Source organism: Vipera berus (assembly GCF_964194415.1).
Source record: "Vipera berus genome assembly, chromosome: 4".
Lineage (NCBI taxonomy): Eukaryota > Metazoa > Chordata > Lepidosauria > Squamata > Viperidae > Vipera > Vipera berus.
In genome coordinates, this window is record NC_138206.1 from 88,107,418 (window position 1) to 88,179,506 (window position 72,089).

Below are 72,089 nucleotides of genomic sequence, written 5' to 3' on the forward strand. Positions count from 1 at the left end.
TATTTTCCAGTAAATGCAGCTGCACACAACATATTTAAATAAAAAAGCCTCAAATATCATGTGAGAATTGTAATTCTTTACTACTTTAGTAAAATTAGACATATGAAATGAGAACTAATATTTGAGTAATGAGAATACATGGCTAGGTACATAAAACATTTTCATCCTATACAGTAGGTAAGTGCTTTCCAACCATGGCAAATTGAAAATGAGTGGACTTCATTTCCCAGAAGTCTTAATGATAGCTGTGGAATCCTGGGAGTTGAGGTCTATATATTTGGAAATGGCCAGGGCTGGGAACCCCCACTATAGATAAATGAAAGGGCTGCTGGCTTGATGACTGAAAGAGTCAATCAATATGAGGTACCACAAAAATCTTTCTTTCCTGTACATCTGGTGACTGATCAATTATGTACCATTAAGCCACTGTTGACTTAGGGACACAGTAAGACAGTGGCTTAATGAGGCTGTAACTGCTGGCCAGAAATCATCTGCACTGCAGTGGTGCAAGCCTGGCTCCACAAGACAGGGTGAGCTCCCACTGCCTGCTCCCTGGCTCCTGCCCACCCAGCAGTTTGAAGGTATGCAATATTGTGAGTAGATAAATGGGTACCACTGCAGTGGAAAAAAAACTAGCTACATTGTGCTGAAGCAGGAGCCAGCACTAGACCTGGCTGGACGTGAGGCAACACAACACAAGGCAAGGTGAGGCAAGACTGACGGAGGAGCCCAGAAGAGCCAGCAACCTGAGCACCACTAGTGGGCTGCTGTAAGATAGTTCACCCCTGTGGGGCCCAAGGATAGGCACGCAAGTGCTGAACAGAATGAACTAACAATTTAGACTCTCAGAACTGCATTGTATCTAGCATTTGTAGATTTCCCTGACATTGTATGCTATATGCTAAATAAATAAATAATTGTTGACTCTTAGAGTTCATATAGACTACCTCCAAGATTATTTATGCCAGTCTGACTTTTCCAGTTTTCCAATGGAATACTTAAGCACTGCTGTAATCAATCACTTTGTTGTTGATTATTGTCTTGTCTTTTTTCCCATCCTCCTTTGCATAATGTGTCCAAAATATGATGAGTCTGGTAAATTGATTTGTCCTATTGTCCATATGTATCCTTTCTTGACTATCACATGCTTAAGAGTTTTCTTCAGCACCAAAATTCAAAAGTACTTTTCATATTCTGATTCTTCTTTAAGTCCAACTCTTGCTTTCCAAGAGTGTCACAGGGATAATAATTTCCTGCATGATTCTGTTCTTTGTAGGTATAGAGATATCCTGCCATGTGAATATCTTTTCACTGGTATTATACCAATTGCTAGTCCATGGTATATTTCTTGGAAATTGGTTACTTTTCTATCAATCAATCTGAAAGAGGATAAACAATTCAAAACATCATTGACATCTGAGACTGATCTGTTTCACTATGTTTGTCTGGACCAGTGTTTCTCAACCTTAACAACTTTAAGATATGTGGACTTCAGGTCCCAGTATTTCCCAGTCCGCAAATCCATATAAGTTAAAGTTGCCAAAATTGAGCAACACTGATGTAGGCTGTGGCCTCCTATCTCACATATAGGTTTCACCTGAGAGATGTTCTGAGATTCCAATTTTCCTAAGGATAATCTGCAGGTTGACATGGTCAACACAATCAAAGGCCATTCTATAATCAATGTTAATCGATATGTAATATGAAATAAATAGTAACTTTTTAAAAATATTATTTGACTTTCTCAATCTTCTAGCTTGTATTAGCAATAATGTCTGTCATTCCTCTGCCTTTTCTAAAACCAGCTGTCCTGTAATTAACCTGCAGTTTTCAATTAACATCTGAAGATTCCTTAGACAAGCTGTGTCTTCCTATTTACTCTTAGGAGCTGTGAAATAACAAACTTCCATATTTTAAAAAATTCAATTAGGTAATTATTTCCCTCTTTTGCAATAGCAGGTGTGCCCAGAGCCTGCTATATACATAATCCTATGTATATACATAATCCTTCCTTTGCTGATGCCTAAACTGAGCAACTCTAGTGGCAGAGTGGGAAAGAGAGGTTGCTGGGTTATAAAAAACTGCCCAATAAAAGTAACCTCTTTGTGAATCGAATTCCAGAGACTGTCCTAGCCACTTGGGCTTACTGTCAGAGATGGGAAAGGGGGCCCTGATTCTGTAATTAATGGGGACAATTTAAATAAGCATGATGCTATTTAATTTGCTCCTGGTACCTCTTTAAATATCCTTCTACTTTGGTATTTTGTTCTTTTTGCTGGCAACACAAGAATTGCAGAAAATTTAACATCTGGCATTGCCTTTTTGTGTAGGACATTAATCTGCTTTGGATGATCCTAAAAATATTTTGTTACCATATGAAAGTAAGGAAGTGTATGATAGACTGCATACTGTACTAAATCCCCTTCTTCTAGTATTGAAATGTAGTTTGACCTCTTCCAATTTGTTGACCACTGCCATTCTGCAGATTTGCTGGAATAGTTTGTTTAGGGCGTGAATTGATTTCTCTCTTATCTACCCTTCTAATTTGGTAATGGCTGGGATGCTGATATAACTCCATCTTCATTACTAGTTCTTGTAAATAGGGAATATTTACAAGAACTATAACTCTTGGAAGGATATTTATCCAATAGAAGAAAATATTGCAGCTCGGGGTTAAACTCTGGAGTCCTTGCTGCTCTCTGAGCTTGGTTGTTTTCCTGCAGATGTTTCATTATCCAACTAGGTACCATCAGTGCAATGATGTTACCTATTTGCATAATAAAATATCTGCAAGAAAACAACCAAGCTCTGAGCATCAAAGACTCCACGTGCAATCCTGAGCTATAACTATTGTTGGGTGATCCCGCTAGGAGACTACACACTTAGAGTATAATTCTGTTATTTTTCATACATTTGTCCCAGGAACATGCTTCCACCTCCCCACAATGAAGCATTATAGCAGGATTTGAGGGGGATATTTATCATATTTCACATATCCATGTATCTATGTATATAGACATCTAGATACTCTATACTCCAGATACTCCAGCATTTTTTGAGAGAAAATACATCGGAATTTTAAAACCATGCTGTACTCTCAAAAAATGGCTACTAGGGAATGCTCTGAAAGTTACAGTCACCAAACTCAGTTTACTAAATAAGAATATCCTCCCCAGCCCATCAGATTGCTTTCTATTAGCAACATCTTATCCTTTTCCAGGGCAGGGAGATCATTTTTAAATAAAAACCATGCTGGAGGATAGCACTTTATTTTGTGGTATAACTTAAAAAATTTTGAGATGTTAGGGCAAGATACTGTCAGATCCCAAAGGAATTTTCTTGGAGATATGTTTAAGCCATCTGATCTTGGAATTTTTGAATAAGAAAATACTACTTTGTCAATATGTGTGTGTGTTTGTGTGTATGTATGTATATGTACGTATGTATCTATATATCATTGCTGAGACATATTTAAGGAAGATTTCGTTTTTATCAGCATTCTAGCTCTGTTTTTAGAGTGCATTCCTGTTTTGAATGGTGCAATACTATTCAAAAATAGCCTGGATAATGAGGTCTGACAAATGCAAGGGCTTAAAAATTAAAACGTTAATGAGGGGAAAAGTCATAAGATTGTTTGGAGTTTATGGAGACAAACCAGGTACCCAATTAGTGCTTAACAAGCTTTCTCTTATCAGAAAACACTCCAGACATCCTATCTTTTCAATTAATCCATAGTGTTTTCATATATATTTATTATGTTTTATCAATAGGACTAAAATACAAAACAGAAAAACAAAACAGAAAAAACATATATCCAATAACAATAACAACAAAAAGTGTACATAAAAGGGGGAAAATGAGCCAAACACCCAATATTAAACATAAAAAATCCACCCTGGCTGGATACTGAAAATAAAAATAAAAAAACTAATAAATTCTCATCCCCTTACATAATGGGTCTGTAAATAGTTATAAACTTTCTCATCCTTATTTAACAAGAAAAATGTATAAACTAGTATTTCAGATGAGGTGTCTAATAATTGAATAGACACAAAATATATATAAAAAATTAAAGAGAAAAAATGAAAAAACAGTCAACAGGTTAGCCAGAATATTATACAAGTTTTCAAATCCCTCTGTTAATTAACTATCTGTTACTGTATTTAACATGTAGAAAGTCCACAAATGGCTTCCAGTTTCTTATAAAGCTGTCTAATCCATTATCTCTAATCAAGGAATTTAGTTTCACCATCTTTGCTAATTCAGTCAATTTTAAAATCTATTCTTCAACAATCGACGTCTACTTTCCTTTCCAGAGAGTTTTCTACATTCAGGGTTGCAATGGTTTGATCATTTAAAAGAGAAAAAAATGAATCAAATTAAAATACAAAATAACTATGTCAGTTAGCAAGTATAGTATTACAAATCCATGTTAATGATACTGCAAAGTCCATGTTGTGTGGTCCTCATATGTATCTGGCAAGCCCATGTTTAGTTGAAGCTTTTCCAAGGGACAAAAAACAATGTGAAAAAAAGAGAAAAAATTAATGCTCAAGAACAAGCCGTTCTACTTCAAAGAACAAATAAATAGAACTTAGAGCAGAAGAAAATGAGGTTAACTTTTTTACATTTGTTTTGATTGTTTGCTCTGCTTAAATCTTCAATATTATTAGATTTTTAATTTAGAATATTCATATACAACTCACTTTCATAACAATATCATCAAAAGGCCCAGAAAGTTAAGGACTCTTCAGCTTTTGAGTTTTGCCTTAATTATGTGGCGATTTATTCTATAATGTAATATCATGCAGAAAGTCAAATTGGGTGTTGATATCTGTGATGAAAGATAAAAAATGGTCCACGGGTGATACATTAGGCAACAGGAAGAGTCAAGAAGTGTCAAGAATGTTGCTACGTTCTGGACTAATTATATTTTTGGACTATCTTCATGAGTTGTCCTATGCTTTTCAATAGTTACCATGTAGAATTTATTGAGTGCAGGTCTCTCTCATTCAAGATTCTCCACCAAAAAGGATGGATCTATTTTTTCAAAACTAATAAAAAGTTTTAACTAAATTGATGTGAATACCCAACATCAGTACTGGATTCAGAAGTTGGATTCAAAAGTATCTCTAAAACCTATTCCTTAAGAGTGAATTTGGCCAATTCAAAGTATCTCATTTATCCAGCTCTCAGATTCATTAAAAACTTTGAATTCACCACATCCAGTCCTTTATGTCCTGAAAACATAGTGGCAATACGCAACCAGACACATTGCTTCCAGCTGTGGGGTAAGGGGGGATCTGAAAACAAATCTGAACCAGCTGTTTGCAATGTTCCATGCTACATTGCACTTCTTCACTGCTGCCCCTGTAATAACACCAAAAGGTCCTTCAATGTTAAATATAGCATTTGTATCATATGTTATAGCCCTTCCTATCACCAATGATTATATACAGAAATTGCTAAGACAGGAGTGTCCCAAGGCTTAAGGTTAACCCTTTCAAGACTTAAATTAGAACTCTGTGTAATTCTGGTTTCAGTCTGGAATTGGATCAGACAAATTTTTTATTATAGTCATAGACCAGCAGTGGAAGACTAAAGAGCATATATTAAAGTCTAAGAAAAATTATAAAGCATTAGAAGACATAAAATGTATATGTATTAAAACAAAGTATAAAAGGAGTTTAAAAGAATCTTAAAAGAGCGGCAGGAGCATTAGATGGGTATAGGGGAGCATAAACAATATGTGGAAGACTATATCAAATTGCAGAATACTCTAGGGTGTCAAATTAGACAGCCATTGTCTAGTTTATGCCACAGGCCACTATCTGAAGAATATTAAGCACTGCTGTGCAGAACCTGCAACACTGCATACTGTAGCAGGGTTGTATGTGAAAGTAAGAGGGAAGTGTAGAGTTATTCTGTGCATGGTGAGATGAGGCCAATATGAAAGTCCCTGTAATCCAGGCTTTGGAGAAAGCTCTGTTGTTTCTGTTTGTCCTGTCTGGGTAGGGAATATTCCTGTATCTTCAAGGACATCTGAGGGTATGGCATCATCCAGAATAAAGGTCCTCCAGTGGTTAGGTACCTTGAGTTTGGTTCAGTATGTCACACGGGAGGCAGAGTATCTGTTGAATTTTTTAATAAAGGGTGGTGTAGTACAACTAGATTCAACTGATGCTTCTGTGTCTTCTGCATGCTCTTTAATATGTGCTTTAACATGATCTTATCCCATGCTGAGTAGAAGATCTGAAGAGAAGCCCAAGGGCAAGATTTTAATTTCCATGTGGATTGAAAATCATCATTCATAGTTAATAGGGCAATGCCAAGGGGAAAAATGGATGGTCTGAGTCAGTAGTTGAGTATGATCACCCACACTCTAGTCTCTACTTTCATGAGGTCTGTCTCCAGTTGCAGGGTGGCATTAGAGATATATTTTGGGACTTGAAGGGCTTGTATTAGTAATTTGGATTGTAGAATTTCTAATGGTGCAAAAGTGGAACAGGAACCCAGGTGGGGACCATACAGAAGTTGTGATAACCCCCTCTTGTCTTTAAGAATTTAAGACTGGGAGATGAGCTCCTTTGTGCATTCTCAGCAACACAGTGGTAGAATGGAAGACTACCCCAGGTATTGAAACAGGAGACCTGGTCTGGAATCCAAATGCCAAAACTTCACTGATGCCCAAAAGTAAAACCATCAGTAATTTGAACTAAATTTGTGAACAGGAACATTAACTTTAAAGGTAAAGATATTTTATTTTTATTAATTTATTTAGGAAATTCATACGTTCACCTACTCACTCACAGTGACTCTAGGCAGCTTGCAAGCAATAAAAACACTGTATAGAAAATAATATAAAAAAAACAATACCCCCCCCCCCACATGAGAACACACAGTCAAATGGGCCCACTGGCAAAATCAAGTCGTCAGGGCTTTATGAAAGAGTGTCAAAGTGGGGGGCAGCCTAATTTTTGAAGGTATGATAGGGAGGGAGCCACCACGGAGAAGACCCTTCTTCTGGGTCCTGCCAGAGGTACCTCCTTAAGGGGATAGGACCTGCAACATTCCTTGCAATCCCGCTCTAGGTGTCAGGTGGATATGACTGGCAAGCGTCCCTCAGATAACCCAGTCCCAAGCCATGAAGGCCTTTAAAGATGACAAACAGCACCCTGAATTGCACCTGAAAGCAAATTGGCAACCAATGTAAATCCCACAGGGGAGGTAACACATGTGCATACCCAACTCTGCACAAAACCATGTGGGCCACTGCATTTTGAACCAACTGGCGTTTCCGGATGCTTTTTAAGGGCAGTTCCATGTAGAGTGTTGCAATAGTCTAGTTGAATTGATATGATGGCATGGAATTTTTAGAAAGTTAATTACGAACCCCAGTTTGGTTAGTGGTTAAGGTACTAAGCTAGAAACTTAGAGGTTGTGAGTTATAGTCCTACCTTAGGCATAAAATGACCATTTGCCAATTCTTCTCTTTTAGCCCTAAGAAACAAGCAAGGGCAAATATTTCTGAATTTTTGCCAGGAAAACTGCACAAACTCATCCAAGCAGTTGTTATCAATGACTTGAAGGCACACATAAACATAATCATGTCTATGGTCTAATATCTGAAATATATTAATTTGTATTGCTTTGCCCATTTGTGATGTTGGTTGATAATTTATTTATATGTTATATTTGGATCTTTCTGCAATCTAGATGATTATGAGCTATTAATATGACACAAAACACTATATCAGTGGAAAGCATGCAAGTCAGCATAGAATCAAATCTCAGTAACAATAGCAATTACCCAAAAATCAAATAAAGATGACCCCAGTCTAGTCAGAACAGTATCTTTCTGAGAGTAATCAAGAAGGGCAGCTGCTAGATCTCCAAATTGTTTTTTTCCTCCCAGAGAGCTGACACTGTTGCTGAGAAAGCTGAGGCCTGACCAGAATCTTCTGCCACCCACGATCCCCTGAGAAAGCAACCAGTGTCAGCAATTGCTCACAAGAACAGACCAGAGGCTGTCATGGTCTATGACAAAGCAAATGAGAGGTTTTTTAATCAACAGCTCAATTCCCACACAATTGCAGAAATGGATAAGAAGGAAGCAAGTATTTAAAAACGTATTTTCTGTAGATATAGTCCTTTCTGTCATTTACCCTCTAAACTTCCTGAGTCATTCGGGGTTTAATGATTTTAAGTTTTTGCTGAAACATTTCTAGTTTATGCGACAATCTATTCCTGACATCTTTGATTATGGCAAGAGTTTCCTTTCACTTTTTATTTTATTCCAACTGTCCCTGGGTTGTGGAAAATATATATCTCTATATAGAGATAGCCAATGAAAATTTTGTGGATTCAGTAAATAAAGCTTGAGAATACTGTATAATGATAATCTGGGGGTAATTCAACACATTTTTCAATGAATTCAATAAATGACCTACTTCAGTGAAGGTCTCCTATGAATGACAGTTTTTCAACTTCATTGAAAATCTAAGTAGCAACAACCAAAGGATTTTCACTGGTGAAAAGAAGCAGCATCAGACACACACATACAAAAAAAGGAACTGTGCGTCTATCCATGTGTAGCAGTCATTTCCCCTCTTTTGGGCAATATGCTTACTCTTGGCAAGTATTGATTCAAACTCACACACTCTCCCCACCGCAACATTGCTACACCCTGTGGAAAAGGTATTCTTCAAGTGACTTTTCTAACAAATGTTGATTGGGAAATGTGGGGAAATTTCCCTTGCGTTTTCTCTGGGGTATTTAAGACCATCTACTCTTCTATTTCAAGAAAGTGGTGTGTTATGGTTATCCAGATATTTCTAAGGCCAGAGAATGAAGAGCTACAGGTAAGAGAATATGGGGATGTTTCTTTTAAAAAAATGTTGATGAGGAGAAATGTTGATTACAGCCAGAATAGTAGAAAGACAGGGAGTTTGACTATTAAATGGAAGGCAGCTTGGTTATTCTTAAAAGTTGTAATAAGTCATATGTGTGGAGAACCTTCTGGAAACATTTGTGGGAATATACATTTTCAAAAATTAAAAATACTCCTGCCTATAAAGTTGGATGTAATTCAAGAAGCAAGAGCTTCTGTTCTTATTTTTGTTTAATTTGTTCATATACAACAGGGGTGTCAAACTCAATTTCATTGAGAGCCCTCGGAGGGTGTGTGTGTGGCCAGGGTGGGCATGGCCTACTGGGTGGGTGTGGCTGGAGTGGGTGTGGCCTACTGGGTGGACATGGCCAGCTCTACATCATTCACGTCAAGGGTGCCTATGGGGGCCTGGGCAGGAGTGGGACAGATCTGAGGGTCTCTGGCAGAAGGATATGGAACCGGGGCAAGTGCCAAGGCATGGTCCACTGGAGGAGCCTCACTGTTCATCTCAGGCCATGCGCGTGGGGGGGGGCTGGACGATGGCATGGAGGTCAAATGCCCAGCCCTCAAGCACCCGCAGCACTAAGCCCAGCCCCACTTCCCCAAGGGGGTGCCAGCTGCATTTACCTCCTCCTCCTCAGGCTGCTGCTGCTGTGCTTGCTCTCCTTAGCCAGGTTGCTCATGATGGGTACAAGGGCAAAGTCAATAGGGAGGCCTAATCCCTCTCCATGTGAGGAGACCTGGCTTAGTATCCAAAGCTTCCTCAGCAATAGGATGGGAGAACCCCCCAGGATAGGCCAGGAGGAGGGGGCAAGGGGATGGTGAAAGGGCAGCAGGGAAGGACTAAGGCAGGACTTCCCTCAGACCTTCCCTCTCCTTCCTTCCTTCCTTCCTAAGATCAGAGTGGTGGGAAAATATTTGAGATGAAGGAGGAAATAAAACAGGCAAGAAATGCAGCTGGGGAAGTGTCATCCTGCGTGTGGAATGAAGAAATGCACCATCACCTGGAAGTGGCCAGCACATGGCCCACCCCTACTTCACATATCCAGCTTGGTGGACTCTGGGGGAGGGGATGTCATGAGCAACATGAGAGTCAATGTTACCTGAACAATGCTGCCCATCCCCCAGCCTGCCCAGTTTTGGCAGGCAGCAGGGTGCTCTCCTCACAGTGCCAAGAGGCTGAGCTGGGTGGCATGAATCTGAACAGAAGCACAATGCTGCCCAGCCCCTAGCCTGCCCGAAGTAGGCAGGGCCATGTGCTGGCCACTTCCAGGCGATGGTGCATTTCTTTATTCCTCACAAAGGGTGATACCTCCCCAGCATGCACCCAGGGGGCAGTGTCAACGCAGCATGTATAGATGTGCATATGTATAAAATAAAAATATCAATTGCCTTCAAAATAAAAGCAATACAATTGTATTGCATGTATGGGATATATTTACATTTGAATTCTAATTTCTTATTGACTTCACATGGTTCCAGCCAAAGGGAGGGATATCACCTGGGAGTAATAAAATGCCCAGGTCTGTTATATAAAAGGTTTAAAGGTTTTGCCTGTCCAGTCGTGACTGACTCAAGGGGTTGGTGTTCATGTCCAATTCTTAGCCAAGGGAGCTTTTGTCATCATACAAAAGTCAGATTAATTAGAGGTGAATCTTATTCAACAAAGGCAACAGAATTCAGGATATTAGGTACGTTATATTAATATTAACTTATTAGGTATGTTAAAAGCAGCAAGAGTTTTTAAACCCATCATATGAACCATTGCTTCTTGTTTCCTGTTGATTCTATATCAAAACATTCCTCACTTTTCCTCTCATTTATACATTTTTTAGTATCACTAGGATTTGTTTTTCCTTCTGGCCGATAATCTGCTTCCCAATTTCAGTAGGGATTAGTTCATCTGGATTGTTTTATCTGAAATTACGAATGCCAAAAAGATATCTGCTGTTGCAGAAATCAAGGCTGCTCAAATCACAATTTTATACCTGACCCATAATTTGCTTAACTGTTGTTGAATAAATAGCAGGGTACTGGGTCCACTTATCACACTAAGGAAGAAAACATAGTTTATAAATTGCAGTACTGTCATGCAATTTAAGGCATTGACAAAGCCAAACAATCCACATTAAGGGATTAGCACTCTGTATGAATCAAATTACAGTACAATTCTCCTTTGTGTGACTTTGTAGGACTTCAAATTGGCATATTGGTAAAACCTGTCAATTTTATTCAGAGAGTTGCACTGCAGAGGAGGACTAGGTATGCATTTTCATGTTTTTTCAGTTCTGAGTAATATCCAGCTTTAGCAAGCATGAGGCAAGGTTCAAGTTTCACATCACAATTGCAAATTTGAAGAGGCAGGAAACAAATCATTGAGTAATGAGTAAAGTACTGTACACTGTATTCAGATGCCTCAAGGTTAAGCCACCATGAATATAATTCAAGCACTTTTAACTGGCTTTTTCCTGTGTCATTCATAAACAATAGCCTTGTAGCAATAAGAAGTATATTCTTGAGCAAGAGACCTAAACAGTTCATTAACTTGTACTGTTCAGGGAAATAAATCAGTTCCATTAGACCTTTGCTGTCAAACATTTGGAGTTCTTCTAAGCATCTCTGGTCATTTTAGTATTCATTTTTGCCCCCCCTCCAATATATTCAAAAGAAAGAAGTGGAGGATGCAAGACCTCCAACCTGTTTGAGATGGCCAAGATTCTTGGCTTTTTTTCCTTCAAAAAAGGTAAAAAATAGTAGGAATTGGGGAGAAGAGCGGAGGCCAGCAGCTTCTCAGTTTCCTTTGCTACGCTAGTACGACTAATAAAATAGCTTCTGGTAATCAAGGACTTAATGCTGGTGGACTTTGAATGATCCCAATCTCAAAATTAGAGCCAAGGAGGGGACTGAGAGCATGCATGTGAAATTTCTTCAGTTGTATGATATGCCATCAGTACAGAGTTCAGAATCACATCCATATTAGGAGAGAAGGGATAACCACAGCACTGTAGACTTTTAGCTTTGTGGAAATATGGATGTTGTATTGATTGACATTCTAGTATGCAGCCATCCCAGAGCCTGGCAGCTGATATCCCTTAGAAATTTTGGATTTTAGCTTGCATTAGACTCAACTAGTATAATCATGAAAAATGACTGTGGGGGTTGTTTAAAACATCAGGAAGGCACCTGCTTGCTTTAGCTACCTTAGAACAGGGGTGAGATTCCTTTCATGGCAAAGCATTAGAAATCACATGCATGTATAGCATTCCTTTTCTATGTGAGTATACAGTTTTCTTGGCAAAATCTCAGAAGTGGTTTGCCCTTACCTCCTTCCAAGCCTGGTTTAAGATCATTTGGTTGGCTTTGTGCCTGAAGCAGAGCTAGAACACACAATCTCCCATTTTCTATTTTGATGCCTTTAATCACTACACCAAAATGGCTTTCTATGGCATTTCTTAGCAGAATCTAAGATGCTACCTGCTACCTGTGCCATTCTAAAGCACTGAGTAAGTTGTCCATCTCACCCATAAGGCAACTTGCACTACTACATGTGGTTCAAGTGTTTCCAACTTCATAATTTAGATCAGACTTGGACATACTTGTCAAGAAAGGCAGTTGTTGGTAATATGGAGGGCTTACTGGCATTTTGTTTTCATTTGCAGGTCTCCATATGTCATCCATGATTTTTCTCTTTCCTGTTTCATATGGAAAGTGGTGCCCAGACTCGTGTGCATTTTCAGTGCTAATATGCTCAACATTTCTGCCTTCCGAATCCATCGTGTGGAAAGTGCAGGTGAAAGTTCTCATCACGATAGACAATCCATGGAAAGAAGTGTCTCTTCTTGTTGGTTCTTCTGATTTTTCTTTCTCTTCTTTAATACAAAATAATTCTGTGTTTACGCAGATAACTGCCAAGATCACACCATATACTCCTGGCCTACGTTTGTCCTGGAAGGAGAACCCATGGTCCTAAAATGTCTACAATACAAAAATACAGAGCCTTTTGATCTACCCCTTAACTTGACTTGGAATAAAAAAGATTCATCAACTGTTATCCCTGTAGGGTTTAAGGGGCCAAGAATAATGTCACAAGGTGATTGTGTCTGGCTTTTACCAACCATTCTTCAAGACAGTGGGGAATACATCTGCATTCGAAGGTAAGCATACAACTCATGGGATTGTTCAGTTTTACATAGTTTAACTTTGGAAAAAGAGTGCATTTAAGCCAGGAGTAGCTAAGAGATTAGTAGAAAAGGCACTAGAGTACTAACACATTACTCACACTATATTCTTTGAAGGAGAATTGTTTCTTGTACAACATATCTTATGTATGTTGAATACACAGTTGGAAAATATATTAATCCACTTTTATTAACACAAAGCATAGTATTCAATTTAGGATCATGAAATATAACAAAATACATTTAATGTGCATATTTAAGTGAACTAATTGATTTTTTTGATTCCTGGACTAATGTGAACATAGTTTCCTTCAGACTGTACAGATTCCCTGAATTCTGTGATATTTGGTGGTTCTTATTTTATGGAGTAATGGTGTCCATCTTAATAAAATGTATTCATGATAACAAAATGACATCTCAGTTAGGAAACTTCTGAATATTAAGGATTGCCAACAAGCAGACAAGATATATTTTTATCATTCTTGTAATATCTACAAGTGAAGAGTGTGAGAGTTTAGAATTTCCAAAACATGATTCAGTGGGCTGTTAAATAAAGCATCAATTCAGTAATTCAGTCAGTGCTACTACTGCATATAATCATATAATTCTTGATTAATGTATGGACCACATTGAAATATCACACACAGACACATGCACACCATGTTTCCCCGAAACTCTGAAAATAAGCCCTAGCTTGATTTTTGGGGTGGGCCTAATATAAGCCCTACCCCCAAAATAGGTTTTGGGGTGATGCGCATGCTAGGTGTGGGGGATGTCAAGCTGGGGTGGGGGGGTAGAGCTGCCCCACGCGCCTCACAGCCACTTACCAGGCCTCCTATAAATTGACACCTGCTTCTCATCACTGGCCCACTTCTGCAGTGTCCCCCAGCCTGTATTTCACTCTCAGAGGCCTTTCCAGAAGGCCTCTGATGGGAAATGTAGGCCTAACTCCAAAATAAGCCCTAGCTTGATTTTGGGGGGTGGGCCTAATATATGCCCTACCCCAAAAATAAGCCCTAGTTTTGGGGCGAGGCACATGCCTAAAAGTTAAGCTAGGGTGAGGGTGTGGATCTGCCCACACGCCCCACACCCACTTACCTTGCAACCAGGCCTCTCCTCGTCCACCCACTTCTTCTGAGGCATCTTCTGCAGCCAGGCATTTCTCAATGAAAACAGGCCTTTCCAAAAGGCCTGTGCAGCCAAGGACCAAGCTAGAATCCATAGCTCAGTACTTGGGTACATAGGCCTTCTGGAAAGGCCTGATTGCAAAATGCAGGCCACAATGCAGCTGCAGAATGAAGCTGCTCCTTTGGCCCCAGAAGAAGTGGGCGGGGCTGTCAGTGCTGGAGGTGAGTATAAAAGACACCCCCCAAAGGACCTGGTGCATCAGGCAAAGAGCGAGACTGAATTGATGAAAGGCAGCTGGGTGACTTTGGGCCAATCACTCTCTCTCAGCCCAAACCACCTCACAGGATTGTTGTTGTGGAAAAATAGGATATATTCATTGCCTTGAGTTACTTGTAAAAATAATAAAGGTGGAATATAAATAAATAAAAAATGAATAATTGTGGCCCCTCAACACACATAGAATGGAGGATTTGAGAAGGTTTCCTTTTGCATTGGAGAGGTTTCAGAAGTTACTTTTAGCATTTTCAAGAGAGCTAAAAAATCATTTTAAAGAGCAAAGTAAGTCTCAAGCACCCCGAAAGACCTACTTAAGATCTTTCTCTAGCTTTGTCCAAATCTGTACAAATAAAGGTACAGCTCTTGATTCTATACAAGTTGCACTTGGGCATATTTTGTTGTTGTTGTTAGCTGCGAAGTCGTGTCCGACCCATCACAACCCCATGGACAATGTTCCTCCAGGCCCCAAAAGAATAGAAGACAAAAGAGAATAGGCGAGGGGTTTGGGGGTCTGACATTAATTTTCCTTTATTAGTGACCCAATTCTGGTAAAATTAGACTACTTTCATTTCCAAGGCTTTCTCCTTGTAGACTGAAATATTGCCTATAATTTCTGTAAGTGGAAATGCCAGCACTGAACTTAAAACCTGTACATTTCCCATGGCTGGCCAGCTAATTGTCTATTAGTGTCATCTTAGTTAAATAAATCTTAATTAAGTACACCACATCGTTGGAATTTTAAAAAAATCATATTAATAATTTTATCATCATCATAAGTTGTCAGTCATGTCAGTCATACCTTCAGTCTCATATATGATAAAAAAATGAATGGATAAATTATATTTGTATAAATGATATAATATGTATTAGATGCAATTGACTATGTCGAACTAGCACAATAATTATCAAATAAATATGTGACCCATTGCAGTGATCTGTCCTACAGGTATTCATGAGAAATTTTGCCCCTTTCTTCAATTTTGGGTGAAGTTATAATTAAGAGAAAGGGACGCGGTGGCTCAGTGGGTTAGGACGCTGAGCTTTGTCGATCAGAAGGTCGGCAGTTTGGCGGGTCGAATCCCGAGTGCCGCGTAACAGAGTGAGCGCCTGTTACTTGTCCCAGCTTCTGCCAACCTAGCAGTTCGAAAGCACGTAAAAATGCAAGTAGAAAAATAGGGACCACTACGGTGGGAAGGTAACAGCGTTCCGTGCGCCTTTGGCGTCTAGTCATGCTGGCCACATGACCACGGAGACGTCCTCGGACAAGCGCTGGCTCTTCAGCTTTGAAACGGAGATGAGCACCGGCCCCTAGAGTTGGAAACGACTAGCACGCATGTGCGGGGGAACCTTTACCTTTACCTTTATAATTAAGAGGCTTTGGGAAAAATTAATGATTTGTTGTTGTTGTTGTTGTTGATAGTTGCAAAGTCATGTCCGACACATCGTGACCCCATAGACAATGTTCCTCCACCCTTCTGAAGTAGCCGAAGGACCACTCGGGACGACAGGCTAGTAACAACAGGTTTATTAAGAGCAAGGCAACATAGAATAACTTGTCCGGCTTTTATAGCCGGCAGCTGGTCGCGAGGACCAATCAGAAGTGTTTATTTTGGCGCCGTGTCAGACAGGGACCAATCAGCGTCGTCTTCTTCTGACAGCTCCGGCTTCCGCGTGGTCGGGTGTTTTGACAGCCGCGAGCTGTCAGTGGTTGCGCCTGCGCTGTGCGGTGGACGCTTTGACAGCTCAGGCTTCCTCACGGTCCAGAGTTTGACAGCCGCGAGCTGTCAATGGTGGCGCCTGCGCTGTGCGGGGAACTTTGACAGCTGTCAAAGTTCCCGCGTGTTTTTCTGTCAGGAGGCTTTTCGTTTATACTCTTTGACGCTGCAGTATTATCGACTGTTAACATATATGCATATCTATTAATGGCTTTTTACATATATAACACACCCCTTACCCCTCCCCTGGTTCGTTTCTTTCCTCTTGAATGTTTGAACCTGCCCACTGATAGTCTTTTAGGTAGGTGGGTGGTCTTCGATTTCTGGTTGAGCGGCGAAGGGGTGGAGGGTGGTCTGGTTCTGGTCCTTCGTCTTGGTGTTCTTCTTCCTGGTTTGGGATAGGCGGCATTTCCGGTGGGGGTTGTATGTCGGCACTGGTTGGTTGCTCCGAAATGTGTGGTGGTTGTCTGGGTCTGAGCTGATCAATATGGCGGCGTATGTTGCCCTGTGCTTGCGTAGCTATAAGGTATGAGATGGGCCCTGTTTGTTTTATTACTGTCCCTTGGACCCACTTGTTTTTATCTGTGTATGATCGTGCCCAAATCAATTGACCTGGGTTGAGTGTGCGGGCGGGGTGGGGGTGCTGTTTTTCTTCTGGATATGTATCGGGGTGCAGTCTGTCCAGACGCGTTATTAGCCTCCTCCCCCATCTTAATTCCGCCGGTGATTTGCCGGTCGTAGAGCATGGTGTTGTGTGTTGTGCTAAGAGGAACTGGCTGAGGCGCCTCTGCCAGTTTCCATTAACGAATTTTCTTAACGCTTCTTTTGTGGATCGTACCATAATTTCAGCCATTCCGTTCGACGACGGGTGGAACGGCGCCGACGTGACCAGCCTAATACAATTCTTCATAGCGAAGATCTGAAATTCACGAGAGGTGAATTGAGGTCCGTTGTCAGAAACTATGGTGTCAGGTAGGCCGTGTGTAGCGAATATTTTCCGTAAAGCTTGAATAGTGGCTTGGGACGTTGTTTTTCTAAGGGGTGTGACTTCCAGCCATTTAGAGTGGCTGTCTACTACAATTAAGAAACTTTGGCCCTGGATGGGTCCTGCAAAATCTATATGTATACGTGACCAAGGGTTCCTTGTAGTCTCCCATTTATGGACCGGTGCCTGGGGTGGGTCATTTCTGGTCTCTTGACAGGTATAACACCCACCCACATACTTTTCTATTTGTTTATCTATGCCTGGCCACCACACATAACTTCTAGCCATCGCCTTCATTTTTACAATTCCAGGGTGTCCTTCGTGTAAAATTTGTAATGTTTGGTCAATGTTTTTCTCTGGTATGATGACCCTATTTCCCCATAGCAGGCAACCTCTATGTGTTGAGATCTCATTTTTCCTGTTATAATAAGGTTGGAATTGAGGTTGTGGATTTTGAGCTGGCCATCCTGTTGTGGCCCATTTGAGGATTCTGGCAAGTATTTTATCTTTGGCTGAATTATTAGCTATAATGTTTGCAGTCAGGGGGCATTCTGGAAGTTGGGAGATTGCTAAAATCTGGCTGGCTGGGGCTGGGTCTGAGTCCCTGGTTTGTATGGGCAGTCTGCTGAGGCAGTCAGCATGTCCCAATTCTTTACCTGGTTTATGTATTAGTTGATAGGAATAGGCTGCTAAGAATGTTGACCATCTTAAAATTCTCGGAGAGAGAATTTGTGGAGTAGTTTTGTTCCAAGTGAATATGCCTAGGAGGGGTTTGTGATCCGTAAATATAGTAAATGGTCTCCCATACAGGTAATCATGAAATTTTTTGACCCCTGCTACTATTGCTAGGGCTTCCCTGTCAATTTGTGCATAGTTTCTTTCAGCTTTGGTCAGAGTGCGTGAATAGAAGGCTATGGGTCTGTGTGTACCGTCCTTAAATATGTGACTTAAGACAGCCCCGATTCCATAGGGAGAGGCATCGCAAGCGATGCATATTGGGGTGTCTTCTCTGAAAAGGGTGATAGTTGAACTGTGACAGATAATCTTTTTTAACGATTGGAAGCTATTCTCATGTTCTTTGGTCCAGGACCAAGTTGTACCCTTGTCTAGGAGTCTATGCAGAGGCTCTGCAATAGTGGCTTTATGGGGAATGAAGGCGTGGTAAAAGTTTAACAGTCCTAAAAAGGATTGAAGTTCTTGTTTATTCCTAGGGCTGGGTGCGGTCTGAATAGCCTGAAGTTTTTCTGAGGTGGGGTGAATGCCCTGGCTATCTATTTTGTACCCTAGGAATTCAGTGGATGTGACTCCAATAGAGCACTTTTCCCGCTTAAGTTTGAGGCCGGCTTCTCTGAGCCGGCTCAGCACAGCTGACAGCCTGTCAGCTAAGTTTGCTTCGTTTTCTCCGGCGATGAGAACATCGTCGAAATAGGGGCAGACCCCGGGTATTCCTTTCAGGGTCTTCTCCATGATACCCTGAAATATACCCGGGGCCGCCGATATGCCAAATTGGAGCCTCTTTACTTTAAAGGCACCGCGGTGGGTGACAATAGTCTGGGCCTCCGCAGTGTCCTCAGTGACAGGCAGTTGCAAATACGCCTGTGTGAGATCGAGCTTGGCGAAAAGGGCGCCAGAGCGGATGGAAGCAAATACGTCCCTTACCGCTGGCACCGGGTAGGCATGGGGGCTGAGGGCTAGGTTGACTGTCGCCTTATAATCAGCGCACACTCTCACTTCACCATTAGGTTTGATTGGGGTGACAATAGGGGTCTCCCAGGTTCCCCCTTCTGTTGGCTCAAGCACCCCTAGTCCTACGAGGCGATCAAGTTCGTTTTCGATTTTTTCTTTAAGGGCAAAAGGTACCCTCCTGGCTCTTATCCTAATTGGTTGGATTGCAGGGTTTAGCTGTAAGGAGATGGGGGGACCCGTATATCTTCCTAAAGTGCCATCGAAAACGTCGGCGTACTTATCGCAAACGGCTTCTAGGCTGGGTGTTTGAATGGTGTTAACCCCCGTTAAGGCGATGCCTAGTGGGCTGAACCAGTTTAGTCCTATCAGGTTGGTACGGTTCCCTGGTGTAACTAAAACCTCCAGGGGACCCTTGAACCCCTTGTACTGCACTACGACCTTAGCTTTCCCTTCCAACGGAATGGGGGTTTTCTGGAAGTCAGCTAGGTGTACCTGAGTTTGTTTCAGGGGAATTTGCCCTCGGCCTTTCTGACAGATCTCCCGATAGGTTGTCAGCGAAATTAAGGAGACTGCTGACCCTGAATCTACTTCCATATGGCAGGGCACTCCCTGAATTCTGACCCAGATCTTAACCTTGGAGCTTATGCTGTTTACCCTGTCAATTGTCTCTACCAGGGGGCCTGGGTGGGGTTCTCTGCTGGCCTGGGCAGCCGGCCTACCTGGGGGGTTTGCCTCCACCTCATTGATGTTGTCCCGGCCCTTGCTGCGGCACACCGGCTTGATGTGGCCAGTCTTCCCGCAATTGTGGCATTTCGCGTTCCTAAAGCGGCAGCTTCCTCGGGCATGGTTGCCCCCGCAGCTGGCACAGGCGGCTCGTTGCTCGTAACGCGGTGGTGGCGGTGGAGGGTTCCTGGACCCCCGGCGGTCCGACGTTTTGCTCCTTCTCGGCTGCCGGTGCTCCATTCTGCGCTGTAGGGCTTCTCCATCGGTGAAATCTACCGACTCTCCGCTGTCGCTGAAGGCTGCGCTTTCCTGGTAGACGGTCGCGGGGGTCTCTGGGGTCGTGTTAGTCGGCTTCTTCTTGTGGCTGTGTTCGTATGCCATGATTTCCCTGGTCAGCTCAGCCAGGTTCATGTCGGGTTTGGACGTCAGTTTCTTCTGTAGCTTCTCGTCCCTCAGACCGATCACCACCTGGTCTCTGATGCGGTCTTCCAGGTCGGGGAAGCAGCAGTTCCTTGCGGCGTGTCTGACCCCGGCGATGAACTCGTTGGCGGGCTCGTCCTGCCGTTGTTTCTTTTGTGCGAATTGCACCCGCCAGTATAGTTCTGATCGAGCCGGCATGTAGTATTTGTTCAGCTGGTCCACCAAGTCCGCGTAGGAGACTTCAGTGATGGGCACTGGGCTGAACAACCCGACGGCTGCATCGTACACCGGGGGCCCGCTGATGTACAGCAGAGCGGCGGCCTTTGCTCGGTCGTCAGTGATTTTACTGACGAGGAGGAATCCCTCGACTTGGCCGAGGTGTGATTGCCATCTCTCGGGATGGCGGGTATCAAACTCCCTCACACGGCCGAAGTTTGCCATGTCGTCCGGTCCTGGGTTGCTCCGATGGAAGTTAAAACTTCCGTGACAGCTCTTGCCGGGAACTTCCTTCCTCGGCCGTGACTTCAGCTCCGGAGCGATCCCATCCTCGTCGCCAGTGAAGTAGCCGAAGGACCACTCGGGACGACAGGCTAGTAACAACAGGTTTATTAAGAGCAAGGCAACATAGAATAACTTGTCCGGCTTTTATAGCCGGCAGCTGGTCGCGAGGACCAATCAGAAGTGTTTATTTTGGCGCCGTGTCAGACAGGGACCAATCAGCGTCGTCTTCTTCTGACAGCTCCGGCTTCCGCGTGGTCGGGTGTTTTGACAGCCGCGAGCTGTCAGTGGTTGCGCCTGCGCTGTGCGGTGGACGCTTTGACAGCTCAGGCTTCCTCACGGTCCGGAGTTTGACAGCCGCGAGCTGTCAATGGTGGCGCCTGCGCTGTGCGGGGAACTTTGACAGCTGTCAAAGTTCCCGCGTGTTTTTCTGTCAGGAGGCTTTTCGTTTATACTCTTTGACGCTGCAGTATTATCGACTGTTAACATATATGCATATCTATTAATGGCTTTTTACATATATAACACACCTTCCTGTCCTCTACCATCTTCTGGAGTCCATTTAAGCTCACGCCTACTGCCTCAGTGACTCCATCCATCCACCTCATTCTCTGTCATCCCCTTCTTCTATTGCCCTCAACCTTTCCCAGCATTAGGCTCTTCTCCAGTGAGTTCTTCCTTCTCATTAGGTGGCCAAAGTATTTGAGTTTCAACTTCAGGATCTGGCCTTCTAAAGAGCAGTCAGGATTTATCTCCTCTAGGACTGACCGGTTTGAATGCCCTGCAGTCCAAGAGATTCACAGGAGTCTTCTCCAGCACCATAGTTCAAAGGCCTCAATTCTTTGGCACTCAGCCTTTCTTATGGTCCAACGTTTACAGCCATACATTGCAACTGGGAAAACCATGTCCTTGACTATAAGCACTTTTGTTGGCAGGGTGATGTCTCTGTTTTTTAGTATGCTATCTAGATTTGCCATACCTTTTCTCCCCAGGAGCAAGTGTCTTTCAATTTCTTGGCTTCAGTCAACATCTGCGGTGATCTTAGAGCCCAGGAAAATAAAATCTGTCACTACCTCCATTTCTTCCCCATCTATTTGCCAGGAATTGAGAGGGCAGGACGCCGTAATCTTGGTTTTCTTAATGTTGAGTTTCAAGCCCACTTTTGCACTCTCCTTCTTCACCCGCATCAAGAGGGTCTTTAGTTCTTTACTTTCTGCCATTAGAGTAGTATCATCTGCATATCTTAGGTTGTTGATATTTCTCCCGGCAATCTTAATTCCAACTTTTGATTCATCTAGCCCTGCCTTTCTCATGATGTGCTCTGCATATAAGTTAAATAGGCATGGCGACAGTATACAGTCTTGCCGGACTCCTTTCCCAATTTTGAACCAATCAGTGGTTTCCGTGTCCAGTTCTCACTGTTGCTTCTTGACACGCATATAGGTTTCTCAAGAGATAAATAAGATGGTCTGGTACTCCCATCTCTTTAAGAACTTGCCACAGTTTGTTGTGATCCACACAATCAAAGGCTTTAGCATAATCAATGAAGCAGAAGTAGATGTTTTTCTGGAACTCCCTAGCTTTTTCCATGATCCAGCGTATGTTGTCAATTTGATCTCTAGTTCCTTTGCCTCTTTGAAATCCTGCCTGTATTTCTGGTAGTTCTCGATCCACATACTGCTGGAGTCTAGCTTGTAGGATTTTAAGCATAACTTTACTAGCATGAGAAATGAGTGCAATGGTGCGATAGTTTGAACATTCTTTGGCACTGCCTTTCTTTGGAATTGGAATGTAAACTGATCTTTTCCAATCCTGTGGCCACTGTTGAGTTGTCCAAATTTGCTGGCAAATTGAGTGTAGCACTTTTACTGCATCGTCTTTTAAGATTTTGAATAGCTCAGCTGGAATACTGTCACCTCAACTAGCTTTGTTGCTCAGTTTTTCTAAGGCCCACTTCACTTCACATTCTAGGATGTCTGGCTCGAGGTCAGTGACCACCTCATCGTGGTTATCAGGAATGTTAAGCTTATTCTTGTATAGTTCTTCTGTGTAATTTTGCCTCCTCTTCTTAATCTCTTCTGCCTTTGTTAGGTCCCTCCCATTTTGGTCATTTATCATGCCCATTTTTGCATGAAACGTTCCCTTCATCTCTCCAATTTTCTTGAAGAGATCTCTGGTCCTCCCTATTCTATTGTTTTTTTTTCTATTTCTTTGCACTGTTCATTAAAGAAGGCATTCTCTCTTCTAGCTATTCTCTGGAATTCTGCAATCAAATGGGCGTATCTTTCTTTTTCTCCCTTGCCTTTCACTTCCCTCCTTTCCTCAGCTATTTGCAAAGCTCCTCAGACAGCCATTTTGCTTTCTTGCATTTCTTTTTCTTTGGGATGGTTTTAGTTGCTACCTCTTGTACAATGTTGCGAACCTTTGTCCATACTTCTTCAGGCACTCATATTAATGGTGGCATATTTATGCCACCAGTAATATGAGCCTTTACTATAGTTACACTTAGCTTTATTAAAATTAGAATTTTACTGTTGTTTTGGAGAAAATGGTATGGAGAAAGCTTACTTATGAACTGGGCAATAAGTAAAAAAATTAGTCTGGAGTTTTACTGCTTTACTCAAGAAGCAGGCGAGACAGCAAGTTAACAGTTTAACTTTTATTCGGAACCAGGCAAAGAACAAGGGAACAAGACATCTATTTATACTGACAGCTGCCGGCGGCTTGACCAATCAGGGGTGAGTCTGATCCCGCGCCGTAGTCTCCGCCAATCGGAGCCGTCCGGTTTTGACAGCTCGGAGCTGTCATCTGTAGCGCGTGTTGAACTGTCAATTGTTGGCGCTTGCGCGGTTTCGCCCGGCAGCTTTTGACAGCTGTCAAAAGCTGCCGCGGTTTTACCTCAGCCCTTGTAACTTCTGTTTTAACTCACTATAATAACAATTAGTAAATACACAACACCCCTTCCCCCTCCCTCTGATTGAGTTGAATTTACCCCAACTGTTTCTTTTTTGGGTTTCCCCATTCGTAGTCTTTCAGGTATGTGGGAGGTTTCTTTAATCTCTCGGAGCGCCGGGGGGTAGTCTCGGTAGTATGTTCTGGTTCTCTTGGTGCTTCTTGGGTTGGCTCCGGGGGTGGGGGGTTTGGCTCTGCTGGATCTGCGTTGATTGGAGTGGGGTGTTGAAATGGTATGTTCCGGTCAGGGGAGTTTTGGCGTGCCAGTCTTTGCGCCGGTGCTTCTGTCGGTATTTCGTCGTCACCCCTTCCCCCTATAGTTTGAGGACTGCGTTGGCGTAGTTGGTCTATGTGTCTGCGGATGTGTATATTTTGTCCGATGTCAATGATGTAAGACAAAGGGCCTGTTTGTTCGATGACCATCCCTTGTGTCCATTTGTTTCCTCCCCCGTAGTTTCTCGCCCAGACAGCTTGCCCAGTGGTGAGAGTTCTATGATGGAGGGGTAGGTCTGGGTCTGGAGGGGATCTGTCTGGGTGGAGACGGTCCAGTCTGGTGGTCAATCTTTTGCCCCAGCGAAGCTCTGCTGGGGACTTTCCGGTAGTTGTGCAAGGCGTGGTGTGTTGGGAGAGAAGAAATTGTGCCAGTCGTTGGTGCCAGTTGCCGGAGATGATCTTGCGCAGGGCCTCCTTGGTTGATTTTACCATCACCTCTGCCAAGCCGTTCGATGATGGGTGAAAGGGAGCCGAGGTGGTGTGCCTAATAGAGTTCGCCGTTGTGAAACTCTGGAATTCGTAGGAGGTAAATTGGGGCCCGTTATCGGAAACTATAACATCAGGGAGGCCGTGAGTGGCGAATAATCCCCTTAAAACTTGTATAGTGGCCGAGGAGGTTGTATTGGCTACCGGCGCCACTTCGAGCCATTTTGAAAAGCTGTCTACGACAATTAGGAATGATTGTCCCTGGAACGGACCTGCATAATCTATATGAATGCGGGACCAAGGTGACTTTGTCGTTTCCCATCTATGTACGGGCGCCTGTGGCTGAGCTGCTCTAACCAGCTGGCAGGAATAGCAGCCAGCTACGTGTGCCTCAATGTGTTTGTCTATACCCGGCCACCACACATAGCTCCTGGCCAGAGCCTTCATTTTGACGGTGCCCGGGTGCCCTTCGTGGAGGCTATCTAGCACCTTAAGCCTGTGTTTGTCAGGGATGATTACTCTGCAGCCCCATAAGAGACATCCCTGATGGGTGGATAATTCCTTTTGTTTTAAGAAGTAAGGTTGGAATTGTGGTTCCTGGGGTGCATATTGCCAGCCCGTGGTGACATAGCCTAGGACTCTGCCTAGGATTTTGTCTCCCGCGGTAGCTGCGGAGATATCTTTGACAGTTAAGGGGCATTCTGGCAGTTCTGAGATAGCCAGTATCCTTCCAGCTGGTGCTGGGTCTGGGTCAACAATTGGCTGCGGCAGTCTGCTCAGGCCGTCTGCATGGCCCATGGTTTTCCCTGGCCTGTATTCTAGTTTGTATGAATAGGCTGATAGAAATGTAGACCATCTCAGGATGCGGGGAGATAATATTTGTGGTGTTAGCCTGTTTACTGTAAAGAGTCCTAATAGGGGCTTATGGTCAGTGTAAATAGTAAATGGTCGACCATACAGGTAATCATGAAATTTTTTTACGCTGGCCACTATAGCTAGAGCCTCTTTATCGATTTGAGCGTAATTCCGCTCAGGTTTTGACAGCGTTCTCGAATAGAACGCTACAGGGGTCTGTATTCCTTCTTTAGTTAAATGGCTTAGGACCGCTCCAATGCCGTACGGGGAGGCATCGCAGGCGAGACATAAGGGCAGCTGATCGTTAAACAGGGCTACCGTTGTGCTGCTGGAGAGTAAGTTTTTTAGGAGGTTAAAACTTTTATCATGCTCAGGGGTCCACGTCCAAGGTTTGCCCTTGTCTAATAATCTATGTAAAGGTTCTGCAATGGAGGCTTTATGCGGTAGGAAGGTGTGGTAAAAGTTGACTAACCCTAAGAAAGCCTGAAGTTCTTGTTTGTTTTTGGGGGTCGGTGCTGTTTTGATAGCTTTAATTTTTGTGTCCGTGGGGTGAATTCCCTTAGCGTCTATTTTAAAACCTAAGAACTCTGTTGAGGGCACCCCGATGGAGCATTTGTCTCTTTTTAATTTGAGACCGGCCTTCCTGAACCTTAGGAGTACCTTAGTTAGTTTGTCCGCTAGGTCATTTTCTGATTCCCCTGCAATTAGGACGTCGTCAAAATATGGGCAGACCCCGGGAATTCCCTTAAGTGTTTTCTCCATGATTTCCTGGAAGATTCCCGGGGCTGCAGAGATGCCGAATTGAAGGCGGTTAATTTTGAATGCTCCCTTGTGGGTGACTATTGTTTGAGCCAAAGCGGTGTCAGGGGTGACAGGCAACTGTAAATACGCCTGCGCCAAGTCTAACTTGGCAAATATGGCGCCTGACTTGATGGCCGCGAGGATGTCTTTGACAGCCGGTACCGGGTAGGCATGTGCGTTTAAAGCGAGGTTGAGGGTCGCTTTATAATCGGCACATAATCTAATTTGGCCGTTTGGTTTAACTGGGGTCACTATGGGTGTCTCCCACTCGGCCCCTTCTACCGGTTCGAGGACCCCTAAGTTTGTTAATCTGTCAAGCTCCGCTTCTATTTTTTCCCTCAAGGCGAAGGGAACCCTTCTGGCCTTGATTCTGACAGGCATCACATTTGGGTTCAGTTTAAGTGATACGGGCGGTCCCGTGTATTTCCCTAGTGAGCTGTCAAAAACGTCCGCGAATTGACAGCAGACGGATTCCAATTTTGACAGCTGAATGGCGTTGACACCTGTCAACGCTATTCCTAGTGCCTCAAACCAGTCTAATCCTAGCAGGCTTATTCTGTTTTCTTGGGTCACCAAAATAGGAAGGGATCCTTTAAATTTTTTGAACTCTACGGGGACGGAAGCTTTTCCCCGGAGTTTAATGGGCGTTTTCTGGAAGTCGGCTAGGCGGAGTTTGGTGGGTCTGAGGGCGGGCCTTTTCCTACTTCGGTTACAAATGTCCCTGTACGTTTGCCATGAGATTAGTGAGACGGAGGACCCAGAGTCCACCTCCATCTCACAGGGAATTCCATGAATCCGGACGTCCACCTTGATTTTGGGCTTAAGAATGCTGTGGACTGTATGTTTCTCCGCCCTCCCCCTTACATTAGACACTGGGGTTCTGGGGCTGTGCCTAGCTCTGAGTGTATATGGGGCCATACCTTCGGCTGTCACCTCCAGGTCGTGCAGGTTTTCCCGGCTCCGGCTGCGGCACACGGCTTTGAGGTGGCCTGTCTTCCCGCACCCGTGGCATTTGGCACTGCGGAACCGGCACGTTGCCCTAGGGTGGCTTCCGCCGCAACTGGCACACTTCGCCCTGTTTGTCGGGAAGTTGGGCCCCCTCTGATTGTTGGCAGGGCCCCCCTTGTAGTTGCGTTGCATCCTCAGTTTCTCGAACCGCCGTTGCACCGCGTCTATATCTGAGGGGCCATCGTCGTCCTCAGACCCGCTGAACCTGCCGTCTTCCTGGTGCACGGACCCCCGTGGTCCGCTGTCCGGTACCCGTCGGTCGTCTCCGTGGCAGTCTTCGTATGCGATGACTTCCCTAGCCACATCGGTCATTGTCATTTCAGGCTTGGCGATCAGCTTCTTCCTCAGCCGTTCGTCCTTGAGCCCTATGACAATCTGGTCCCGGATTCGGTCTTCCAAATCCGGGAACCGGCACCGACGTGCGGCATGTCTGACCCTGGTTATGAAGTCATTTGCTGACTCGTCAGGAAGCTGGAGTTTCCGAGCGAAGTTCACTCTCCAGTAGAGTTCTGACTTGAGGGGCATGAAGTATTTACTCAGCCCCTCAGTGAGGTCTGCATAGGAGATGGTGGCGACCGGCTCCGGGGTGAAGATTCCCACAGCGGCATCATAAACGGCGGGGCCGCTGAGCCAGAGGAGGGCGGCCGCCTTGGCCCGGTCATCCGTGATCTTCTTGACTACCAGGTACCCTTCTACCTGGCCCAGATGCGATTCCCAGCCTTCTGGGTGGCGGGTATCGAATTCTCGAATGTGGCCGTGGTTTGTCATGCTGTCTGTAATTGAGGTGCCGCTGCTTGCGTTGAATGGAAGTTTGACTTCCAGTGACTTCAGCAAGTGACCAGCTCGGCTAAGGGAAAAAATCTCTTCTCCCCTTAGGTAGTGACTTCAGCTAAGCAAGCAGCATCCCATCCTCGTCGCCAGTGCTTTACTCAAGAAGCAGGCGAGACAGCAAGTTAACAGTTTAACTTTTATTCGGAACCAGGCAAAGAACAAGGGAACAAGACATCTATTTATACTGACAGCTGCCGGCGGCTTGACCAATCAGGGGTGAGTCTGATCCCGCGCCGTAGTCTCCGCCAATCGGAGCCGTCCGGTTTTGACAGCTCGGAGCTGTCATCTGTAGCGCGTGTTGAACTGTCAATTGTTGGCGCTTGCGCGGTTTCGCCCGGCAGCTTTTGACAGCTGTCAAAAGCTGCCGCGGTTTTACCTCAGCCCTTGTAACTTCTGTTTTAACTCACTATAATAACAATTAGTAAATACACAACATTTACCGACCTCATACTCTGTTCCAGAAAATCCCCTAGCTCTAAGGAGTAGGGGTGAAAGAAGAGCACCAGGATTTCTGTGAGCAGGAGTGTTTTCAACAAAATCAGTGGACACAATTCAGTATGTTAGTACTGTCCAGTTTCTGGTATTCCTATTACATGTTGTCTAAAATGATTAAATATGAGTAATAAAGAATGAAAAGATTCATCTTTGTTTTAATTCTGCAATTCCTCATTATGAATTTGTCTTTTCTCTGCAGAAATTCCTCTTACTGCTCTAAAGTGTCATTCCATTTAAAAGTTGTCAAGAGAAGTGAAGCCAATAATATTTCCTATCCTCAGAAGGCATTCCTGTTTAGTTCCGAAAAGATAGTTTGTCCTAATCTAGAAAATTTTATAAAAAACAATACCAATTATGAACTCAAGTGGTACAAGGTATTATTTTCAAATCATTTTTAAATGTCTTTATGGGGATGTGAATGTGAATTTCCAATATTCAAAATTCAGTAAAGAAGGTAAAGAATCTGTGGTCCTTCAGAGCTTGCTGGATTGCTGGTTCCATTACCTCTGACCATTATGTTCTGTCTTAAACTCAGGGAAATATACAACTGTCATCAACTCTGTTATACATTACAAACTGAATAGGATGAAACATTCAGTAGTGATCAACTTGTGATCAACTCTCAGTTATAGTCTAAATGAAGCCTTTGTTTGACTTCTGGACCACTCACATCACCATATCGTCCTGTGCGCCCCCACAGGGAGGGCCTTCTCAGGGTACCGCTGGTTAATGAATGCCGGCGGGTTATTCCCAGGGGAAGGGCGTTCTTTGTGGGTGTGCCTGCCCTATGGAACCAACTACCCACGGAACTTAGCACTGCCCCCAACCTTCGCTCATTTCGCCGGGACCTGAAAACTTGGCTCTTTGATCTGTTTGGTCCAGACTGTGGGGTTTTAATTTAACTGGGTTTTAGATTTACTCTTGGGGCTTGAGTTTAATTTAATTGTTTTAATTGATTTTAATTTTTTGTATTTCATGGTTTTAACTGCCCTGTAAACCGCCCTGAGTCCTATGGGAATAGGGCGGTATACAAATTCAACAAAATAAATAAATAAATAAATAAATAAATAAATAAATAAATAAATAAATAAATAAATATCATTGTAATTGAGCAATATTGTTTTGGGGGCCTGTAATGCTCTCGCTACAATTGTGGACTTTTTTCCTCTTGCATTTTAAGATGTTATTGTTTTTCCCCAAAGTGCTGAATGTTAACATAATGGCCATTTTCTACTAGAGTCCTTGAGTATCTTCATAGCATCACCCAGCCATTGTGGAAGTGATATCAAGCCTGTTCTTATTCCTGTTACTTTAAATCAATGATTCTATAAATCACTATTTGAGAAATGACCAACCCCCCCCCCTTGAACCTGTAATAGATAATTAGAGGTGTTAACTCAGGTGAGTTGGATATGCTAAAACTCATCTATTAAATATATCTGAAGAAAATATCTCTCTGCATTAGGTGGCCTGTATCTCATAATATTTTCTTTTAGGCTTCCTACCCCAATTTGGCTTTTTAAAAAAATTATTGGCACGCTACAAAGCAAATAAATAGCCATGAGAGAAAGCATTTCCTTACATCCATCACATGCTCTCAAAATCCCAAAGATTCCCACTATTGGTAAAAAGTAGGCCACTCTCCAATGAAAGCAGAAATGGCCCTGACCATTGTTATTATTTTTGAGCCAGTTCAAATCTTTCCTTTTTGTCCATATTTTTTTTAGTTCTATCATGTTTTCTATTGCCTCCTCATGTTGATTTCAGATGGTAGATTTTTTATTGTATTGCTTTTTGTATGTTTTTGTCTGGCTGACTTTACCTTAGCAATGTTTATAATTTTTGACAAAAATAACTTTATATTTTAAGAATTAAATATCAATCAAATCACATAGATTCAAGCTGCCTGTTTCTAGCTTATAAAAAGTTATTTGATTATTTTTAACAAATCTTCAGGCATTCTTGAAAAAAATATAGGAGATCTCCAAAGATCAGTGTCACCACATCAACAGTATGATCATTAAACCAATCTGGACATTTTAAATAGCCCAAGATCAATAAAAAAATATATGCAAGAGGAAAATTGATGTTACCTTTACACTGAAGCAAGGCTGATACTACAATTAATCATTAAATATTCCTTTTATTTTTATCTTTAGGACTCTACACGTCTGAACATGGATAATAAGAAGTTTGCAGCTCTGAATGGCACTAATTATCTCTTGATCAATCCTATTTCTATAAATGATTCAGGCTATTATACTTGTGAAATGACCTTTGAGTTTGAAAAGGAACAATATAATATTACCAGAACTATTCAGCTACAGATACTTGGTAAAAGAAACACAAATCAACCAAAACTATTTGAGCGAATGGAGTATTTATAAATATTAAATATAACACTAATAGTTGTATTTTAAAGTTAATTTGATTTTTATATAATGAGTTTCCATCAGGATAAATTTTATAACTTCAGGTAGGGTTGCAAAGTATAGAAGATGCGTCTGTAGCTCATTATTAAGAGGACCAATTTTGCAAAAAAACAAAAAAGATTACAGAGTCAATTGTTAGTTCCAGGTAAGATGGTAAAAAAATTCCTTTCTGTGATTCTTAAAAGCTGTGGCCAGGGTAGACAGCACTTATGTAGATGGGACAATGATTAGTTTTCAAATAAGGCAATATTATTTTCGCTAACATACACGTGGTTTTTTTTCTGCTAATTCATTGGATGGCTAGGACATGACATGTAAAACTCTTGCAACCAGCTATATCAGTTACTCTCATTTTTTGGATTTGTTTCTTGATGTAAGACCAGAAGTATGATATAGTAAAGGAAATATAGATGTGTAGTATGTATAATTATACACCGATTGATTAATCCATCTTTTTTCTATGTAATTGCAGATGCACAAAATCTGCTTATCTCTAAGTATAAATAGTTTGCTAGAAAGTGATCTGGCAGAAAATTGTGAAAAAAAATAAGGAAGTTTCAGAAACTTCCTTATCTTCAAGTTTCTCAGCATTAGAGCTGTCAAATGCCAAAATTACCAGATTATCCGGTACAACATTCCAGCTACTTGGTTCAGATAACTTTCTGAAATATCTTCATGGATTGAGAACATAAATCCTTAACTGTCGATGGAAGCTAAAACTGGTGTCTTAAACAAGGAAATCTAACAATTATGTCCAAAGATAGCTGTTTGAAATAATTTCAGACAAATAGATTTACTTAGTGATGCAAAAAATAAACTAAGGTATGAGATTTTCTTTAGAAGAAAAAATGGCTCTAGCTAAAGTAGCTGGCCCATTCTCTTTTTAAAGGTTTTTAAACTAGCTTTCTTGATGGATTGAACCATAGACAAGATGGGAATGTGTTGTCTGTTAAATAGCCAAAAGATGGCAGTAATGTCTTTAACAACTCAGAGTAAACAGCACATTTCTCCTCTTTCCCAATGTTAAAATGTTTCCAACTAGTACAGATATTCTATGAAATTCAGAAAGACTAGTGAGGTCTTACCTCTGTGTTGTAGGTGGTGAAGAAAGGCTAATCTGAGGTAAAAGGTAGCACTGGAAATGGACTTTAGAATATGTGCTATACTCCAGCATACATGCTAATTCCTGTATTTATAGCAGAACTACTAGATTCTGTAATAGCTTTGTTTCTTATGCCATACATCTTGTAAAGTCACAGGACTATTTCTATTTCTCCACCTATATGTATACATTCAAACTAGGCTGTGATGTTTCTCTGTGTCATATATGTGTGTGTAGGGGGGTATATGCATGATGGGTTTTTTTTTGAGAGCTGAACGGAATGAAATTTCATTTTAATGTATGCTGATTAGTGTACATTTAAAGTGACAATAATGTTTCTATTCTATTCTATTCTATTCTATTCTATTCTATTCTATTCTATTCTATTCTATTCTATTCTATTCTATTCTATTCTATTCTATTCTATTCTATTCTATTCTACGCCACGCCACGCCACGCCACGCCACGCTACGCCACCCCTTCCCATTCCATTCCATCCCATCCTATTCTATGCCAATTATTTTTTTTCAACTGCCGGTCTGATGCTGAAAACCATCCCATATCCAACCTTTGCTTTTTATTTTTGTGATTTTGTAACTTGAAGAGAACAAGAACTATTTTGGTGTTTTGCATTTTCTTCAAACTATAAGCTATGTCCTTTCCTGCTTCCTACAGCTGGGACAAACTATGGGCCTATTGCTGTTACAGCCCCCATTTCTCCTGCTCTCTAGTGCAGGGATCCCCAACCCCCTGTGGACTGTACTGAGCTGCGACATACCAGCAACTGGGCTGTGCAAACAAGCAAAGCTCCATCTGCAAGATGCAGGCAGCACACAAAACCATCCCCTCTCCGGTCCACGGAAAAACCTCTCTCCACGTAACCAGTCCCTGGTGCCCAAAAGTTTAGTTTAGTTTAGTTTTATTTGATTTCTATACCGCCCTTCTCCCTAGGGACTCAGGGCGGTTCACAGGGCATATATAAATAATGATACAAAAGTTAAAAAGAAATTAAACCAGTGCCCAGTTAAAAAACAATAATAAAATACTAAAAAAACACCAATTTAAAAACCCATATTCCCCATCAGGCCAGATCAGCTAACTCAAATAAATGGGTCTTCAGCCCGCGGCGGAAGGTTCGGAGGTCTGATGCCATCCGGAGCTCAACCGGCAGTTGGTTCCATAATGCCGGAGCGCCCACAGAGAAGGCCCTCCCCCTGGGGGCCACCAGTCGGCATTCCCTGACCGGAGGCACCCTGAGGAGGCCCTCTCTGTGGGCACGTACTGGGCGGAGGGAAGTTGACGCCGGCAGCAGGTGGTCCCCGAGGTAACCCGGACCCATGCCATGTAAGGACTTAAAGATCATGACCAAGACCTTGAACCTCACCCGGAAGACAACTGGTAGCCAATGCAGCTCGCGGAGCAAAGGTGTAACATGGGAGTACCGGGAAACTCCCAAGACAACTCTCGCGGCCGCATTCTGTACCAGTTGGAGCCTCCGAGTGGTCTTCAAGGGAAGCCCCATGTAGAGAGCATTACAGTAGTCAAGGCGAGAGGTCACGAGCGCATGAGTGACCGTACACAGGGCATCCCGGTTCAGATAGGGCCGCAACTGGCGCACCAGGTGAACCTGGGCGAAAGCCCCCCTAGTCACGGCCACTATATGATCTTCCAGAGTAAGCCGTGAATCTAGGAGGACTCCCAAGTTGCGAGCCCTATCCACGGGGGGTAAGAGCTCACCCCCCATAGAAAGAGATGGAACATTTTGAATGTCCCGGGATGCCGGAATGTACAGCCACTCAGTCTTGTCAGGGTTGAGTTGAAGTCTGTTCCTCCCCATCCAGACCCGAACCGCCTCCAGGCAACGGGACATCACAGCGAGGGCATCACTGGGGTGGTTTGGGGTCGAAAAGAAAAGTTGGGTATCATCGGCATATTGATGATACCCAACTCCAAAACCACGAATGATCTCACCCAGCGGTTTCATGTAGATGTTGAACAGGAGAGGCGAGAGAACCGACCCCTGAGGAACTCCACAAACGAGAGACCTAGGGGCCGATCTCTGCCCCCCTGCCAACACCGACTGCGAGCGTCCCAGGAGATAGGAGGAGAACCACTGAAGAACTGTGCCTCCCACTCCCAATCCCCTGAGGCGCCGCAGCAAGATACCATGGTCGATGGTATCGAAAGCCGCCGAGAGGTCTAATAGGACTAGGACAGAGGAATATCCCCTATCCCGAGCCCTCCAGAGATCATTCACCAGAGCGACCAATGCCGTCTCCGTGCTGTACCCGGGCCTGAAACCCGATTGGTAGGGGTCCAAATAATCCGCTTCATCCAGGACCAGAGGGAGCTGATGCGCCACCACACTCTCAACAACCTTCGCAAGAAAGCGAAGGTTGGAGACTGGACGAAAGTTGTTCAATACAGCTGGGTCCAAGGCAGGCTTCTTGAGGAGAGGTCTCACCACCGCCTTCTTCAAGACGGTGGGGAAATAACCCTCACTCAAAGAAGCAGATATAACCGCCTGGAGCCAGCCTCGTGTCCTCTCCCTAGCTGCATAAACCAGCCAGGAAGGGCACGGGTCCAATAAACATGTGGTGGAGCTCAGCCTTCCCATAATCCTGTCCACTTCATCAGGGGTCACAGAATCAAACTCTTCCCAGATAACATTGACAAGACCGCCCGTGTCCTGATCGCCAGACTCTGCCCAGCTGGAGTCCAAACCGGTCCGAATCCGAGCGATTTTATCCGACAGATGTTGACTGAATTCCTCGGCACGACCCTGCAAGGGATCCTCCCTCACCTCCTGATTAAGAAGTGAGCGAGTCACCCTAAACAGGGCGGCCGGGCGATTATCTGCGGACGCGATGAGGGTGGAGAAGTAATTACACCTCGCCACCCTCATCGCTGCGAGATAAGACCTAATATGGGTTCTTAACCGCAACCGGTCGGGTTGGGGGCCTCTGCTCTAGTGGGCCAGATTAGTTAATTCTGCTCTGGAATTCACAAAGATGCAATTGTATTCAGTGTTTTACTTTTTCTTCACACCACTTGCTGCTCTATGAGTTTGTGTACATTTCTGATATGTTAAACTGAGCAAGCAAGCAACTTTACTTACTAACCATGGTTTTAAAAACAGATTAGGGATATGCAGTTTCCTGTTTTAAATGCCCTGAATTGTAAGACCATGAAGATTATCGAAATAAAATGAACTTCTGTGGGTATTCTGTTGCTAACCCCATGTCCTTGGAAATGATCACCATTTAACTGTAGAATTGAGTGTATATATTTGAAATATTAATAAGCATGTTCAGCTGGATAACCCCAATATCTACTTTGTGAACTCTAGCATGTCTATATGACACCCTGTTTTCCACAGATCCCATCATTTATTGATCTCTGGATAGTCACTGTGAAATGTCCAGATTTTTGGCCTTGAGCCCCAGCAAGTCTAAACAACACAAAGGATTAGCTATTCTAAGAAGTGAGGTCCATATTTCTGGAGTACTCCTAGGCTGAGTAGGCTATCTTTATTAATGAATCAAATTTAAATAGTCATCCATCTCACAGGAAGTGACTCTGGGTAGTATAAAATAATCCTTATGCTTCAACTTTCTGCCAACAGAAAGCTGCTTCTGCAGATAGCATTACAATAGCTTTACTTGCAGCCTAGATTATAGTTCAACATGTGAACCAGAACCTGGGCCAAATATTGACTTCGACATTTTTGATTGTTGATTTTCAGTTTTATCTAGTTCTTTGCAAAATATCACTGTGTTCTTATAGCAGTTACTAGAATGCACACATATTATAATGATAATATGTTGTTTCAAACATCTAATGATTTCTCCTGATTTTTTTCACTAGAACAAAAGGAAAAAAAATTCCCCATGATTGTCAATTCAGATGAAAGGATTACATCAGCAGCTGTCGGTAAGGCCAATAATTTATTTAAGCTACTTCTGAACAGTGCGGGCAATGATTAACCTAATGTCAACTTCTTTTCTGATTCTGGCAAAACCAGATTAGAAGTAAGCTGGATAATACTATTCCATTCTTCATAAATGTTTTACAAGTTATCAAATCTAGGATACATTCCAGCTGAATTTACAGCTAATATTAATGTTAATGGCTAAATGTCTCAGCTAAGCCTACCTTGACTGGGGTTAGATGTTAAACAGACTTAAGCTATAACAACAACAATAACAAAATAACAACAACAACAACAACAACAACAACAACAATCCAAATTGCCAACTTTGAAACGACAAAGTTGAAACTGTTTCACATCTAATATGTGAGTGCACCAAAATTGCACAAACTGATTACAAAGCTAGACATGACCGAGTTGCTAAATTAATCCACTGGGCATTGTGTTCGGACTTCCCTGTGTCCAAAAAGTCGTGGGAACATAGGGTGGAAAAAGTTGTTGAGAATGAGAGGATGAAGATCTTGTGGGACTTCTGAATACAGACAGATCGCCATTTGGAACACAACACGCCAGATATTGCAGTTGTAGAGAACCAAAGCATATAGCTGATTGATATCACCGTACCAAGAGATACAGAAGAAAAAGAACTGGGAAAAATTATGAAATGTCGCGACCTGGCCATCAAAACTGCGTGATTATGGATGAAATATGTAACAGTAATACCCATTGTCATCGGGGCACTGGGAACAATGTCCAAAAACTTTGCAAAATACATCAAGAAACTGCAGTTTCCTGCAATAACTCCAGCAATGCTACAAAAAAACTGAGCTACTTGGAATATCTTACATTTTAAGGAGGTACCTGGTTGATACCTGATGCTGGCAGCAACCCGTGTCAACCATCATCGCCAGTCAATTTCAATGTTCAGTTGACTGAGGTTCATGTTTAATGAATAAAAGAAATAATTAATAATAATAATAATAATAATAATAATAATAATAATAATAATAATAATCCCCCAGTGAGGCACTACCATGACATGGTTGTGGGGCTTGTGTACTCTGAGGAAGATGAGAGCTATGCCAGAGGTTCAACCATACTGGACAGGTCTCATTAGAGGAGTCACAAAAACAGAATTGGACGAACTACAAAGGTTTATCCAGGGCAAAGAAATCAAAGCCTTGCCATAAGTAATTCAGAATGTAGAGGCAAGTCAGGGGGAGTTGGCAGTAAAGGAATCCAGCAGAGATATACAACTGTTCTCATTTGGAAACCAGGCACCTCTTCCTCAGGAAGAACAAAGCCCTCTAACTAAAGAAAAGAATTGAAACAAAGAATAACTGAGCATCTAGAACAGCACAAAAACAACAGAATAAGGCTGCCTGCATTGAAGCTTGTTCCAAAGAAACAGCTAGCACAAGCATTAAAAGATGCAAATACTGCAATATCAAGTATAAGCACCAATTCACCAATGGAAGGTTAGACTAGAAAATAAAATCAGTAAGTTAAGATCACATGCAAGCAAGCTAGAACAGATGAAAGAAAAGTTGAAGAACAAAAAGACCAAAGAATACCTAATCAAGAAATACCACTAGAAACAAGGAAGATCAAGGAAGCACTGGAAATAATAAAGCAGCAAATAACAGCTATAGCCAGGAAAATCAGTAGATACGAAGCTCAAATTGCAAATTATAGGCAGAACCTCCAATTTCAATCCATTCAGAAACGTTTCTACTAATCCATCAATGGAGAAACTGCAATGAATCAGTCAGTACCTGGCAAGAAAGAAACAGTGCAGTTCTGGAAGCAGATATGGGATAGCCCAAAGAAACACAACAAGGATGTGGCTTGGTTAAAAGAGGTGGATGCAAATAAAAAGGAAGTTGAAATGAAAGAACTAGTAATAACAACAAAAATGGTAGAAAAAAGAGCAAGGAAGATCAAAAATTGGTCAGCACCAGGTGAAGATGAACTGCATGGGTTTTGGTTGAAACATCTAACTGTTATATACCCACTCATTGCCAAGCAGTTCAACAATATACTACAAGGAGGAGAAATTAAACCTACCTAATAATGAAAAATCCAGCAAAAGGGGCAACACCAGGCAACTACAGGCCAATTACCTGCTTACCAACAACTTTCAAATTACTAACTGGTCTGTTAGCTGATGCAGTCCAACAGCATCTAGTTGAAAATAATCTATTTCCACACAAACAGAAAGGAAACCGCCCCAATAGCAGAGGAACAAAAGTTCAACTCCTAATAGACAAAATGATCATGGAAAACTGCCAGAAAAGGAACACCAACCTGAATGTTGCATGGATTGACTACAAAAAGGCATTTGACTCTCTGCCACATGACTGGATAATCAAGTGCCTAGAAATAACAGGAGTCAGTAGAAACATCAGAAAATTTGTGAAAAGATCGATGGCACAGTGGAAGACACATTTGCTGGTCAATGGTGAAAGACTGGGAGAGGGTAATATCAAGAGAGGAATATTTCAAGGAGATTCATTATCACCACTACTATTTGTTATTGTACTGTTTCCTCTGTCAACAATACTGAATAACTCAGGACATGGCTATCAAACATCTAAAACATCTGCCAAACTATCCCACCTCCTTTACATGGATGATCTGAAGCTGTATGGAAAAACATCATCTGAAATAGAATCGCTGCTGAACACTGTCCATATATATAGCCAAGATATTGCAATGGAGTTTGGCTTGGACAAATGTGCCACACTTACTCTCAAACAAGGAAAAATAGTGAAAACTGAAGGAATAAAGATGCCCCACAAAAATAACATTAAGAGTCTGGATGAGGAAGATTACTACAAATACTTGGGTATCCTTCAAGCTGACAACATCAAGCACATTGAGGTCAAGAATAAGATTAGAGGTGAATACATCAAGAGAGTGAAGAAGATCTTAAAGTCCAAACTCAATGGAGGAAATATTGTGAAGGCAATCAACACTTGGGCAATTCCAGTCTTTAGATACACAGCTGGAATAGTGGACTGGACTCAAGCAGAACTAAAAGTAATGGATAGAAAGACCAGAAAAATAATTACAATGAATCATGCCCTTCATCCACGCAGTGACATTGACAGACTCTATCTACCAAGGCAAATAGGTGGACGTGGAATGCTGCAAGTACATCAGATGGTTGAAGAAGAAAAAATGGCTTTGGAAGAATATCTGAAGGACAATGATGAAGATGCACTGAAATTAGTATATCAGGAAGGCTTACTGACTACTGGAGAGACCAAACTGGCTTACAAGAAAGACCAAATGAAGAACAGAATAGAGGCATGGGAAGACAAAGCACTACATGGCCAGTACATTTTAAAAAATAGCTGGGAAAGCAGATAATAACAACACCACTGGCACTGACAAATTAGTCAATTGCAAAAGGTGGACTTACTAGGAACTGTTTCCATCCTGCAACAATATCTGTAATACCATCAAAAATCCATATCTGCCTATCTCAGGTCCTTGCTAAAGACGTGATAGGTAGACAAAAATGCAAATCCAGACTGAACATCTGGCTGACTGTGTGATGATTAATAATAATAATGTTGGAAGGCACCTTGGAGGTCATCTAGTCCAACCCCCTGCTCAGGCAGGAAACCCCATACCATTTCAGACAAATGGCTCTCCAGTCTCTTCTTAAAAATTTCCAGTGTTTGAGCATTCACAGCTTCTGAAGGCAGGTGGTTCCACTGATTAATTGTTCTAACTGTCAGGAAATTTCTCCTTAGTTCTAGGTTGCTTCTCTCTTTGGTTGGTTTACATCCGTTGCTTCTTGTCCTGCCTTCAGGTGCTTTGGAGAATAGCTTGACTCCCTCTTCTTTGTGGCAGCCCCTGAGATATTGGAACACTGCTATCATGTCACCCCTCGTTCTTCTCTTCAGATTAATAGACATACCCAATTCCAGCAACCGTTCCTTATATGTATTAGCCTCCAGTCCCCTGATCATCTTTCTTGCTCTTCTTTATACTCTTTCTAGAGTCTCAACATCTTTTTTACATCGTGGTGAACAAAACTGAATGCAATATTCCAAGTGTGGCCTTACCAAGGCATTGTAAAGTGGTATTAACACTTCACATGATTTTGATTCTATTCCTCTATGCAGCCTACCACTGTGTTGGCTTTTTTGGCAGCTGCAGCACACTGCTGGCATATATTTAAGTGATTGTTCACTAGGACTCCAAGATCCCTCTCACAGTTGCTACTTGTTAAGGAATTAGTTGTGCAGGGTCTCCTTGTGCTACCAAAGAGTTGCACAGACAAGGAAGGGCACTGAGAGCAGTAAAAGTCACACACAGAAATACACTGAGTTCTAAAGGCAAAAAGTATTTTACTTTGAGGTGGTGTAAGAACAAAAATGCACAGTCAAAAATAAACAGTCCAAGTCATACACAATAGCAACAGTCCAAGGAGTAATCCAAACTACAAAGTCTTCTTACCGGTCCAGAGGTCAATACACAGTTCAGGTTTACAACAGTAGTAAACCAACAGCAGAGCAAAAACAGTAACAATAGAGAGCAGTGAATTCAGAAAGAGAGAGAAGCTACGTTCCTAGCTTCCTCTTATGGCCATGAGAACACTTACACACCCATTGGCCAATTAACAACTTAAAGACATAGCATTATGGTTAATATATTTTCAACCCAACATTGTAGGCTAACACCATATGCCTAACATTCTCCCCTTTGGGTAGAATAATATATAACTCTTACAATCTTATGCACATTCTTTCACAATTAGCATTGTGTTTCACAGCACTTTGTACCTTCGTAAAATGGTCTGCAATATTTACATCAGATGGACAATACTCTAACTGTATTAATTTATCTTTGACACATTGTCTGACATTTAAATAACGAAGATCAGTATGTTTAGATCTTGTTCTTACTGCAGCATTATTAGCCATCTTTATTGCAGCTTGATTGTCCTCATACACAATGAATGGATCATTTACATTTAAACCCATATCTAACAATAATTGTTTGTACACTAGCAGTTCTGTACATAACACTGATAGACATGAAAATTCAGCCTCCATTGTAGATAAGCTTATGTGTTTTTGCCTAATGGACTTCCATCCAATCAAAGAATCACCCAACATTACAGCCAACCCTGAGGTAGATTTACGACTGTTTGTATCAGAGGCAAAACTCGCATCTGCATATGCAGTAAGGATTAACTCACGATTTGGCTCTAGATATAACGAGTAGTGAATAGTTTGCTTCAAATACCTTAATACTCGTTTAGCTGATTGCCAGTGTCTAACAGTTGGATTATTGTTGTACCTAGCTAATTGATTTACACAGTAAGAAATATCAGGTCTAGTCCAATTACTCAGATACATAAGACTTCCTATCAAAGATTGGTACATAGTCTTATCAAATACAGGACTCTCAACATTAGTGTCCTTAAAATCCATAGCCATCGGAGTTTTAGCTGGTTTACACATTTCCATATTGTATCTCTTTAATAACTGAGATATTTTACTGGCTTGTGACATCTTAAAACCCCTATTCGTTTTCACAATATCTAACCCCAAATAGTGGCTTATTTCCCCAAGATTTCTAATTGTGAATTTAGTTTGCAATCTTGAAATGATAGTTTGTGCTTCTAACTCAGTTTTTGTTATTATTGCAATATCATCTGTGAATAATAAGATAAAAGATAATGCTCCGTTGTGTTCCCTTCTAAACAAACAAGGATCAGCATTACTGGCTACAAAACCTATTGCACTTAACTCATTTACTATACATTTGTTCCACTCATAGCCTGATTGTTTCAATCCATAGAGGCTTTTCTTTAATTCCCAACAATCATGGTCTCTATCACTGGTCAATCCTGGTGGTATTCTTAAATAAATAGTATGTTGCAATGGAGCATGTAGATATGCAGTTTCAACATCTACATGGGTAACCATATGTTGGTTTTTAGCCGCCCATACTAAAGCTGCTCTTAAAGTAGTTGCCCTTAGACTGGGTGCAAACACCTCGTCATAATCCTCAGTAGTTTGGGCAAAACCTTGTGCAACCAAACGTGCCTTATGGGTTATAGTTCCATCTACTCCCTTCTTTATTTTATATATCCATTTACAACCTATAGCTTGCTCACCAGGTGGCAGTTTTGCTTTCACATAAACCTTAAGATCCTGCAAAGAATTCAACTCCCTGTTCATTGCAGCTTTCCATGATGCCTGTTCCTTTTCAGGATACATCCTGATCTCATCATAGTTAGATGGCTCTACACTAACTTGACATACTATACTAGCTTCATAGCGATCAGGTGGATGTCTGATACGCATTGAACGCCAAGGAATTACAGGGCTTTGAGTTTCTGACTCCTTTCCTTCCTCTGATTCATTTTTTATCTCCCCTATCTCCTCTTCATCTTTCATATTTACAGGAGATGTATTATCATTACTAGTTACGTTATCAGAGGAGTCCTCAAACACTAGAGGATCAGTATTAACAGTTACTTGCTCTAACCTATCCCAACCAACGTGCTCAAGGAATTTTGCACTAGCACTGTTATATACATTAGTTGTGCCTCGTTCCCAGAAACGATAGGATCTGTGATTAGCTTCATAACCTACGAAGTATAATTGCCTAGCCCTATGTTGGCCTTTACTCCTGAGTTGTGCAGGAATGTGGACCCAAGCTGGGGTGCCAAACGTGTGCAGGTAATCAAGGTTTGGTCTTCTACCATGCCATATTGTATATGGTATTTTACCAGTAGAAGTATTAACAACTATATTCAGAACATGGTTTGCACATTTTGCTGCCTCCCCCCACAGTCTATCTGTTAAGCCAGAATCTTGTAACATGGTTCTCATCATGGCTTGTAACGTTTGCCCACGTCTCTCAACAAAAGCATTATGTTGAGGTCTATAAGGGGCTAAATGTTTATGCTCAATGCCAGCTGATTCTAGCATATCAACAAAACACTTATTTGTAAATTCAGTACCATTATCAGTAATTATGCACTGAACCTTTCTCTTTGTTTTTCTCTCCACGAACTTCAGCCAGTTTGCAAATTGTTGGAAAGTATCTGCCTTTGACTTAAGCAGATAACAAAAACCATATCTAGAGTAGTGGTCCAATATACTTAAAATATAACATGACCCTCCTAAACTTGGTTTCATGGGTCCAATTAAATCAGTAAACACAACTTCCAAAGGTACAGTTGTTTTGAAGCTGTTTATCCTGTTTGCAGGAGTTGCCTTGCTCTTTTCCTGATTACAGGCATTGCAATTCAAATACTTACTACATGGCTTCAGTTTAACTCCCTCTACTAATTCCACTGTTTTACGTAGTGAGTTAAAGTTTACATGCCCTAACCGCCTATGCAATAAATGTATACATTCATCATGTGGCTTCTTGTTCTCACATATCGAGTTAGCTTTAACTGTACTAACCTGGTTACTTGTGAGAACGAATAAACCATTTTTCAAATTTGCAGTTACACAGGTTCCATTCCTCTCAATAGTGCATTGCTCCCCTCTGAATGTTACCACAAACCCAACTTTAACCAATTCCCTTACAGATAACAGGTTGAATCTTAGTTTAGGTATATATAACATAGGTAACTGTTCATCAATGCATGGACAATAGGAATTACCTTCACCAGAGGCCTTCATCCTCCAACTGTTTGCTAGTGAAACATATTGGTTGCTGTTTTTCATATTAATAAACCTCTCTTTCACTTTAGTAATGCATTGTGAAGCCCCACTATCAACAACCCACAATTCATTGTTTCTGGATGTTGATTCACCAGAAATAGCCAAACCAATGCCCTTCTTAGCCTTCCCACTGCTATTCACATTCTGTTTTCTACCCTTTCTACAGAATTTGGCTATATGCCCTGTAGCCCCACAAGAATAACATTTCTTGACATTGTAAGCAGTGGTAAATGGCTGCTCCTCTTGTAGCTGTGTCTCTCTCAGCTGGTCTCTGTCACGCCTTCTTCTGGACTCTTCCAGCAGTCTCCCAGTAATGTTAGTCAATGTCAGTTCCTCTCTGGTCAGGACTTCCAAAGAAGAAACATATCCATCATAACTCTCATCCAAAGATGACAGAATAATGTAGACCTGATGCAACTCTGAAAAAATCAGCTCCTTTTCATGAAGCTCTTGAAAAGTTGCCTTCATGTAATTTAAATGGGTCAGCATATCTCCATTCTTCTGCAAACGAGCCCTAAACAGCTTACGTGTAAGGTGTATATGTGCACCCACACTGTCACGAACATAAAGCCTTCGCAAAACATCCCAACACCTAGCAGCAGACTCCTCACCACGAATATGGACAAGCTGCTGGTCATTCAGTGTTAGTCCAATAATGCAAAGAGCTTTCTCATTGCTACGTTTAAAGTTGTCTAACTTCTTTGCATCCTCTTCATCATCTGGATCCCAAGCAGTAGTATCTGGTGGGTTATTTACAACAGCCCATAGTCCTTCCTTGCGCAAAAGCAAGCAGCATTTTGTGGACCAGGAAACATAGTTTGTCCCATCCAACCGGGTTATCCAGGAGATGCCTGACAACAGTTCCTGTGCCATTTTACACCAAATACAAACTCAGCTAGGAATACTGTGTGTACTTACTCTCAGTACAGGCCTGGGCCCACAACCAGTGTTAAGGAATTAGTTGTGCAGGGTCTCCTTGTGCTACCAAAGAGTTGCACAGACAAGGAAGGGCACTGAGAGCAGTAAAAGTCACACACAGAAATACACTGAGTTCTAAAGGCAAAAAGTATTTTACTTTGAGGTGGTGTAAGAACAAAAATGCACAGTCAAAAATAAACAGTCCAAGTCATACACAATAGCAACAGTCCAAGGAGTAATCCAAACTACAAAGTCTTCTTACCGGTCCAGAGGTCAATACACAGTTCAGGTTTACAACAGTAGTAAACCAACAGCAGAGCAAAAACAGTAACAATAGAGAGCAGTGAATTCAGAAAGAGAGAGAAGCTACGTTCCTAGCTTCCTCTTATGGCCATGAGAACACTTACACACCCATTGGCCAATTAACAACTTAAAGACATAGCATTATGGTTAATATATTTTCAACCCAACATTGTAGGCTAACACCATATGCCTAACACTACTATTGAGCAAGGTACCACCTATACTATACCTGTGCATTTGGTTTTTCTTGCCTAAATGTAGAACTTTACTTTTTTCACCATTGAATTTCATTTTGTTAGATAGCACCCAATGTTCAAGTCTGTCAAAATCCTTCTGTATGTTAAGGCTATCTTCTGCAGTGTTGGCTATTCCTGCCAGCTTGGTGTCGTCTGTAAATTTCATGAGTTCCCCATCTATCCCCTCAGCAAAATCATTGATGAATATGTTGAAGAGCAATAGGCCCAGAACAAAGCCCTGGGGCACCTCACTACACACGCCACTCCATGTGTGGTTTGATGGGTTAAGGGTTGGGTTTTTAACATGGTTTTAATTACTGTTTATATCGGGCATAATATTTAATTGTTTTTTAACTTTTGTACTTCGTTTTTAATATTTATTGCCCTGTACACTGCCCTGAGTCATTCGGGAGAAGGGTGGTATAAAAATTTAATAAATAAATAAATAAATAAATACATGCCGTTATGTTGAGAGAAGCTTTTTTTTGTTATTTGTGACTTTTGTTGTAAGCCTTAGTTCATTTTGAGCCTTTGCTCTCCTCACTTCATTTTTGCAGGCTCGGGTTATTTGCTGATATTCTGCCTTGGTTATGTGCCCCTTTTTCCATTTTTTATACTTGTCCTTTTTGTCTTTCAATTTATCAGAGAGTTCTTTATGCAACCATGCTGGTTTCTTTTGAGAGCTGTTATTTTTCTTTTTTGTTGGTATTGTGCTAGACTGGGCTTTTATAATCTCACTTTTCAAAATTTCCCAAGCTTCTTGAGTTGTTTTCCTCTTGAAGATTCTCAAGTATGGAATCCTTCCCAAGCTCTCTTTAAGTTTGTTGAAATTAGCTCTCTTAAAGTCGAAGACTCTAGTTTGACTGTGTTCTATTGCTTGTGGTTGCATAATGTTGAATTCCAATACTGCATGATCACTTCTCCCCAAAGTTCCTGTGGTTTTAACACCTTCTAAGAAGTTGGATGGGGCACTAACAGTGAATAGCTGAGCTGTGGGTTTGATTGATTTAAAGAAGACTTTTCAGTAGGTATCATTTTTTTAAAAAAACAACAACTCCAAAATGTTGAATGAATTGAAACCTTAAATCAATTTCTAAAATGTAAATGAGTCAAACTCTTGTTGATTTCATGGACACTTCCAGCTGTTTCTTAGGAACAATGAAGATGTGATTTACCAATGCATACTTTCTTGTGGGAAGTTTTTTTAACACTCTGTTCTTGCAATAGCCGAAGGATTTTGTATGGCCTTCTATTCTAATACCAATGATAGCCCTGACCCTATCAAGGTTTTCCCAAAATTTGTGAGAAGCTGCTGTCTAGCTGGTTAGGTTTCATGATGGAAGCTACAATTATTTGGAAGCATTCAAGTCAGGTATTTGATGCCAGTTCCTGGATTCTTTGCAGTGATCACGCAAGGCTATAACCTTGGGAGAGTTGGAAGAAGAGTTTCCAACACTTCTTTTTTCTTGTGCTGCTTTTATGGCAAAGATATACAAAGGGAGAAAACAGTGAAATCAATCTGCATAATGCAATATTTTGTGCATAGTTCTGCCCGAAATCTTGAACAAGAAACGGAGAGTCTGACTCTGTGGCCATCGGAAGGAAGGTAGAAATGCCACACAATGCATGTGATCTGGTCTGGTTTCTTCTCCTCCTCCTCCTCCTCCAGTTGGCTAGCCCATGGTATGTTTGTCCTGGATCTTGCTCCAGCAAGGAACTGAAGTAGCCCTAATAGTAACAGAGCCTAGCATAACAAGTGCCATGCTTGTAGAGAAGGTGGCTAATATGAGGTTCAGCAATGAGTGCATGAAAAAAAATAGTCTGGACTTGCCGCTGAAAAACATGAGATCTCTGCTCAATCTGGCCTGCTGGATCTCTGTCTCTTCCTTGAAGGATGAGCAAAAATTTAACAACTGGTTTTCAAGAATCAGACCAAGCTGGCTAGATAATAACCCTAATAAAGAACTTCATTTATGAATGGATTGAGTATACAGTATGTCCCAGCAGATTGCTCTGCAGGAATAAGACAGAGGCACAAAATAACTGCATTGACTCACATGTTCTGGACTCTTGGAATGGAAGTATGACTCAAGAGGAATGTGGTTGAGGGATGCGGTATTGCTAGTTCAAGGAGTAATTAGTTAAATAACTTTGAAACTTTCTTAATTCTTTATATACTGGGTAAGCACTGTAACACTAAATAAATTGTTCAAATCTCAATCATATTACCAGCATACTTTAATTCTCTTGAATTCAGTGCTGGTCTGAAGAATCTGTAGGGAGTAATAAGTTCTGTAAATATTTTACAAACAGTAATATGACACTAAAATATTGTTTATTTACAAAAAGATAAGCCAGTTGTAAAACTAAATTAAACTCTAAATTGGGCATAAAATGAGTTTGCTACAAATACTGATGCTCCATGGTGCATACAACACATAACATGGAGTCATGAATAGTAATAGTTCAAGTGCTGTAAATCACCCTTCCTGTGACTATCCATTATCAGGCATTATGGTATGATGATCAATATTAGTCACCTTTTTACGTATTTATTTTCTTTTATCAACAAGAATAAAATACAAAACAGAAAAACAGAAAAATGAACACCCCACACTAACAATAAGGAAAAAAATGGTGTACAAAAAAGAAAAAAGGAAAAAAAAGTTAAATAGATATTATTAGTCACCTTGATTAGAACTGCTAAAAGGAAAGCCGTTTTAAGCTCACTTTCCCTCACTCCAGAGTTGGGGGAGGGAGCAATCTTGTCTGCAGTAGAGTTATTGAGAAAAGGTGAAAATAACCACCTTTTCCATTTTCACTTGCTTTTTTCAATACTGCATCTATGGAAGAATTCTGTAGGCACTAATGTGGCCAAATTATCCATCCCCAAATGCCAAATGGTCAACAACATTTGGTAATGATGATTGTTCATATTTTGGGGGGGGGTTGCGGGGGGGGAATGTTGCACTTATATCAGGTGGTCACAAACAGTCTGCAATATTATCCCTATTCCTTCTGAAGGCTTTAGGCTGTGTCTTTGAACATGCCCGATACTTCAGTGAAATGAAAATCAAACGCTTACATTGGCTTCCTGATTAGTTGAAACTGTTTGACTGGTGTACTTGTGCAATTCCATACTTGAAGTTGCTAAAGTGGATTCCTACTTGCATCTCATAACTATTTGAAAGCCAATAGGACTACAGTATTTCAGAGTAACTGCATGAGAATTGCAAACTCTGCTGTCTGTCTGAAAGCAATTAATCACAGAACTATTTTCTTCTCTGGCTAGAATCAGTACTCTCTGGTACATACTTGGCTAATACATGGACTAATAAAAAATAAACAAAAAGCAGTGAGTATGATGAAATTAAACCCTCATAGCTACTTAATCCTGATTGGTAAAAGAAGAATGATTTTCTGAAAATACCTTAAAAAAATCAAAGTTAGGATGATTTGTTCCTGTGGACATATGTTCCCTGGTGTATATCTATTTATTTTCCTTAACTCTGTACTTCATTTCAAAACAGGTTCTCCACTCACCATCCCATGTAGAGTTTTTGTTGGAGAAAATAACCACTCTGATTTTGATGTCTGGTGGCTGGCTAACAACAGTTATATACAAAACATTTACCCAGACAGAAGAATTAAGGAAGGAGAAACTGGGTAAATGTTTTTTAATTTATTTTTATTGCTTTTAAAATAATAACAGGAAAAAACACCAGCTATATATACATTGTCAAAAAGAAAGAAAAAATGCAAGTGCTTGAAAATAAGTGAGAAAAGTATTACAGAAATATCTTATAGTTTTCTTTAACCTACTTATACTTTGTATAAATAAGTCCCATTTTTCATTATGCTTATCCGTACAAAATCTACATCTATAAGCAATGCATTCATATGTGGCAAATGTAATCAGGTATTCAATCCACTAAATAAATAGGACCATACATTTTATCTTTCCAATGTTGCAAAATCTGTCTTTTAGCCATAGTGAGGACATGGAGAATCGAATATTGCTTGGTTGTCAAATTCCAAGTATGAGGTATATAGTTCACAAGAATACTATCATCTGAAAATTTTAGCTTTTGTCACACAACTACGTTTCTTTCTTTTTCAAAAGTTAGTAAGTATAGGACATTGCAAAAACACATCTTTTTAAGCATTGTCCTCATTGCATCTCTTCAAAATGCTATCTTAGACAATCAATTTCAGTTCAAAAGTAATGGAATCCAATAATTTATAAATATTATTTTTAGTTGTATGAGTTGTAGTTTAAGGTCCATTGATACCCATGCTATAAAGGTTAAGATAGTATCCCATTGTCTAGATGATATAGAAACTTCTAACTCAAATATTGTTGAAATATTTTGCTAAGTTATACCTGGTAATATCTTTATATGAGACCTGTTGTTGTTGTTAGCTGCGAAGTCGTGTCCGACCCATCGCGACCCTATGGACAACATTCCTCCAGGCCTTCCTGTCCTCTACCATATTCTGGAGTCCATTTAAGCTCACGCCTACTGCTTCAATGACTCCATCCAGCCACCTCATTCTCCGTCGTCCCCTTCTTCTCTTGCCCTCCATCTTTCCCAGCATGAGGCTCTTCTCCAGTGAGTCCTTCCTTCTCATTAGGTGGCCAAAGTATTTGAGTTTTAGCTTCAGGATCTGGCCTTCTAAAGAGCAGTCAGGGTTGATCTCCTCTAGGACTGACCGGTTTGATCGCCTTGCAGTCCAAGGGACTCGCAGGAGTCTTCTCCAGCACCACAGTTCAAAGGCCTCAATTCTTTGGCGCTCAGCCTTTCTTATGGTCCAACTTTCACTGCCATACATTGCAACTGGGAAGACCATAGCCTTGACTATACGCACTTTTGTTGACAGGGTGATGTCTCTGCTTTTTAGTGTGCTGTCTAGATTTGCCATGGCTTTCCTCCCCAGGAGCAAGCGTCTTTTAATTTCTTGGCTACAGTCCCCATTTGCAGTGATCTTGGAGCCCAGGAAAACAAAATCTGTCACTACCTCCATTTCTTCCCCATCTATTTGCCAGGAATTGAGAGGGCCAGTTGCCATGATCTTGGTTTTCTTAATGTTAAGTTTCAACCCAAGTTTTGCACTCTCCTTCTTCACCCGCAACAAGAGGCTCTTTAGTTCTTCTTCACTTTCTGCCATTAGAGTGGTATCATCTGCGTATCTTAGGTTGTTGATATTTCTTCCGGCAATCTTAATTCCAACTTTTGATTCATCTAGCCCTGCCTTTCTCATGATGTGCTCTGCATATAAGTTAAATAGGCAGGGCGACAGTATACAGCCTTGCCGGACTCCTTTCCCAATTTTGAACCAATCAGTGGTTCCGTGTCCAGTTCTCACTGTTGCTTCTTGACCCGCATATAGGTTTCTCAAGAGACAAATAAGATGGTCTGGTACTCCCATCACTTTAAGAACTTGCCACAGTTTGTTATGATCCACACAATCAAAGGCTTTAGCATAGTCAATGAAGCAGAAGTAGATGTTTTTCTGGAACTCTCTAGCTTTCTCCATGATCCAGCGTATGTTGGCAATTTGATCTCTAGTTCCTCTGCCTCTTCGAAATCCTGCCTGTACTTCTGGTAGTTCTCGATCCACATACTGCTGAAGTCTAGCTTGTAGGATTTTAAGCATGACTTTACTAGCATGAGAAATGAGTGCAATGGTGCGATAGTTTGAACATTCTTTGGCACTGCCTTTCTTTGGAATTGGAATGTAAACTGATCTTTTCCAATCCTGTGGCCACTGTTGAGTTTTCCAAATTTGCTGGCAAATTGAGTGTAGCACTTTTACTGCACTGTCTTTTAAGATTTTGAATAGCTCAGCTGGAATACTGTCACCTCCACTAGCTTTGTTGTTGCTCAGCTTTTCTAAGGCCCACTTCACCTCACATTCTAGGATGTCTGGCTCGAGGTCAGTGACCACATCATTGTGATTATCTGGGACGTTAAGCTCATTCTTGTATAGTTCTTCTGTGTAATTTTGCCACCTCTTCTTAATCTCTTCTGCCTCTGTTAGGTCCCTGCCATTTTGGTCCTTTATCATGCCCATTTTTGCATGAAACGTTCCCTTCATCTCTCCAATTTTCTTGAAAAGATCTCTGGTCCTCCCTATTCTATTGTTTTCTTCTATTTCTTTGCACTGTTCATTTAAGAAGGCATTCTTATCTCTTCTAGCTATTCTCTGGAATTCTGCATTCAATTGGGCATATCTATGTTTTTCTCCCTTGCCTTTCGCTTCCCTCCTTTCCTCAGCTATTTGCAAAGCTTCCTCAGACAGCCATTTTGCTTTCTTGCATTTCTTTTTCTTTGGGATGGTTTTGGTTGCTACCTGTTGTACAATGTCGCGAACCTCTGTCCATAGTTCTTCAGGCACTCTGTCTATCAGATCTAATTCCTTAAATCTATTTGTCACCTCTACTGTATATTCAACAGGGATATGATTTAATTCATACCTGACTGGCCTAGTGCTTTTCCCTACTTTCTTCAGTTTAAGCCTAAACTTTGCAAGGAGAAGCTCATGGTCTGAGCCACAGTCAGCTCCTGGTCTTGTTTTTACCGACTGTATAGAGCTTCTCCATCTTTGGCTGCAGAGCATATAGTCAATCTGATTTCTGTGTTGACCGTCTGGTGATGTCCATGTGTAGAGCCGTCTCTTGGGTTGTTGGAAAAGAGTGTTTGCTATGACCATCGTATTCTCTTGACAAAATTCTATCAGCCTGTGCCCTGCTTCATTTTGTACTCCAAGGCCAAACTTGCCTGTTATTCCGGTTATCTTTTGGCTTCCTACTTTAGCATTCCAATCCCCCATGATGATAAGAACATCATTTTTTGGTGTTAGTTCTATAAGGTGCTGTAGAGCTTCATAGAACTGGTCAATTTCATCCTCTTCAGCACTGGTGGTTGGGGCATAGACTTGGACTACTGTGATATTGAATGGTTTGCCTTGGATTCGAACTGAGATCATTCTGTCATTTTGAGGATTGTATCCCAGTATTGCTTTTCCTACTCTTTTATTGACTATGAAGGCTACTCCATTTCTTCTGAGGGATTCTTGCCCGCAGTAGTATACCTGATGGTCATCTGAATTAAATTCACCCATTCCTGTCCATTTTAGTTCGCTGATACCTAAGATGTCGATGTTCAGTCTTGTCATCTCTTGTTTGACCACGTCCAGCTTTCCTTGATTCATGGATCTTACATTCCAGGTTCCTATGGAGAAAAAATCTTTACAGCATCGGACTTTCCTTTCACCACCAGACACATCCACAGCTGAGCGTCCTTTCGGCTTTGGCCCAGTCGCTTCATTCTTTCTGGCGCTACTAGTACTAGCCCTCTGCTCTTCCCCAGTAGCATATTGGACGCCTTCCGACCTGAGGGGCTCATCTTCCAGCGTCATATCGTTTTGCCTTTTGGTACTGTCCATAGGGTTTTCATGGCAAAGATACTGGAGTGGTTTGCCATTTCCTTCTCCAGTGGATCACGTTTTGTCAGAACTCTCTGCTATGACCTGTCCGTCTTGGGTGGCCCTGCACGGCATAGCTCATAGCTTCATTGAATTACGCAAGCCCCTTCGCCACGACAAGGCAGTAATCCATGAAGGGGTATATGAGACCTACAAGTCAACAATTTGTGATTTGTATTCTATAAGTTTCATACAACCTTTCCTTCAAATGCAACATTTGAATGTATTGCACTTTAATTTCCACTGTTCTGTGTTTATGGAATATGTATTTGAACATCTCCATAGAGTTGCCAGATTGTGGACTTACTTAACTTCAAATATCATTTCTTCCAACTTCATTTGAATAATGGTTTGACATCTAAGTGGTGGTAACTTGAGAACTTTTCAAAGATACATTGCATATATGAACACATTAGTGCCAATTAAAGTCAAAGTAAACTGCTGGATGACAATAAAATCATTTTTCCAAATCTGTGTCTTCCCTTTAATCTAGTTTAATGAGATATAGATGAACTATATAATTTTCAGAGCAAAAGAGATATGTAACTGGATGTGTGATAAGGTGGTTACATCAATTCTTTTTCAGTTTAAGTTTTCTTATAGTAACAGCAAAGGTCAGTTGAAAGGAAATAAACTCAAATAGCAGGATATTTATTTATTTTATTTGGCATTTGGATTTATTTTTCTCCTAAATGAAAAAAACACAGGCTATATCATTCTTCAGTCAATTGCCCTTTTCTTTCTGAGCTCTTCTGCATCTCTGTCTAACAATATAAATGATTATATTCTCTCTTAGGAAATTTGTAGAAAATAACAACAGATCCATTGAGGTGCCATTGATCTTTGACTCTATCACAGAAGTTGATTTTCATACTGATTTCAGATGTGTGGCACAAAATGGTGGTGGGAATCGTGTACAAACAGTGACCATTAAGGAAAAAAAGAAAGGTCTGTATAACAACCCAGTTGTGTTTTGTCTTCTGCCAACCTAGCAGTTCGAAAGCACGTAAAAGTGCAAGTAGAAAAATAGGGACCACTCCGGTGGGAAGGTAACAGCGTTCCGTGCGCCTTTGGCGTCTAGTCATGCCGGCCACATGACCACGAAGACGTCCTCGGACAAGCACTGGTTCTTCGGCTTTGAAATGGAGATGAGCACCGGCCCCTAGAGTTGGAAACGACTAGCATGCATGTGCGGGGGAACCTTTACCTTTACTTTACTGTGTTTATTACCATCTTTTCCTCATTATTTTTTCTGATGACTCTGATATTGGCCATTCACTTTCTCATTTTGTAAATAAGGAAAGAAAGTTAAGATATAAACTGGCCAAAGGTCTAGAATAACTTCTGGTCAGGTCATGTTTGTATTACATGATTTCTAATAAGTTGTTTTAGTTTCAAATAATTACAATTTCTCTTTGCACGTTTACAAAGAAAAAGGAGAGGAAATTATGTACATACAAAATTAACCAGTTTTGCCAAAGACTATCCCACATTTTGCTTATTACTGCTATGTAATTGGGTTTTTTTTATTCTGTCTGGAATCCATAACATGTAGCTAATATGCAAAACTACTCAATCTATGCATCATACAGATCACATGATTAGTTCCCCAGTAAATGCCACCTCTCAACTAGGGCCACTGAATCTCATTTGGTGAGCTTCTTAGGTGAGCTTCTTCATACCAATCACATTGATTTTCATAAGCTATACAATTAGCGTCTACATTGACCCAAGTCAAGTATTTGGGATGTTCAGTTGCCTTTGCAAAGAGTCTGGAAGAAGGCTGACTTTTCCAAGGGTTGTGGGCAGGAAACCGATGTAAGAATCAGATTACTCTTGACTAATTTTTATTGAATTGAAATAAACATCCCACCAATATCTTTCCCAACCTGCTTTGGTAAGGTTTTCTGAAATTATTTGTTGAGTCCAATGTTTTGTGAGAACTTTAATGTTCTGTTGGGCAATAGCTTGCCCTATAATCTGTACACCAAAATACTGAAGGAATTCTACTTCAGTGAAGAGTTTGTAGCAGCAAATGGAAGTATCTCTTTCTTTTTATTGAAAAGTTTTAGAATACATTTTAAAAAACATAAACTCCCTCCCCCTCCCCCCACCTCCCCTCTCTCGCCCTCCCCCCCTCCCGACTTCCCAGAGCTGAATACAGGGTATTAACTTTTACAAACTTAAGCTAAAATATGCTAACTAACTAAAAAAAACACATTAAATTTTATCACACTTTAACTCCCCTTAAACATAACTAAATAACTAACTAATAATGAATACCTAATAATACATCATATAAAACTAATACTTATTCATATGCTAAATGAAACTTTTTAGTCCCATATTTATTCTGAATATACTTGATCCATCTTCTCCATTCCACAATATATCTCTGTTGTGATTGTTCTTTCAAATATGCTGTTTTCCACGATGGAGGCACTTCTCCTCCGGATTGAATTGTTCTAAATAATTCTTTTAAAGGTTCCACCATTTCTAACTGTAAATCTTTATAATAAACGGCAGTCAAGCCATCTGTTCCTGGTGCTTTCCCCACCTTGAATTGTTTAATTGCTAAAATAATTTCTTCAGCATTTATCAGTTGATTCATCCCTTCCCTTTGCTCTTCTGTAAGAACAGGGATATTCACTTCTTGTAAATATCTATCTATATCTATACCTTGAATCTTATCCCTAACATATAACTTAGAATAGAATTCAACAAAAGCCTTTTTAATAAGATTTTGCTGAAACACCTCTTTTCCCTTATATACTATTCTATCTATGTTACGTGACCTTTGTTTCTTCCTTAACAAATAAGCTAACCACCTACCTGGCTTATTAGCATTACAAAAAGTATTATGTTTAACATACCATAGGTTGGTTGCCACTTGATCTGCCATCAACATATTAAACTGACCTCTTAACAAAGTAATTGCTTCTTTGATCCTCTTATCAGATGGATTCAAAATTAGAGCCTTCTCTTTCCTCTTAATTTCCTCCTCTAACTCTTTTCGCTTATATTCCAATTTACACCTATATTTATTATTCAAATATATTAACACTCCTCTCATATAAGCTTTACTTGCATCCCAAACCATTTCAATAGAAGTACTCTTATACATATTTGTATTAAAAAAATCTTTCATCTGTTTTTTACATTCATCCACATTTTCTTGATATCTAAACAGATTTTCATTCAATCTCCAAGACCTCCTCTCTCCACTCTCTTTTTCCAATTCCAACCATACTGGACTATGATCTGATAAAGTTCTTGGACATATCTTAATCTTCTTGATCCTAGAAAAAAATCATTAGTAGTTAATACAAAGTCAATCCTGGAAAAGGATTGATGTCTATCAGAAAAAAAGGTAAAATGTTTTTCATCCAAATTTCTTTCTCTCCAAACATCTCTCAATTCCAAGTCATCTTTCATCTCGAAAAAAGATTTAGGCAATCTAGCATGATTTGGTATGCTTTTGAAAAGACCTTTTTTGTCTTTCTGTGTGTCCAGGACACCATTCCAATCTCCCATCAAAATACACGAGTTATAATCCCATTGAATTATCTTACTATGTAAAAGTTTATAAAATTCTCCTTGCTGTTGATTAGGAGCATATAATCCAACCAAAAGTATTTTCTTGCCTTCTATTAAAAGTTCAATTATAATATATCTTCCTTGTTTATCTGTTTCAATTAAATTAGCTGTTAAATTCTTCTTCACATAAATGACTACTCCATTTTTCTTATCTGGAGCAGACGCACTAAACTGTATACCCAATTTAGAGTTTATCAGATATTTTTGATCAACTGCACAAATATGTGTTTCTTGTAAACAAATAACATCATTTTTAAATTGTTTTAAATACTGAAAAACTTTCTTTCTCTTGTGCGGGGAATTTAATCCATTAACATTCCAGGTTAGAAACTTTGTCACCATCTTTTGCGACCTGAAGCTTTCGGAGCGCCTCTTGCAGAACCACCTGGACCTGCCTCTTCGGTCTCGCTCCTCCCACAGCTTCACTATAAGTAAATTCTTGAGATATGATTGCAGCTTTTTGTTGTTCTTGTTCTTGTCTCATTCGTCTAATTGCAGCCCTTGTCATTCTTTGTTCTTTAACCTCTTCTGTTGACGTCTGGGGCTGCTCAACTTCTACAATTAGCTGAGATTCTTTAACCATCTGCGAAGTAACTGCTTCATCTCCTTGTTTAGTCTCCACTTGAGTCTGACACTCTCCTTCTTCCTTCCTTCCTTTGAATTCTGGAGATGGCGGAGGACCTGCCTTCAATATGTTAGAATAAAAATCTTGTGCCTTCAAAACTGTATTAAGATGATATCTCATGCCAGCATAATTCACCACCAAGCCAACTGGTATCTCCCATCTAAACTGAAGCTGCCATTTCTTTAATTCATCTGCCAAAAAAGCAAATTCTTTTCTTTTCCTTAAAATTCTTGGAGCAATCTCTTTCAGAAGTAAAACTTCTTGCTCAGCAACTTTAAATCTATTATTATAAAAGGCTTGGATAATCACATTTCTGATCGATCTCTTTGTAAAATAAACCACCACATCTCTAGGTAATTTTCTTTGTCTGGCAATCCAAGAATTAACACAAAATATTTTGTCTATATCCCCCATAATATCTTCCACTTGATCGGTTCGAGGGCTTGTGCCAATAACTCTTTCAAATTTTCCTTTGGGTCCTCTTTCAATCCTCTAATCCTCAAAGCAAACTCCATATCTATATATTGTATCATAACTACATCATCATCAATCTTTTCCATCTTATTTTCAGCTTCCAACATTTTAGCATCCAATCTCAAATTATTTTGATTCAGCTCTTCCACACGATCATCCAGGCGCTCAATACAAACTGCAAGCCCCTGAAATGCAGCTAAAATGTCTGCTCTTATTTCAGTATTCTTCTCCTCAATAAGTTCAGCTATTTGCTGGGATTGTATTTTTAAAGCATCTTGTAAATCTTTTAATGTTAATGCGGGTGCGGGTGCCACAGGAGGAGGCATCAAAGTCTGTAATGAAGAATGCTGAACTGGTGAAGCACCAGCACTTCTAGGAACAGAAGCTTTGGTTGATTTAGAAGCCATCTTAACACCCAGTTAATTTCCGTTGTGCACTTTCACTTTCCACACCACTTGCAACTTTTTCTTTCAAAGTAAACCAGAGTTAAAGTTCAAATACTTGCTGTTTCAATATTCTCCTGCACAGCTGTGCCTGCATCCAAGTAATCCAAAGTTAATTGTTGATTGCAGGGATGGTTGCAGCGTCCTGCTCCACTCCAAAGCCTTGGAGCAGAGGAGTCCCTGAGTCCGGAGCAAATTCAGGCTACGGGGGGGCTCTCACCCTTCAACCCCCAGAATTTAAACTCTGGGGGTCTAGGGGAGCTCTACCCCTACCTGAACGCTCACCCTCCCCTCTTCTCCCGAGGAGAGGGTTTCTGAACCGCAAAACAGCTGATCGTTGCTGTTTTAGCGGTTCAAACGGAAAGCAACGGGTCTGATGGCCGAAATGGCCGCCTTCGACAGAGCCTTGCCACCCGGAAGTTGAAGTATCTCTTCATTCCATGTAAAAGTGGCATGGGAACTTCACAACCACATATGAGTTGGCAGAGGTGCAAGAATGTATCCCATTGTCACCCGAAGAGTCATAGATTAGATTAATTACATCATATCACTGCAACATGATAGCTAAAAAGATTACATACCTTCAAGATCAAAGAACTGTATTGAAGGGGAGAAAAGCTTGCAGCTTTTAGGCTATTATCCAGTTACACATGTTGGAAACATCAGACTTGCCCTAGTTTAAAGCTCTGCAGTGACTGTATATTTTTACAAAATTTAACCAAATTCCTTTTTATTGCCATAGATATGACATGTTGTTGTTATGTATTCCATCTGCTACTGATAAAACTTGTGTTTGTGGGAACCAGGGAGCTTAGAAAAACAATGATTTAAACAGTGCAGAGTATGATGTCTAATGTTGGGTGTTGTTTTTTTCTTTTCCTTTTTTAAAAGACCGCCAGTTGTCTTGGTACTTGGCAGTTACTCCTGTGGCTCTGGCTGTTCTCATCATAGGAGGAGTTTACTTAAAGAAATACTGGAAGCAAAGATCTACCAAGGGATACGTTGTGGCCAACTCCTAATGAATATACTTTTATTTCTTGTATTTTTTTATTTTAGCATCCTAAATTATATTTCTCATCTGTCCTAAGATATCTAGAAGCCTTTTGGTTGTAAACAGAAATGAAGCTGCTGTTTTGATGCTTGTTGAAGGAAATCTAATGCAAGTTTCTATAATAACAAAAATATAATAATATAATAATTTTTAAATGTTATCTCTAATTTTACCACTGAAACTTGATGCAGAAAAGTAACTTTAACTGTAATAAACATTTATCAGCTACTATCTTATTTAGGTTTTATAACAATGGGAGTATATTGTTTTTAAAAAATATATATGATTAAATGAAAAATATAGATGGGAAGAGAGAGAGACTTTGAGAGTGATTATAAAAAAGGCACAATTCTTTAAAAAAAAACCTAAAGGAAATTAATCTTCCAAAGAAAAAAAATTACATAGTGAACCTACAGATAAGTTATAATTCTAATTTTTCACTTCTTCAGTACCAAAACCTTATTTTATGTTTATACTTATTAATGCATAAGTTTTAAATATAATGTCTGATTTTCTGTAATTTTGGAAGCCAGGATAGTAAAGCGGAACAGGGAATATAGCAAATGTAGTTAATTGTATTAACTATATACAAATGTATATATTTGATATCATATAATAAATTATATTCCTTTCCAATTTTACTATTTTTACTATTTATTAACTGATTAAGAGTAATTATGGCTAATATAATCTTTTAATGTTCTACAGTATATCATCAGCATCAGAAACTTGATTTACCATAACAATTTTTTTTGTTGCATCTGATGTTGCCAAACTGGCTGATCCATATTATTTGCACAGGGAACTCACATGATTGCTGAAAGTGTCATATAATCAAACATCCTTTATTTAAACCAAATTGTGCTGGATGAATGATTGAATATACTGTAATACTTTGTAATACTTTCTGTAATGTTTTTGCCGAAGTCTTAGCATTAACATTTAAAAGCCATATTAACAATGATGTGCTTAAAGGATCCTTACCAGATTTCAAAATGTTATATATGCTTCATAATATTATATTAATAGAGGCTTTGTTTAGATCTCCAACCAAATAGGAGTTATTCTCTAAATATTTTATATCATGCTATTGGTATCCTCTTTGCCTAAGACTCTTCTAGATTTTATTGTATTTATGGAACTGTCCCATATCAGAGCTTTTAAAGTTCCAAAAGCAGCATGACTAAGATGAACTGATTTCCAAGGTTAAAAATTGGGTCATTAATTATTCAGTTTTCAAAGAGTCCAGTCAAAAATTATCTGGAAATAAAAAATGGCCACTTTTAGATTTGATTTGATTTTTGTCTGAGAGCAAAGATGACATGATCTGAGCTGGGAGACATTGTCATCTGTCCCTTGTTGTGGTAAGAACATTCTCCGATTGCATTTGAGTTGACTAGTGCCATCAATCTCTTCAGGAAAGGTAGACATATGTAGTTTACCCTCCCAAAACATTATCAGAACCCTTTGCCTTCCAAAGAGCAATTAGAGAATTTCTTGTGACCATGGTGGGCAAATTCTTTAGTTTACTGCAGGAATAGGGAAGAAATAGCACTGGATATGAGTGGCCTTTCCCAGTTGTCAGTTTAGGGCAGCTTGGTTTCCTAAGGCAATTTGAGAGATGAACTGAATTAGGAAATATCTTGAGTGTTGCTAGTGGAAGACACAAAATAAAACTTATATTTGAGTCTACACCATAGCAATAATAGCATCACTATTTATTTGAGTTATTATATCTGCATAATGCAAGTCACCAGACTTTCTTAATTTGACCCAGACCATATTAGAGAAAGATAGGCCAGAAGATGTTCTGTGAAAATTGCATAGGCGTCTGGAGGAAAACATTGCCAGGATCCAGAGCTAGATACTTGTTGAGCAAGTCCTGATGAACTGACAGAAACCAAGTTATGATAATTACAAGTTATGCCTTGTTTATCTCTTGCTTGGATTTGGCAATGTATTCTCCATGAGGATGTCTTTGAAGAGCAGTCAGAGAATATAACTGATCCAGAATACAACAACTTGAATAGTCATAGTGCAAAGTCGCGTGGTCACACAGAGAGACGGACACTGGAGCTGGGTAGTGACGTCTTTATTGGATCAGGAATGAAGCTGAGGCAAAAGGGTTACTTGGCGTCTCTTTATACCTGCCCAGGTGAATCGCGACCAATAGATTCAAACCTGGGCTTCCCGCCAGTGCAGGTGGCCAATGGATTTAAACCCTGGCTTCCCGCCAGAGCTGACCATGCCCTGGGGCTGTCAACGACTTGCTCTATTCAGGCTGGAGCTGTCCAGCCCCCTGCTGTGCTGACATTCCGTGTATGCTTTAAGAGCATACACTACACATAGATACATCTTGATTCATCCATATAACATCACTATTTCAAGAACTGCAGTGTTTGCCATTTGGCTTTCAGGTACAAACAAGGTGCTGGTTGTCTCTTTTAAAGCCTTATACAACTCAGGACCTGGGACCTCTAAACCTATCTAGAGATCCAATTTTATCTGTCCATCCACTAAAATCTGGTACAGCAGATTCTCTCCATATCCTTGCATCAAATAATAAAGATCACAGAAGTGAGCCTTCTCAATTATTGTAGAATAGTATTTTTTATAGAAATCTGTATTTTATAATAAGTTTATAGAAAGTTCATTGAAACCTGGTTGTTCCAGCAGACCTTGGGAGTGGGATATTTAAATGTTTTTTCTTTTGGCATTGGAATATTTGTTTAATATACTGTATTCAATATAACCAGTCTCTTGGTATCTATAAGAGTAGATATTCTTTGGTTTTTATTATTGTATTTTGTTCTTTTGTCATCATTTACTGCATTGTCGGTAGTTGTGATGGTTTCTAAATCCACCACAAGCAAGAAACTAATTATGTTTTTGTTTTAAAAAAGAAAAAGTGTTTTAAAACTAATCATTTGTGTTTTCAAGCATTATTGATTGATGTCATAATGACCAAACTATGTTTATCTAGAGAAACTGCTATATTGTTGATGATCTCAATCTGAGTTGTTTCTTTTGTAAAGTATTAATGCCATGACTATGCATTTGTAGACTAAGGCATTATTAATTATAATTAATCATATAGAAAAATGCTATTGTGTTTGTCATTTTTGTTTTACAATAGATGTTGATAGGCAGAGAATGAAAAACAAATGATTGTTGGTTGATTTGCTTTTGGGGAGAAGTATGGAAAGGAAACAAAATATTATTTTCCAGGAATGATTTGGCCTAGTAACCATATATACCAGTAAGCACTGTGATTACTGTTTTATCAACAGTCATATTTTCAAAGCTTCCCATAGTAAAGAATTCAGTTCTTGTCAAACCAAAAATCTGCTGTTATTCATTAAATTTGGGATATGACTATTTTATGAGGCATGCGTTACTCATGTTTGGATTTCTTTTACACAGAATCTAATTATTCCAAATTCATTATCTTATTGATTACAATAATTTTGCAAAGAATCTTATACAATGTACATTAAAAATTCAGTTCCTAAATTTGGAGCTATTTTTCTGCAATGTTCACACCAAAACATGTTTATCACCTGCTCATAAAACTTTACTTGTTAGATATAAATAAATAGCCATCACAGATGAAACTCATAGTTAAATGCTCTAGGATGTTGTTCAATTGTGGTTAATTCTAATAAATTAAACATTATTGGAATGAAAAATAGAATAACATTTAAAGTTTTAATTGGAATGAAAAATAACATTTAAAGTTTGTTTATCCATTTTCATGGGGAGTGGGTGTGCCACATGTAATTGAAGTTAAGCTCTTGTATCAAAAAAAGATTGTACATTCCTCAAAAGGCTTCTTCATATATGGGCCTGTGGTACAACTACTTATGAAAGCATGGGAATTATAGAACAATAAAGCTAGAAAGGATTGTTGTAGAATACTACAACAGAATATCAGTACATCCATACAGAATTGAGCATGCAACCTCTGCATTATCAAAAAATTCTGACAATTGTAATAGCCATGCAAGTTCTATTAGTCCTTATGTGAAGCATCAGCCATCAAAATGGTCCTGTATATAAATGATTCTTTGGTTTAACTCTGTTGGTGGTTTCTTTTGTACTTATTTGGGCTACTTATTGGTGCAAGAAATGTGATGTAACAGAAGTTTTAATGCATCCACATAATTAGTTGATACATCTTTACCTGGTACAAAAGATATTTCACTACTGCATTATATTATGAATGGGAAAGTATGACCTCTTTATTGAAAAAATGGCTATGGTGGTCCCACATTGGGAGTCATCCAAAAAAAATCTTGGACAGCATGTAAAACTATGCATCGACAAAATTTCCATCTGTCACTTGCAAGCCACACTGCTTGGATACACACATATACCATGCTGATACATTATGATATCCTTAGGTCTTTAGAAGAACTTGATGCACTGAAGACCAACACCAACTAAAAAAAATGCAGTTATGACTTTACATTGTTGTGAACAGATAACAACATGGGAAGGATTCAGTAGGTGGATAAAAATGCCAAACCCAGTTTAAACATATGTCTGTGTGACCAACAATAACTACTACTACTACTACTACTACTACTACTACTACTACTACTACTACTAAACAATAATAATTCCAGACTCAAAATTCTACTATGGATAGAAATCCATAGTTAAGCATAACTGCTTAAGCTGTCTTTAATATTTTTTCCTATCATAAAGAATTCAATATTTCAACATTCATATTATGGCCAGCTAATTTCATAACAACATCATAGAGAACAGAAATACAATTCCTATATTCTTGAATTTTTGAAATCCTATGCTTTCTATAACTTGTAATCATGCTGTATTTTTTTCTACTTTTCTCTTCCAATATCAGATCAAACACTTTATTGAGATATATTTTATGAATAATTGTTAGCTATACTACAATTTTGGAATGCAATTTTTCAAAAAGCACAGTTTATCTCAGTGTCACTATATGTAAGCTAATATTTATTCTTCTTCCACTTTTTCCATGCTATAAGTTCAAATATCTTTAAATTTTGCAATGATTTCTCTGTCTGGAGAGCACCATTCTAATAGTTGTTTCATAGTAAGTGATAGAGAAATAGATCACTACCAGAATTAAAGCAGCTACTGAATACTTTATTTCCAGGCAATACATTTCATTTTGTTGGTTTTATTTTGCCAGGCTCAAGGCCTGAGATCCTGCATGGTTAGATAAAATAGGAGAGGCACTTTTGGTTGTGTTGAAACATAACTTCTTGATTAAGCAGTTTGAAAGACTAAAATGACAGCCAATGTTTAGAAGCCAGATGCAATATCTTCACATTCCCTATCCCAACATGAATACTTCACTAATTGTTAATGTGACAGCATAGGCTTGGATAATTCCATGAACTGCTCATCTGTTTTTTTTAAAAAGCACTTTTTAACATCCTTTTATTTTGACATGATTAACTGTTGCTTTTAGCTTCCTTTGTAATTCTTGGCAAAGTCCTCTCCGAACTAAGAATTAAACAGGAACTGGTTTTACTGGTATCTGAACAATAAGGCTACAGAGCATGAAATAAAGATAATAAAACACAAACTCTATTCTGTATTTTTTCTTTGAAAAATAGTGTGTTATATTTATTATTGGTTTTGTATATAGAAAGCTGCAGCTTAGGAGCCTTAGAAGATTTCACTGATTTGTATACAAGCAGTATACAAATCGTCTAAGTTTCTTTCTGTCTGAATTCTATGATTCCAAGATATGGAGTATCTGAGAAAAAAATCAACTCTAATGAACAGTTTTATTCATAAAAAGTCAGATTTAGTGTATCATTGTAACTAGTGGCTTTAATTTCTAATTTTAACCAGTTATGTCCATGCTTAAACTTTGGATAAAAAATATGTTGAATTGCATAGAGTTATAGCTGTATAAAAATGGCATAAAAGGGCAGAGGTCTTCTGTAATCTGGGACAAAAGAGTAAATATAAATCTGAGAAATTATTTTCTCATGTAATATTTGGAGACTTGTTAGTTTGAAGGGGAAAACACCCACTGAAAATGATTCAGAAGTCATCTGCCAAGGGTTATGCAGTTTTTTTCCTGTTTATCTTTTGTGATCTTCTGGATGTAGTAAAACATGTTAGGAAACATCCCTGCATAAGCTATCTTAACATGCCATCTTTCAACAATCACGAAACCCAAACTCTGCATTGAATTTTGAATAAACTGTGTGCTTGTGTAATTGGTAATCTTCTAATCTGGGGAAAAGATGGTAAATATGAACTTTAGAAATTGTTTTCTCATATGGTATTTGCAGACTTTTCTGTTAGATTGACAAGGAGCAGAAGAATATACCCACTGAAAATGATTCAGAAGTCATCTGCCAAGGGTTATTTATAGATTTGGGTTTACCTTTTGTGAACTTCTGAATGTAAAAAAAAACGTTAGGAAACATTTATTTATTTATTTATTTATTTGTTTTTATATACCGCCCTTCTCCCGAGGGACTCGGGGCGGTGTACAGAGTAAGGTAGGTATACAGATTGAACAATAGAGAAAAACAATAGTAAAAACAACTGAGACCCCAAGAGCTATCAGGCCAGGCTGGACTGCTGGAACAGGCAAGTTTTTAAATCGCGCCGGAAGGTGCGGAGGTCGGGGGCCATCCGGATTTCGGTAGGCAAGCAGTTCCAGAGGGCTGGCGCACCCACTGAGAATGCCCTCCCCCTGGGGGCCATCAGCCAACATTCCTTAAGCGGTGGCACCCTGAGGAGGCCCTCTCTGTGGGAGCGCACAGGACGGAGGGGTGTTGATGTTGGCAGAAGGTGCTCCCGTAGGTAGTCCGGACCCATGCCATGTAGGGCTTTGTATGTCATTGTTAGCACCTTGAATTTCACTCGGAAGGCAACCGGAAGCCAGTGCAGCTCACGGAGGAGAGGTGTGATATGGGAGTATCGGGAGGCCCCCAAAAGTGTCCGTGCAGCTGCACTTTGCACCAGTTGAAGCTTCCGAGTGGCTCTCAAGGGCAGCCCCATGTAGAGAGCATTACAGTAGTCTAGGCGAGAGGTCACAAGTGCATGGGTGACTGTACGTAAGGCATCCAGGTCCAGATAAGGTCGTAGTTGGTGCACCAGTCGAACCCGGGAGAAGGCCCCCTTGGTCACAGCTCCTATGTGATCTTCCAAGGATAGCTGTGAGTCTAGGAGGACACCCAGGTTGCGGGCCCTATCAATAGGGGGTAATAACTCATCCCCGATGTCAAGGGATGGAATGATCTGAGTATCCTGGCTTGCCGGTATGTACAGCCATTCAGTCTTGTCAGGGTTGAGTTGAAGCCTGTTCCTCCCCATCCATTCCCGGACCGCTTTCAGGCAGCGGGACATCACGTCGAGGGCATCACTGATGCTGTTTGGAGTTGAGATGAAAAGCTGGGTGTCATCAGCATACTGATGGTACCCTACTCCAAAACCACGAATGATCTCACCCAGCGGTTTCATGTAGATGTTGAACAGGAGAGGCGAGAGGACCGACCCTTGAGGGACTCCACAAACGAGAGGCCTCGGAGTCGATCTCTGTCCTCCTGCCAGCACCGACTGCGAGCGACCCAGGAGAAAGGAGGAGAACCACCGCAGAACCGTGCCTCCCACTCCCAGTCCCCTGAGGCGCCGCAGTAAGATACCATGGTCGATGGTATCGAAAGCCGCCGAAAGGTCTAATAAGACTAGGACAGAGGAATGGCCCCTGTCCCGGGCTCTCCAGAGATCATTCATCAGAGCGACCAATGCCGTCTCCGTGCTGTAGCCCGGCCTGAAGCCCGATTGGCACGGGTCTAGATAAACCGCTTCATCCAGGACCTGAGGAAGTTGATGCGCCACCACACTCTCAACAACCTTCGCAAGGAAGCGAAGGTTGGAGACTGGACGAAAGTTATTCAATGAGGTTGGGTCCAAGGTGGGCTTCTTGAGGAGAGGTCTCACCACCGCCTCCTTCAAGGCGGTGGGGAAGTGACCCTCGCTCAGAGAAGCAGAGATGACCGCCTGAAACCAGCCTCGTGTCCCCTCTCGAGCTGCATAGGCCAGCCAGGAAGGGCACGGGTCCAGTAAGCATGTGGAGGAGCTCAACCTCCTCATAATCCTGTCCACTTCCTTCGGAGTCACAGGATCAAATTCCTCCCAGATGACGTCGACAAGACTGTCCATGTCCTGTTCCTCCAACTCTGCCCAGTTGGAGTCCAGGCCGGTTCGAATCCGAGCGATTTTATCCAACAGATATTGACCGAATTCCTCGGCTCGACCCTGTAAGGGTTCCTCCCTCACCTCTTGGTTCAGTAGGGAGCGAGTCACTCTGAACAAGGCAGCCGGGCGATTATCTGCGGACGCGATGAGGATGGAAAAGTAATTGGATTTCGCCACCCTTATCGCTGCGAGATAAGACCTGGTGAGGATTCTTAGTCGCAATCGGTCGGATTCGGATCGACTGGATCTCCAACGGCTCTCTAGGCCCCGTCTCCGACGCTTCATCTCCCGGAGCTCCGCAGTGAACCATGGGGCTCGCTGGGATCTGCGCCGGGTCAGGGGCCGCAGGGGTACAACTCGGTCCAGAGCCTCTGTGGCTGCCCTTTCCCAGGCTTCCACTAAGGCGTCCGCCGAGCTGTGAGCAGGGAGTGCATGTGGGTTCCCAAGCGCTGCCTGGAACCTATCAGGGTCCATTAGGCGCCTAGGGCGGTACCATCTGGTTGGCACCGTGCACCCACGGCGGGGGGTGGCAAAGCGGAAGTCTAGCCGTAGGAGGTGATGATCGGTCCATGACAGGGGCGTAACGGTCGTGGCGCCCCCACCGATATCATCACGCCACCGTCCAGACAAGAACACCAAGTCGGGGGTGTGGCCTCCCTCATGAGTCGGTCCAGAAATTATTTGCGACAGGTCCATGGCCGCCATGGAAGCCATGAACTCCTGAGCTAGTTCGGACGATCCTCCCAGGGACGGTAGGTTAAAGTCGCCCAAGACCATGAGTTTTGGGTATTCAACCACCAACCCTGAGAGGACATCGAGTAGCTTGGGCAGGGCTGCCGCTGCACGATTAGGTGGTAGGTACGCCAGCAGCAGGCCCAACTGCGCCCCCGGGCCGTATCTCAGAAGGAGAGACTCACACCCGACTATCTGAGGGACGGTGGTCTCTCGCGGGCTAAGGGTCTCCCTGATGATTACTGCCACTCCTCCGCCCCTCCCATGGGCCCGAGGCTGGTGCAGCACCTGGAAACCAGGCGGGCAGAGGTCAACCAGAGGGACACCACCCTCTGGGCCCAGCCAGGTTTCCGTGATGCAAGCCAGGTCCGCGTGCTCACTCTCCACTAGGTCACGAACCAGGTGAGCCTTGTTAGCTACGGACCTGGCATTTAGGTAGACCAGCCTGAGCTTAGGAGGCTGCACACCTTCGCTCCCGGGTCCTCAGGGGAAGTACAGAGGGTCGGAGCGTCTCACCGCTTGTACAGAGTGGAGATGACTCTCCCGGTGACGATACAGCCCTCTGCTTGTGCACCTTCTGCCGTTCCCCACCATCCTGGGAATTGGCTGTTCGTCAGCTCGCCACTGGGCTTTGTCGGCGACTGGCCCTCGTTCCTCACCTTCGTGAACGGTCGTAGGTCTGGCCTGCGCTATGGTAGTTGGAAGGCCCCCCTTCGTCGAACAACCATAGTCTTTTCCCGCCCCCCTCCCTAACCCGACAAAAAACTTAACTAGGAACTTAACCAGGGGCCTCTTGTTGGACTTGTGCTGGAGGCCCCTGACCCTGCCCGGCCATCTCTCAGAGGCCCAATGGTCGGGCTCGTCATCGAGATTGGATGTATTGTAGGCGGGACGCACCCAGGAGAGGGGGGAACCCCTGAGGGCGTGTAGGTCTGTGCTCGAATATTGGAGAAGCATAGAGTCACGGGGTTTTTTGGAAGGCGGTCCCCTGGATGGAGAATTGGCAGGAGGGTCGAGATGGGTAGGTGGGTATCTGGACCGTCACCCAGCCACTGCCACTTGGCTGGGTGAACCCCAGAAGCAGGCCACTCCCCATCCTCTCACGATGGGTTGTGACTCTGTTTCCGGGGGTGGTCCAGGACCCACTCTGGGTGAAGCATACCCCATAGAGCTCTCACCTCTATGGGGCTGCAGGTGTAAGGTCAAGCCACTCTGCCACCGTGGCTTGCACCCAGGCCCATCATGTCCTGTGGGGCGAGGGTGGGCAGGGGGGGTTGAGAGTTGGTAGAGGCAAGATGATGATGGCTTCGGTGGTCCAGTCGCCGCTGTCTCCACTGATCAGCTGCATTGTGGCGTCTTTTGGTTGAAGATCGGCACGGAGATACCGTCGGCACCCAGGGTGCGGGCCGGAGACGCCACGCCACGTCTAATAGTGCTGCCGTCGAGGGTTCTTGGTAAAGGTGGTCGACCGGGGTCTGGAGAGGCTTTCGCTGCTGTCGCTTTCGCTGCTGCTCCGTTGCATAGCTGTTCCCCTGATCCGCTGGTCCGCGGCATCTCCTTGATGTAGGTCGGAGGTGCCGCCGCCTAGGGCTAGGTCAAGGTGGTCGGGGAAGGACGAGGCGCTGGCCCTCACTCGAGACGGCTGCAGAGGTTCAGGGGGCGGGCCGGAGACGCCACGCCGCCGCTGCTAGCGCCGCTGTCAAAGGCCCCTCGGAGGGTGGTCGATCGGGCCCGCATAGCCGGTCTGCGGCGTCTCCTTGATCCCATGGAGACGCCGCCGCTAATCAGGGGCAGGCCAGGAGGCCGAGGCAGAGCAGCGACTCCGGTCCTGCTCAGGGTGGCTGCAACGGCTGCCACTTCCGCTGCCCAGCTGATCCAGCTGATCCGCGGCGCCTTCCTTGGTCTTCGGAGACGCCGCCGTTGCCCGGGGGCAGATCAGGGAGCCGAGGAAGGGCGGAGACGCCGGCCCCACTCCAGATGGCTGCAACAGCTGCAGCGGCTCAGGGGGCGGGTCGGAGGCGCCACGCCGCCACTGCCACCGCCGGTGTTCAGGCCCATGGGGAGACGACCAACTAGGGCCCGGCGAAGCTCTCACCGTCGCCATTGTTGATGTTGCCGCTGCCTCCGCCACCCAGCTGGTCCGCGGCGCCTCCGTTGATCCTTCGGAGATGCCGCCGCCGCCCGGGAGCCGATCAGGGAGCCGGGGCAGAGCAGAGCTGCTGGCCCCTCTCGGATGGCTGCAATGGCTGTAGTGGCTTAGGGGGCGGGCCGGAGACTCCACGCCGCCACCGCCACCATCGCTGTTAGGCTCCTGGGGATGAGATGACCGATTGGGGGCTGGAGAGCTGTCGCCGCCGCTGTTGTTGTCCTCGTTGTTGCCGCCTCCGCCGCACAGCTGATCTGCGGAGACGCCGCCCTTGCCCGGGAGTAGATCAAGCGGTTGAGGCAGGGCGGAGGCGTTGGCCCCATTTACAACGGCTGCCAACAGCCCAGGCGGCGGGGCGGAGATGTCCCGGCGCCCCTACGGCTGAATTCGGGAGGCAGCGGGCAGCACATTGCCCAACTCATCTGCCCAAATTTCTGACCCCACCCCAGGGGTCCGATGACATCCCTGGGGGGCTCCTGGGGGGACGCCTTACCACTGGGGGCTACGGAGCTCTCCCCAGCACGTCCGCCATCTTTGGAGCCGGCAAAAAAAAAAACATAAGCTGTCTTAACATGTCATCTTTTAACAATCACAAAATGCACATGCTGCTTTGAATCATGAGTAAACCTTTGCTTCTGTTTTCAAATCAAGAAAGGAAGAAAAAAGAAAATATAGAATTATGATATATGTTCGTTCTATTAAGTAATTGCCGTGTAATTTGAACCTTTTTAACAAAACAAGATTCAAATCTCTAAAGTTATTGAATCAAGTCAGACAGAATAGAATAGAATAGAATAGAATAGAATAGAATAGAATAGAATAGAATAGAATAGAATAGAATAGAATAGAATAGAATAGAATAGAATAGAATAGAATAGAATAGAATAGAATAGAATAGAATAGAATAGAGCTGGAAGGGATCTGGGAAATCTTCTAGTCTAGCCCCCTGCTCAAGCAGGAAAACCTATACCATCTCAGACAGGTGAATGTCCAGTCTCTTCTTAAAAATCTCCAGTGATGCAGCCCCCATGATTTCTAGGGGTAAGCTGTTCCACTGGTTGATTGTCCTCACTGTCAGGAAGTTTCTCCTTAGTTCCAAGTTGCTTCTCTCTTTGATCAGTTTCCAACCATTGTTTCTCGTCCTTCCCTTCCTTCTTTTCTTTAGACTAGCCAAACCCAAGTCCCATAGACATTCTCAAATAATTTATAATGTGTCAAAGATAGTTGTAAACAATGAACCTTTCAATTGTGAAATACTGCTGCAGTTTCTTCTACACAATCAGAAAGTCGAGGTAGGGTTAAAGTGTGATGGGTTCCTTATATTATCCAGAATTAGTAATAGTAATAGTATATAATAGTATATTACATACTGTAATAGCATGTGAGAATAACCCTGGGAAGCAGGAGGAAGAGCAGGACTCTAGACCAGAGGTAACCAACCTTTGTCGGTTGGCGGACTGGAGGAAAAGGAAGGGGAAAACATTTTATGGGGCCACGAGCATGTGTGCACCACAAACAGGGTGGGGCTAGTTCCTGCATGATACTCACTAGCCCTGCCCCGTTCTTGCATAGCACAGCACCTTTTTCTGTGCCCCGCAGTGTGGCGGCAGTCATTTTTGTGCCTTGTAGCCTATTTTCATACCCCATGGCACATCATCATCATCCCGTTTTCGTGCCCCGATGCCCAGCATCGGCATCCCATTTTTGCCACCGAGGAATGGTATTGGCGGCTCGTTTTCACACTCCAAAGCAGGGCGGTGGCCCATTTTCATGTTCCAAGGCACAGCGGCCCATTTCTGCACCCCACAACTGAGGCACTAGCACAAGTGAGGGGGTTTGCATGCACACGTGTGCACGCTGGCCAGCCTGTCCCATAGCCTGGTGACCAGCAGGCCTTGGCTCACTACCGGGCTGCGGCCCACATGTTGGGGACCCCGGCCCCAGGCAATGATCCCCACCATTTCCCCATCATTCAGTCAGAACTGAAGAAGCTTCTTGGATGAGAAGCAAAATGTTTTGAAGAAAAAAAAAGAAAGTTCAGTTGCCTTCTGAAAATCACTTTTGGGACAAACATGACCTGGATGTTTGAGAATCTCCAGAAACACCTAGAAAATGATCTGATAAAGTAAATTTTAATTCAAAGGTGGAGAGGGTGGGGAAACAACTCAGACCCTTCCTAGTGTTCAGAAGAATAAAAGTAAGGGACAGGAAGGATACTTTTAGATTGCAATATTCTGTTAATATACTCTTACAATAAAGATGGAGCTATTGCTCCTGAGTGTGCTTCTTGTCTGGACTATCCTGCAGGGCTGTCACTATTACAGCATTTAAGAGACTTCTGGCTTACCTTTATGTCTAATTCCTGCTAGAATTTGTTAGGCAGATTCACTTGGATTCAACCTTGAATTTCAATTTGGCTGAAACATTTGGAAACATTTGAATTTCACCTTGGTTAATTATTACACCCATAATATTATCAAGCATTTCCAAGTATACCTTTGTGCATAGAATTACTCTCTTAATCCCCAATATGAAGCAA

At 41.8% G+C, this 72,089-nt stretch overlaps 1 protein-coding gene across 1 annotated transcript; it reads left to right on the plus strand.

Annotated features, from left to right (window-relative positions):
- The first annotated feature begins 8,733 nt into the window (after positions 1-8,733).
- LOC308667145 (interleukin-1 receptor type 2-like) lies at positions 8,734-58,699 on the plus strand. Its single transcript, XM_081326271.1, has 9 exons — positions 8,734-8,861; positions 12,550-12,680; positions 12,792-13,044; positions 28,340-28,514; positions 30,300-30,474; positions 35,542-35,607; positions 48,302-48,437; positions 53,056-53,207; positions 58,290-58,699. The coding sequence occupies exons 1-9, from the start codon at positions 8,848-8,850 to the stop codon at positions 58,415-58,417; spliced, it is 1,230 nt and encodes a 409-aa protein (XP_081182397.1). The 5' UTR covers positions 8,734-8,847; the 3' UTR covers positions 58,418-58,699.
- Positions 58,700-72,089: the final 13,390 nt, after the last annotated feature.

Excerpts from the sequence above, each read along its gene's own strand:
- LOC308667145 (XM_081326271.1), top strand. Across the intron at positions 13,045-28,339 it reads GAATACATCTGCATTCGAAG|AAATTCCTCTTACTGCTCTA; the intron begins GTAAGCATACAA and ends TTTTCTCTGCAG. Across the intron at positions 35,608-48,301 it reads GATTACATCAGCAGCTGTCG|GTTCTCCACTCACCATCCCA; the intron begins GTAAGGCCAATA and ends ATTTCAAAACAG.